Source organism: Neolamprologus brichardi, chromosome 3 (genome assembly GCF_056152115.1).
Source record: "Neolamprologus brichardi isolate AB-2024 chromosome 3, ASM5615211v1, whole genome shotgun sequence".
NCBI classification, from domain to species: Eukaryota; Metazoa; Chordata; class Actinopteri; order Cichliformes; family Cichlidae; genus Neolamprologus; species Neolamprologus brichardi.
Window position 1 is genome coordinate 29,799,748 of NC_142106.1, and position 72,089 is coordinate 29,871,836.

General features: G+C 38.4%; 4 protein-coding genes across 5 annotated transcripts; all 4 read right to left on the reverse strand.

The window, feature by feature from the left end:
- Window positions 1-2,709: 2,709 nt before the first annotated feature.
- On the reverse strand, window positions 2,710-16,208 carry LOC148104165 (uncharacterized). The gene is made up of 8 exons (XM_087838276.1): window positions 16,172-16,208; window positions 15,104-15,139; window positions 14,622-14,888; window positions 13,899-14,159; window positions 3,623-3,733; window positions 3,413-3,481; window positions 3,059-3,148; window positions 2,710-2,765 (listed from the first exon to the last, which is right to left on the reverse strand). Exons 1-8 carry the CDS (start codon window positions 16,206-16,208, stop codon window positions 2,710-2,712), a joined length of 927 nt encoding a protein of 308 aa, XP_087694402.1.
- An 8,780-nt stretch (window positions 16,209-24,988) lies between these two features.
- LOC148104166 (titin-like) lies at window positions 24,989-49,029 on the reverse strand. Its single transcript, XM_087838277.1, has 22 exons — window positions 48,993-49,029; window positions 48,409-48,444; window positions 47,917-48,183; window positions 46,308-46,574; window positions 45,907-46,185; window positions 34,144-34,413; window positions 33,787-34,053; window positions 33,426-33,698; window positions 33,064-33,339; window positions 30,071-30,349; window positions 29,702-29,977; window positions 29,213-29,590; window positions 28,821-29,096; window positions 27,375-27,617; window positions 26,788-26,895; window positions 26,649-26,664; window positions 26,464-26,561; window positions 26,272-26,316; window positions 26,121-26,180; window positions 25,839-25,901; window positions 25,327-25,494; window positions 24,989-25,230 (listed from the first exon to the last, which is right to left on the reverse strand). The coding sequence occupies exons 1-22, from the start codon at window positions 49,027-49,029 to the stop codon at window positions 24,989-24,991; spliced, it is 4,224 nt and encodes a 1,407-aa protein (XP_087694403.1).
- Window positions 49,030-63,373: 14,344 nt separating this feature from the next.
- LOC148104167 (uncharacterized) lies at window positions 63,374-64,883 on the reverse strand. Of its 2 annotated transcripts, none has more exons than XM_087836194.1 (6): window positions 64,733-64,883; window positions 64,540-64,653; window positions 64,315-64,383; window positions 64,105-64,155; window positions 63,942-64,007; window positions 63,374-63,839 (listed from the first exon to the last, which is right to left on the reverse strand). In XM_087836194.1, the coding sequence occupies exons 2-6, from the start codon at window positions 64,613-64,615 to the stop codon at window positions 63,763-63,765; spliced, it is 339 nt and encodes a 112-aa protein (XP_087692320.1). In that variant the 5' UTR covers window positions 64,616-64,653; window positions 64,733-64,883; the 3' UTR covers window positions 63,374-63,762. The 2 variants fall into 2 exon arrangements, with proteins under 2 accessions (XP_087692320.1, XP_087692326.1); XM_087836200.1 differs by having other exon boundaries at window positions 64,540-64,656; window positions 64,733-64,785.
- Window positions 64,884-65,926: 1,043 nt separating this feature from the next.
- Window positions 65,927-69,484, reverse strand: LOC148104168 (Fc receptor-like protein 5). The gene is made up of 6 exons (XM_087838278.1): window positions 69,472-69,484; window positions 67,752-67,787; window positions 67,268-67,534; window positions 66,542-66,805; window positions 66,141-66,419; window positions 65,927-65,970 (listed from the first exon to the last, which is right to left on the reverse strand). The coding sequence occupies exons 1-6, from the start codon at window positions 69,482-69,484 to the stop codon at window positions 65,927-65,929; spliced, it is 903 nt and encodes a 300-aa protein (XP_087694404.1).
- Window positions 69,485-72,089: the final 2,605 nt, after the last annotated feature.

Sequence of the window (72,089 nt, forward strand, 5' to 3'; positions counted from 1 at the left end):
CATGTGACAAAGGTGTAAGTGTGGCATGCTGAACTTGACACTTTGTGCCCACACCAATGTGTCAGAGTTTCACACTTTGTACTTTATACTTTACAGAAGAAGAGAAAGAAAATGGGAAAAAAAAATTAAGGTATGATGTTGCTTCACCCGCAGTTACACCTGTTAATTTCTATTTATATTTCTTTATTACTATTATTTTTAAATCGGCAAGTACTATACACAGAGCACACCCACTTAGCAGTGGGTGTTTCCCCTGTTCACTCTCATGAAACCCTTAAAGAGACAGAAGCTCATGTTGTCTTCAAATAACACCTCCGTTTCACAAGAGATACCACAGAGTGAGATTTATGCAGCACTTTTCTAGTTTTAATGTTAAAAGTTAAAACTACAAGCGACATTTAAAAAGCAGTTTATATTGTACAATTTAGGTATTTTAAATTTCACAGCAATTCTACAATCACAAGATACCGTGAGATGCACATCTGTGGACTTGAAAAGCAACTTGCTATTTTTATGCAGTACAAACATTTGATGCAGATGAGCTAAAAAGCTTCTGTTGAGGAGCTAAATGAAGGCCTTTTATAAATTAGTGAAGCAGAGGCTTAAACACAGTTGATATTTTATCTCAAACTGCCTGGATCAGTCATATCAGATAGATAAGTCTACATTTGTAGTTTTGCAGCAGATAAATCCTTTGCTGTTTTTTTGCTTTTAGCAGAACAGAAAGTCTTTGACATGAGTTTACTGAGTATTAACAGGACAAGTTTGTCTAATCAAGCTACTGGGAGGAGGGCACCGGCTGTGTGTGTATCCATGGTGTTTGCATAGAAGGCCCAGAGTTGTACTGTCCCATGTTTTAAAGTCTGCATATTGCTGAAAGTCGGGTGAGTGGAGTCCAGATTATCATTGTTAAAACTTACATTTTAAACTCTTTCGACACCTTAATGGACAAAAACTGTACACACACAAAATCTGCCATGAAATCGTCACATAAGAATGTATTTTTGTCTTTATTTCATAAATCACCAAATCAACTTGAGATCTTTTGATCTCAATGATCAAGCAATAAGATATTTCCATCAATTTTCAGATATTTAAAGCCTTTAAATGACAGTTTAAACATTTTAATTATTTGTTGTTTGTTGAAATGTTTATTTTGCATATAATATCTAATAAGGGGAAGGACACTCGTGGTGATTAGAGTCTTGGACATCAGCAGCAAAATTGACTTAATTGTAATGTCATTGTTTTGTGAAGTGCAATGGAGAATAATGTCGTGTTGGCTTCCACTGAAACCACATTTAAATCTCTCTGCCACTGCAGTATAAAACAATGCATTCTGTATTGTCAGCTTTTCATTTTGAAGAAAAGCATTTGATTTTTGTTCACTATATTCCACCAGATTGACCTTTTTGCTACTGTAGGCCAATGCATAAAAGTCTTGTATATTTGCCAGTTGTCTTAGAGAACTGAAAAATCATGGCTTTGTTCACTGCTGCTGTACATGTATGAACATGATTGACACTGACTTAAAATAAACTGTAAAACCACACTCATCCCTCAAAAAAAGGCCAAAAGCACATAACAATTCAAGATAATGATCACCACTGTATTTGCTGTTCCAGGTCCATAAAGACAAATGTATTGCAAATTTGTATAGAAAAAAAATAGACATGAAATACACAATACATTCAAATCCATACACTATTTATGAATAATGTATGTATTCTTCATTACTTTGGGGATAACGTAGAAGATCTAATGTGTAAAAATATTCTCATTATATCTACTGTAACAAAGAAACAGCTGAATTTAAAGCCACATTTTCACACACTACAAATATAACATATAACACTTTTTAAACTTTTTGTTGTTACATGAAATGTTATACAAAAGCTTTAATAAAAAAAATATTCAGTTGTAAAGAACATGAATACTTAATGGGAATATCCATTTGGAAAAAAAGACACTATTAAGTCTATATTATGGTATTTAATATGATTTCTAACCAACTTATTGTACAATGTTAAGGAGAAAATCACAACCATTTAAAATGAAAACACTGACACAGATAATGTAATCAATGAACCTAAGAAAGTTGCCTCACTTATAATGATGATTTAATGTTTACATTATCAATATATTCCTACTGATATTTCCATTTTTCAGTGAAAATTAAAGAATATAATATAAAAACAAAACATCGGAGAATCATTTTTAAAACATATTTCAAATGTTTAGTTAAATGTTAAACCTAAATACTTTACTAGAAAATGTTAATGTATATTTGTGCCCATAATTTGTAACTTGATGGTCCATGAATGGTGGGAAATATGTGGGAATGGGACTTGACAAAGCTCTGATGGTTGAGAATGAGAATTAGTCTTCAGTTATGACAGTGGTTCCCAAAGTGGGAGGCCATTGCAGGGGGTGGGGGTAATGAACTCTTGGGCACTGCTAGCATAATGGACAGGTTTTTTGACGGGGCTCCCACACAAACGCAAAGCAGAGGTTGAAGCATTGCCAAATATGCTTCCAAACCAACTTCCTTCCAAGCCATAGAAAATATGATGAAGCATATCTTGTCTTTGGCTTCACCTGGACAACGAAGATTTTCTTGTAAAACAAAAGGGGGTCAAAAAAAAAAAAGTTTGGGAACCACTGAGTTATAGGAAAGGAGATGCTCAAACTACTGTCACTTCTCATAGCTCACCCACTTTCGATAGAAAGAATCGCTGACTTTCCACAAGAAGGAGCCACTGGACCTACAGCACACAGGTCACCCAGCTTCATACAGAGCAAGGGCGGTAAAGCACAGATAAATTAATAAATTCACAATTCCAGATACATTCTGCTTTAAATGAGCACATTAGATGAATGCTCTCTTCCAGTGGATTCATGAACAACACTGAACTTCTGTAAAATATATTCAAATATACTCTCAGTCTGAAACAGCTCTGCAGTTCATTATAATTATAGGTGTAAAAACCCTCTGGTTAAACTAAAATAATAATGTTAGTGTTGTTTTTAGTGATAATCACTGTTATTTTATAATTACGTGGCTTCCACAAACTATATATTAAAGTTGATACTGTACCGTTTTGAGTATTTCCAGAGCCTCTGATTGTCTCATAGACAGAACGATCACCTACAAGTCAGAGAAAATGATTCACCACATAATGTAAACACAAGTATTCTTGTCAGTAACATTTATACTAAGACAAGATGAGATAAGATAAGCTTTAATGTCAGTGTAAGCACAAACATACAGTGAAATTAGAAAATGTATTATTACTTATAAATGCTGTACATGATTAAATTTCGTTGTTGTCTTAGTTTTCTTTAATTCAACAGTGTTAAAGCTGCAGAAGAGAAAAACATCAGGATATTTTAAACTAGGTAAAAAACTAACCATGAATGAGAGTGGAGTAGACTTGTTGTTGATTTTCACACTGACTCACCCTCTGGTCATCGGCAGAACCTTTATTAAAATTTCAAAATAAGACACTAACGTTCACATAGTTTATTATGTTTTATATAATATTGTGAACAGTTTTCAGTTTTGGAATGTTGCATCTCCATATTTAAATATTTTAAAGAGTAAAATATGTAAAAGTCTCACCTTTCTTTTTGTAGACCTTTTTGTACAGGAACAGGAACAGGAGCAAAATAAATATGATTCCAGAAATGAGTCCAGTGACCATCAGAAGAAGAAATGAAGAACTGGACACAGCTATTGCAAATAAGAAAAATGAACTGTTAACTTTAATAAACTTAACCAAACTCAGTTGAGTCAGCTGATCTGGTAACACTAGTAGGGATAGAAAGAACCTTAACAACAACATCAAGATGAAGTGCAAAACAAGTCTTAAAAGTAACTTTCATTTAAAGATATATAATAATATCATATAACCTCTTCAATACATGTGCCACACTTGACAACATTTAAAAGTGGGACCACTTGCTGTAAATAGCAATCATGATTCCTTTTAGGTTTGTAAAGTGATTTAAGTGTTAGGATGCCTGGGTCGTTGACCCAGAGTTTTGAGTTTATTATGTTACTTATCATTTCTAGTCTTTGGTTTCTTTGTTGGAGTTCTGTCTTATGGTTTATGTCTGTGTTCTCTAGTTGCTGTCTCTCTGTGTCCAGTCAGAGTCTGTGTCTATAGTTCAGTCTGTGTTATGTTTCCTGTTTTACTTTGAAAATCCGTGTCTCATGTAAATGTGTCTGGTTTTGCTTCCTTTGTCTGGTTAGGCCTGATTTGCCCCAGCTGTGTTTCCCTCCTGTTACCCATTCCCTGATTGCTCCCTCTGTGTATTTAAGCCCTGTGTTTCAGTTTGTCTGTGTTGTGATCTACCCTTATCTAGCTGTGTGTTTTGTCTGCCCGTGTAAGTTATTTGGATTCTTACTTTTGTTCTGTTTGAGTTCAGCATTAAAGCTGTTTGAGTTTACGTTTGTCTCTGGCGTCTGCACTTTGGGTCCTTTTCCTGCCTGCACACAGCCGTCACATAACAGTTTGTGTTGTGTTCTCTGTTTTTAGTAGTTTTGTATTATTTTACGTCCCCAGTGTCACTTTTCTATATTTAGCATGTATTTCAGGTCTGATACTTCATATGGCTTCTTTATGGTTTATTTTCTTGCTTTATTGTTTATGTTTCTATATTCATTTGTATTCTTGTATTCATGCCTTAACTTTTCAGCTTTAGTTATTCATCATTTTATGGTTTATATTTAGTTGGTTCTCCCTCATGTTTTCTACTCTGTACCTTTAGGCTCATCTCTGCGTTGTCTTCGTGTCTGTTTTTCAGACTGATGGGGTTTATCTGTTAGAAACATATTTCCCCCATAAAAAAGAAAACATGTTACAGTGTGCACATGATAGACTTTCTTTTTTCTGAATCCATTTGACCACTACTCTTCTTTACATTTATAAATTAATCTTTTTCTGTACTCTGCATGATGCTTCCCTCAGAGCTACTGTTCATAACAACCGATTTACCAGGAAACACAAGACATCTCATTAGTGTAAGGTTCAGAGGCCAGACCTCACAGGAGGAGATGCACATTATAGCTGCACAGGGACATTTGAAATAGCAGCAACTTCAAATATGTTATTTCTAACTTCTGACTAATTCCTTAATCTGCTCCAAAACATACAGACTATATCAAAATTTCACAAATCACATCATCAATATAACACACGCATACATATGTGTGTGTATTTATATCCTTGTGCAGGCATCTCATTGACATAATGGTTTCCCTACCTAACCCTAACCATCAAAAATAAATGCCTAACACTGACTCCAACCCTAAACCTAACCATAACCTAATTGTAACCCTGACATTAAAACCACATTTTGAGTCTCAAAAATGCCTTCAAACTTGTGGGGACCAGGATTTATAATCAAATATCAGACGTTTTTTAGGGTGCCTTATGACTTTAATATGCTAGCCTCCTGTTGCAGCTATGTGCAGGTGACTGGGCGTGCGTACACAGTAACATTGTTTCTGATGTTTTTCTTCATCATTGCATTTTTGTATTAATCTGATAAAGTCATAGTGAAAGAGACAGTGTGCTTCTGTGTTTTTTATTTATTTTGAATGAGATGATAAGGCAGGATGAGTTCTATTCTTTTTTTAGAGAAATCATAGTTGTTTTCTTAGTTACAGGGGTTTGAAATTACAAATGAGTACTTTTTTTCTGTTTATTTCTTTCATGATTGTACTCAGGTGAGAAAGCAGCATATGAGTTCTGCGCTACATACACCAGCTGAAAGTTCAAACACAAAGTGGTGAGAAAGCTACGATCACATGAAGCTCTTTGTCTGACTGAAAATCTTACGCTGCCTGCAGTTTCCAACTCTGTGGACTGTGAGAAGAAGATGGAAAATCCAGAGAGAATCCGGATGAGGGAAGAAGAGGGAGTTTGAAAAATTGTTTAATTTTATAAAATGTATTAAAAAAAAATGGTAGCACTTTAGTCTGTTGAAGACTGCTGTGCACATTTCATTCTGCCTTTGCAAGTTTCAGTCAGAGTTAAACAAACAAATAAACAAAACAAACATAAACAGTTTTAACTTCCACAGTTATTTTTTTTCCTTCAAAGTTTGATAGACCTCTGTTCATATTCCCACTGAGTGTCGTCTCTGTGGATCTCACATCTGATAATTATTTTCTCTGCTCTGCCCATCTGATGCCAAATGTGTTCAGATATCAATAATACAGGCACAAAAAGGAGAAAATAAAACTTTTTTTTCACAGTTTGTATTAATAGAAAATTTACTGCTGAAAAAAACTTACCATTTTTAAAGAGATCACTGTACTCTGTGTAGTAAACTGGGTTTCCTCTTCCTCCTCTGCACCTGTAGAGTCCTTCCTGTGAGACTCTGATTTGGCCATTTAAGTGGAAAACTGCATCTTGTGTGGTCAGAGGTTTAGACAAGTTCTCATCTCTGTACCAGTAGTATCTCCATCCAGATGATAATGGGTTCACTGAACATTTCAGGGTCATATTGCCCCCTACTGGAACGTCTCTCATATCAGAAGTTATTTGAGCCTTTGGTTGATCTGTTGAGTTTAGACAAAGATAGAAAGAATAAATATAATATACCACACAAACAGGTTAGGATTGCACTGCCCTGATGTTGTCAGAATTCAACATCACTAAACCTCTATTTAGATTTCCAACAACGCATAAGAAGCAATAAGACCAAACTGCCATGCTATGAGTACATCCTTCTTTTTGATAACCACAGGATGGTAAAAGGGTCCAAGCTGTGTTTATACTGATGTAATTCACTTTCCTCCACTCTTACACACCCAGAATGCCTTTTATCCTTTCAGTGAATGCATTTTTGCTCCATTTCATTGTGATGCTTTATTTTATTTATAAATTACTCCTCTCCATTATTTTGTGTGACGTCTCTTTGCTTCCACCACAACAACAGATTCACAAGAAAACTTCTCATAATCTGAGGTTCAGATGTCAGACCACACAGGAGGAAATACACATTATAGCTGCAAAGAGGAATTTGAAATAGTAAAACTTTAATTAAGAGACTTTGTAACATTTTGTGACCCTCGTTAAGCATTTTCATATGATTTGATTATTTTTATTTCATGGAGTTTGCGTTACTTGTGACTTTCCAAACTGTAACAGACGCACAACAGACCCGACCACATTTCACCGCTTTTCAACACTTTATTTCGGTTGCTGCTCCTTCAGCTCTCAGTTGCAGCTTGTCAGCTGCCAGCCACACACACAACAACAACAAACTCAGGAGCCAGTCCAGCCTTAAATGCAGTGGAGGTGTGATGAGCTGATGCCGCTAAGGTGTGGTTTTAAAATGATTGTTTTACATAAGAAAAAAATATAAAATTCATTCAAAATAAATGCTGCAGGCCATTTGAAGTTTTGATAGATGTCATCAAGATACTTTTCCTCTTTCAGAGATGCCTGATCCCACAATAATCCAGCTAAACAATGACAACACCAGATTGCTTATTTTAGTCACAAAAACAAGCAGGCAAAGAGAAACACAAATTTTACACTCTATAAAAAATGACTTACATAAAATAAATAATTCCTTCATCTACATAATTTTTAATGTTATTTTGTATGTTTTGCAGAATCAGTGCACAGGCACATTCACACACGCACACACCTCTTTAAGGTCTGGGAGTGGGTTTAAAGGGAATGATCTCAATATTCTAGCCTCCTGCTGGAGCTTTCTAGTGTTGGTGAGGATGGTAACCACAGCAACAGTAACATTATTTGAACTTCCCTCCTTCAATTTTCCTCCATTTCCTGCTTTGCACTGATGTCTTTTTGGGTTGTGGCTCCAAGCCTGAATATTTTGACTAAAATGTCAAATCTGATTGTTGATCATTGCATTTATTTTCAATCAAACTCATTAATGGTAAATGGCCTGTATTTGTATAGCACTTTACTAGTCCCTAAGGACCCCAAAGTGCTTTACACATCCAGTCATCCACTCATTCACACACTGGTGATGGTAGCCACAGCCGCACTGACAGAGGCGAGGCTGCCAAACACTGGCGCCACCGGGTCCTCTGACCACCACCAATAGGCAACAGGTGAAGTGTCTTGCCCAAGGACACAATGACCGAGACTGTCCGAGCCGGGACTCGAACCGGCAACCTTCCAATTACAAGGCGAACGCCCAACTCTTGAGCCACGATCACCAGTATTAATGTATTCTGCTTCAACAATTTAGGGTCACAAGGTATTGGACCATATCGCAGCTAACAGGAAGCTACTCGGGACAGGTCGCTCATCTGTTACCGGGCTGAGACATTCACACCTACAAGCAATTTAGATTCACCAATTTCCCTAACCCCACTAACTCTGTGGACTGTGGGAAGAAGATGGAGAATATGGAGAGAATCCACAGAGATGTGGAGAGAACATTCAAACTCCACACTGAAAGACCTCAGACAGACAGTGGATTTGAAACCAGTGCAAAGAAGCATGCGACTCTGCTGTTTGTGTTAGGCATAGTGAATTACACAGTGGACTGAACTATTTATTTATTTAATACTGTCATTTATTTTAAAAGATCACATTATTTGCATAAGATCCTAGGCTAAGATGATTTTGTTTTTGTTTAATAAAATTTGGAGATTTGTAGTTATTTGTTGAGCAAGTTTGAAAAATGCTATACTTCTTGTTAAGCTCGAAGAGTTTTCTTCTTCTTCGGCCATGTTTTCTTAATAATGCACACACTTGGTTGGTTGATTACTTTTCCTGTTTCTTTTATTGTTAGCAACACAGGAGGGAAAACCATACATACTTCAGCAGTTCGCGCTTCGGAACATAAGGAACAGGAAGTGAAGTAATCTGTAATCACCAAAATAAAATCCTTTCCAAAATAAAATGACAATCAGAAAACGTCTTTCACAACATAAAATAAATTAATATATTTACTCATGAGAACACAAATCTAACACCCCCCCTTGTTCTTATGCTGTTAATCCATAGCATCTTATGCATTTCCAAAGAACCATTTTTGAAACTTTCTGAGTCTCACTCTTGTAACTGGTTTTGTTAGTATGTCTGCAGCCATTTCTTCTGATGGACAGTGTTCAATGCGGATTTTCCCTTCATTTACCGCTTCACGAATGAAGTGATATTTCACATTAATATGCTTTGACCTCTGTCTGTTCACTGGGTTTTTACTCAAAGCAATGGCCCCTTGGTTGTCCCCAAACAGTTTTGTACATGTGTACCTTTTTCTGTCCATGCCGTTTAACAGTTGGGTTAAGTACATGCTTTCCTGAGTAGTGGTTGCAAGACCAATGTATTCAGCTTCACATGTTGAGAGTGCCACTGTAGGCTGTTTCTTTGTTTTCCAAGATATTACTGGTCCCTCTTTAGTAAGTGCAAAACAGTAGCCTGTTGTACTGCATCTGTCTTTTACAGAGGATGCCCAGTCAGAGTCACTGTAAGCAATTAGATCTAGATCCTCACTGCTTTTCTTAAAGATCAGTTCAAAGTCATTTGTGCCTTTTAGGTATCTGAGGACTTGTTTTGCCGTTACTAAGTCCTCTCTCGTGGGTTGAGCTAGTGTTCGAGATAGTCTGCTAACAACCCAGCTTATATCTGGTCTCGTACACGTCATGGAATATATCAAACTGCCCACTATTTCTCTGTACTCTCTTGAGTTAACAGTCTCATTTGCATCACTTCCTCCACATGCAGTAGTATCCGTTTTTAGTTCCCACGGTGTGGATCTGGGTTTGCATTCAGACATCCCAAAGCGTTCCAACATTTTTTGAATGTACCTCTTCTGATTCATCCTGATTTCACTCTCTTTTTGTATAAACTGTATCCCAAGAAAACTGGATATTTTCCCCAGGTCTTTCATGTTAAACTTTGACCTCATTGTTTCTTTGAATGTGTTTAACAAGTTAGTATTGCTAGCCGCAATGATCAAGTCATCTACCCAGATGATAACCAGTAGAGTTTCATGTTTAATATCCTTCCTGTATACACAGTGATCAGAAAGGTTTCTTTCAAAGTCATTTTGTTCAAGGTTTCTACCTGATTGTTTTAACCCGTAAAGGGATTTCTTTAATGTGTACACCACGTTTTCTCCTGATTCTGTTTGCTCAAAACCTTCTGGTTGGTCCATGTATATTTCTTCCTCAATGGGAGCATGCAAATATGCAGTTTTAACATCCATTTGGTGGATAATAAGATCATTCTGGACTGCTATTTGCATTAGGGTTCGCACAGATGTCATGTTTGCTGTTGGTGCAAATGTCTCTTGGTAGTCTATTCCTTGTGTCTGGTTGTAACCTTTTGCTACAAACCTGGCTTTGAATATTTGTCCTTGTTCATTTTCTTTGAGGGCGTAGACCCATTTTCCTCCAATGGTTTTTCTACCAGTAGGTAAAGTAGTCAGTTCAAATGTGTCATTCTCTTTCAGAGAGTTGATTTCTTCTGTCATTGCCTGTTTCCACCTTGGTGCCTCTGGTGACATCAGCGCCTCTTTATAGGTTTGGGGGATTCCACAGGTTGCTCTGTAACAATAATCAACACTTACAGAAGTTGCATTTGCTAAATCTCTGCAGTTAGATGTGTAATCCTCTAAATATTTAGGAGGTTTCCTTTCTCTGTTAGGATAGCGCTCAGTTTGGTTTTGCTCATCACCCTCATTTCTTTCTATGTCAGGGTTTGGTTCATTTGTGTCGGTTTCCTCTTCTCTAGGAGGTCTGTTCTCTGCTGCGTTTTCATTTTGTTGTTCTGTACTTTCTTTTGAAGGCACTACATGCTCATAAGTCTGAATTTCTGTGTCATATTCATCAGTCTGTGTTTGTTGTTCAACAGTGTTCTTCTTGATAAATCTCACAAGTCTGTGTTTTGACACTTTTCCTGTGTGAGGGTTATAAACCAGGTATGCTGGGCTATTTTTACTATAACCCACAAATATTCCTTTTTCACATCTGGGATCAAGTTTCTTGTGATCATGTATGTATGCATAACAGTCTGACCCAAATATCCACAGTTTTGAGAGATCTGGTCTTTTCCCTGTTAACATCTGATAAGGTGTACTTTTAGTCCTGTTACTGTAGCATCTGTTGCGGATGTGTGCTGCATTTTGAATGGCGTAAGGCCATAATTCTTTTGGCAGCTCTTTTTCTAGTAAAAGACACCTCCCCATTTCAAAGAGAGTTCTCCATTGCCTCTCAGCTGTGCCATTCTGATGGGGAGAATATGGCGCAGATGTCTCATGCTTTATACCCTTTTCCCTTAAAAGAGACTGGAAGGAACTGCTTGTGAACTCGGTGCCATTGTCCGATCTAATGCACTTAACACTGCCGTATGGTGCACAGTCGGCTAGAAACTTTGCTGTGGCCTCTGTGGTGTCACTTTTCTGTTTTAGAAAGTAAACTGACACTGCCCCTGAAAAATCATCCGTAAATAATATAGCGTATTTATGACCACTTTGGCCACTTGGTTCAATGGGGCCGGCTAGATCAGTGTGCACCAACTGTAATGGCTCACTCGCTTTTGGGTCGCTTTGTCTGTTTCTGTTGTTAGTGAACTTCCCTTCTGTGCACACATTACAATCTAACATGCCACTGCCTGTGATTTTCATGCCATCTACAACATCAGGTAGCTTTAACACATCACTAACATTACAATGTCCTAAAATTTCGTGCCATGTTTTCACATCACATGCCAGATTAACAGTGTCACAGGACATCATGTCATTGAATGATGTTTCATTGTTTACCGTTTTCAAATAGTAGAGTCTGTTGTATTCTTCGATGGAGAAGACTGTCCCATCTTTGTTCACTAGTTCATTCTGTCCCTTCTTGAAGACCGCCTGTGCTCCATAGGTTGTAGCTGCCTTCACTGAAAATATGCTCTGAGGGTAGGATGGGATGAACAGAGCATCTCTCAGTGTGATGGTGGTACAGTGTCCTTGTATGTCCCGTAGAGAGACGTTGGCATCTCCCCTCTTGAGTGCGACGTTGTTTGTCCAGGATCCATCAGCGAGCTCCATGTAGTGTTTCTCAGGATCAAAAGTCTCATCAAACTTTATGAACTTGTTCTTCTCCGTAATGATGTGTGAAGTAACACCACAGTCCACCATTAGTCCTTCTCTTATTATGTCAGTAGGCAGAAGTCTTTGACTAACTTTAAATAGAAAAGTCTGCTCTTCTTTCTTGTCCTCTTGTTTTACTACAGTTAGTTTTGCATCATCTCTGTACTTGGTTTTTCTTCTACATGTCTCATCACTGTGTGTTGAGCTTCTATGGTAGCTACACCACTTAGGTGTTCCCTTTTGGAGACAATCTTTTACAAAATGTCCTCGGTTTCCGCATCCATGACAGGTGATTGATGTTAAATCAACCTTCATCACATTATCCGCTTTTACTTTGTTGTCGAATTTCTCGGTTTCCTCATAACTTCGTAGGTTGCTTTTGAACTGTGTGAATGTTAAATCATCACTGCTTTGAGTTGTGTGAATAGCAAATGGCTTGTAAGCTTCAGGAAGCCCATTTAAAATCATAGCGATAATAAGTCCATCACTGATTACTTCTTTTGCATTTCTTAGGGAGGTCACTGCTTTTTCAGCTCGGATAATATAATCTGGGACTGTCTCATCTGGTTTCTTCTGTAAAGACGTCAGCTCTGTGTACAGTGCGATGATTCTGGGCTTGCCTTTACTATCGTAGTGGTCACGTAGTATTTTTAAAGCTTTTCTTCCGTCGTCAGTCGCATCTCTCATTACCAGTGAAAGGCTTTTATCATCAAGAAACTGTATCATTTCAGCGTAGCATTCAGCATTCTTCTCTGCATCTGGGTTAGTGGCTAATTATAGTGTCCTTTAGGCCAATGATCCGCATGTGGCCGAGAAACTTTGCCTCCCAAAGTTCGTAACTGTTTTTGTCTCCGTTGAACACTAACCTCTGCCATCTTCCTCCTGTTGTGTCACGTCTGGGCCCATAACCTGTTAAGCTCGAAGAGTTTTCTTCTTCTTCGGCCATGTTCTCTTAATAATGCACACACTTGGTTGGTTGATTACTTTTCCCGTTTCTTTTATTGTTAGCAACACAGGAGGGAAAACCATACATACTTCAGCAGTTCGCGCTTCGGAACATATGGAACAGGAAGTGAAGTAATCTGTAATCACCAAAATAAAATCCTTTCCAAAATAAAATGACAATCAGAAAACGTCTTTCACAACATAAAATAAATTAATATATTTACTCATGAGAACACAAATCTAACACTTCTTATCCTGTATCTTTATATCAGTATTGTCCTGAGGTGATGGAGCAGCAGGTCAGCATTGGCGTCTCACAAAGTGGTGACAAACTGTCTACAATGAGGCTACTATCAGCTGCAGCTCTTTGTCTGACTAACAATGTAACATGCTTTGTAGACCATTGAATTCATCCTGTGCTGACCATTATGACATTTGTCAAATGGAGATCACACAACAAACATGACTTACTTGATACTGACAATGTGAAGGCTTCACTCCACTCTGTTGAAGAATATGAGTCATCTCTGCGTCGACTCTTACACATGTAGTCTCCACTGCTGAACTCAGAAACACTGAATGTCACATCATTATTGTGTGTCCACTGTGTGGGTGTCCTGAGTTCTCTCCATTCATACTCCCACTCAGTGGTTTTACCTCCTTCCTGCATCTCACATGTCAGAGTGATCGTCTCACCTCTGAATATCTGAGGCCAGTTGGGTTGTTGTTTTACAACAACTTTATTGGAAACTGTTTACACATATTAACAGTTGAGATACAAATAGAAACATGAAATCAACACAGAAAACTTAACATTGTATGTTTGATAATCATGAGTGAATGTATATTTCAAACTAAATTTCTGAACTCACTGGTTTTCTCAATGGTGACTTCATCACTTATATCAGTGTAGTAAACTGGGTTTCCTCTTGTTCCTCTGCAGCGGTAGATTCCTCCTTGAGATACTCTGATATCTCTGTTTTGATCTCTGATTTGAACTATAGAGGTTCTTTGGGTTCGTCTGAACCACTCATATTTCCATCCATCAGAGCTCTGCACAGAGCAGGTCAGTGTCACACTGCCCCCTACTGGTATGATTGTTGTTCCTGCTGTCAGTGTGGCCCAGGGTCTATCTGCAGATATGAAAGAGGAAGAAAAATAAATATGTGGTTCATTATAAAAACATAATAAGATTAAAAAAATACAGTTTATATTTATGTTTATATTTGTAGATCTCTAAATAACCACAGTCTAAATGTTTGTCCATTCTATGGCCCTGAATGTAAAATAATGCTGGTTAGTTGGTTTAGATAACAGAAACATCATCACTTTAAACTTCACGAAGCTTTTCATGTTTCTTCTTTTCCTTTAGAAATGTAATTAAATTTAATTTCATCCACGATTGACTCTGTTGTTAAAACTCAATTTGTTAATTTTGTTAATGACAACTTGCAGAGTCTGTGAGTATTGACGCACTGACTTTACAGTGGTCCTGGTTCAAGTTCAAGTTTTAATGACAAATTTAATTAAATGTTGTTCAGTTGATTATTTGAACAGGGATCATACATTTATGCTGTCGGTCACTGAAGACTTACCTAATACAGTTATAGAGACAGTATTACTGTTCTTTTTATCATGTGAGCTCTTCCTGTCACCAATGCACTGATATTCACCACTGTCACGTGTAGATATAATTTCTAATTTGGAATCTTTGTTTGGACTGTAGGAGAAAACTTCTTGACCATCCTTGTTAATTTTGTAATACCAGTCAGTGTCTTCTCCTTCATTCATGTCACATTTGAAGGTAACAGACTCTCCGATGAAAAAACTGGACGAGTTGGGTTCAATAGTTAGCACCGCATCTAGAATCCAACATAACCACAAAGTTAACAATCTGAAACACTTCATGCACTATTGAAGGCACAACCTTAGTTTATATTCACAAAATTATAAAGATAGTGATAGATATATAAATAAATAAATAAAAAGAAAAATGTAAAGTGCTTAAGACTGAAACAGTAGTATGTAAACAGAAGTAAGATAAATAAAAAACAAAAAGTGAAAAGTGTTTTGTCACCTTGAGCGTGTCCAGTGCAGAGAAGCGTACAGAGCACTAAAATAAAGACAGAAACTTCAGACATTATCAAAGTAGCGACACTCAAATATGTCTCTGTAGGTTGTCAATCATCATAAAACAGGAAACAGAGGATGACAACACAAGTTTGACAACATGAACCAGAAGACAGGAAACATGACAGACTAACACAGAAGACCTAAGTGAAACATTACTAAACTAATCTTAACGCAACCAAAGGCAACCAGGTACCTACCCCTGGTTTATTATTACTAGTCTTATTGTTTGTGGATCTGTATTTCTAGCTTTAGTTGTTGTTTGTTTTGTGATTTCTAGTTCTTGTGTTTTGTTCCTGTGCCCCTCATGTTTAGTTCTGTCATAGATAGATAGATCATCATCATGTTCCCCAGTCAGCCGTGTCTCATGTCGCAGTTTGTCACTCCTGTCCTGTGCTCTGTGTTCCCTCTTTTCAGTGTCAAGGTTGTGCCTCTGTGCCTGTCGTGTGTTTCCTGTTTTATTTTGATAGTCTCTGTCCTGTGTGCAGTGTGTCCAGTTTTGCTTCCCTTTTCTCGTTAGGTCTGATTTGTCCCGGCTGTGTTGCCACCTGTTCCCCATCCTCTTGTTGTCCTGCCTGTGTGTTTAAGTCCTGTCATTTGCCATGTCGTACCCTCATAATGCTGTGTATTTCTTTCCTCCCTGTTCCAAGTCAGTTCCTAGTTTTCAGTTCCTCGTTTATTTTCTAGTATTTGAGTTTCTAGTTTTGCTTTGTATTTGGATGAGAAGTTTTCCAGCGTTAAATCTTCCGTTTTGAGTTTACTCCTCTGTTTACGAGTCAAACATCCTGCCTGCCACACAGAAAACCATGACAACAAATCTTTCTTGGATAAACTAAAGCAGCTCCACATACTGACTCAAATTAGAATGAAACATCAAAAAACATGTTGGTAACAAAACATGAGAATCCTCTGATCAGAAAACCTGAAATAGTGATGACTGATGCTCTGTTCTTCTTACTAAAACATGTTTATGGATCAGTATGAATCAAACAATAGAAGTCAGTGATGTACTCACAGAATAGGCCCAGCTCACAGAGCAAAGTGGCTCCCATCCTCACATCCAGCAGTGACACGTCTGAAAACTTCTACAACTTTCTGTAAAGAGAGAGAGTGAAGCAGCAGCACAGCAGATACCAAAGAGCTGTGAAGAGAACAAAGAGTATTTTTTTTAACTTCTTCTTTCTGCTTCCTTCCTTTTACACTGAAATAGCATCTAAAAGATCTGACCACAGCATGCTGTGACATCTTTATACTCTCCTGCTGCTGCAGAAACATCAGGTTCTTTCTTTATGAAAAGGCCTGTAATATAAAAACTAAACCGAAAAAACTTGACATGCAGTAAGTTTTATTATACAAATATCCGCGTGACTGAGCAGCTAAAAAGGCAAAATAAGATCACAATTTCAGAATAATTTTTAAATGTGAAGTGTTTAGGTTATCTTACATGTCAAAAACACAACAAGAACACAGCTCTGGCTGCACCTTCACACACCACACACACCGAATACTCTTTGTCATAAACCATTAGAAGCATAAAATCACAGCATCGAAGCATCATCATACAGAAACATACATAATAAGACACAAAATGCTAATGTTGCACTAAAGGCTGCTGCACAAAATCATTACATTGCTTCAAATATCCAATTAATACATTTCCATGAACAAATAAAGTCATATGTCCAGGGTGTATCTCACCTCTCATCAGCTGGGATAGGCTCGAGCCCACCTGAGACACAGAACTTTATAAACAACCAAGAAAACAGATTCATACAATATTAAGGTTTTCTTAACTGACAAAGCTGAGCTTGGTTTGTTTAAAGTATTTCATTACACTAATGCAAAACAGAAATAGTGTCCCTAACCAGAAGTGGGCATGTGGCAAGAGGAAGTCCTGCCCTCTCTCTCAGGTTATACGTGCTGCTGTTTTCATGGTGATGTAAGCTGTGTCAGTGACAACACAGTGGTCTGGTTCCTGGGGAATGTGAGTAATGTTTTGTTTTTTGTTTTTTTAAACTGAAATGTAAAATAAAACTCTGTCTGACTCTTTTATAAACTGTTTCCACTCAGAACTATTAAAGCAAATCCAAAATGTAGACCTGTTTGAGCTGACCACATACAAAACACTGTCAGTCTGATGTTTGGAGAGCAGAGCAAAGATGCAAACAGAGCCACCGTATGAATGCTATATTTGTGTTTCTTGTTTGGTTTCCTGATGCACATTTTTTTTATATATTTTATATATACATGTGTGTGTGTGTGTGTCTGTGTGTGTGTGTGTGTGTATATATATATATACAGTGGGGCAAAAAAGTATTTAGTCAGCCACCGATTGTGCAAGTTCCCCCACTTAAAATGATGACAGAGGTCAGTAATTTGCACCAGAGGTACACTTCAACTGTGAGAGACAGAATGTGAAAAAAAAAATCCATGAATTCACATGGTAGGATTTGTAAAGAATTTATTCGTAAATCAGGGTGGAAAATAAGTATTTGGTCAATAACAAAAATACAACTCAATACTTTGTAACATAACCTTTGTTGGCAATAACAGAGGTCAAACGTTTACTATAGGTCTTTACCAGGTTTGCACACACAGTAGCTGGTATTTTGGCCCATTCCTCCATGCAGATCTTCTCAAGAGCAGTGATGTTTTGGGGCTGTCGCCGAGCAACACGGACTTTCAACTCCCGCCACAGATTTTCTATGGGGTTGAGGTCTGGAGACTGGCTAGGCCACTCCAGGACTTTCAAATGCTTCTTACGGAGCCACTCCTTTGTTGCCCGGGCGGTGTGTTTTGGATCATTGTCATGTTGGAAGACCCAGCCTCGTTTCATCTTCAAAGTTCTCACTGATGGAAGGAGGTTTTGGCTCAAAATCTCACGATACTTGGCCCCATTCATTCTGTCCTTAACACGGATCAGTCGTCCTGTCCCCTTGGCAGAAAAACAGCCCCATAGCATGATGTTTCCACCCCCATGCTTCACAGTAGGTATGGTGTTCTTGGGATGCAACTCAGTATTCTTCTTCCTCCAAACACGACGAGTTGAGTTTATACCAAAAAGTTCTACTTTGGTTTCATCTGACCACATGACATTCTCCCAATCCTCTGCTGTATCATCCATGTTCTCTCTGGCAAACTTCAGACGGGCCTGGACATGCACTGGCTTCAGCAGCGGAACACGTCTGGCACTGCGGGATTTGATTCCCTGCTGTTGTAGTGTGTTACTGATGGTGACCTTTGTTACTTTGGTCCCAGCTCTCTGCAGGTCATTCACCAGGTCCCCCCGTGTGGTTCTGGGATCTTTGCTCACCGTTCTCATGATCATTTTGACCCCACGGGATGAGATCTTGCGTGGAGCCCCAGATCGAGGGAGATTATCAGTGGTCTTGTATGTCTTCCATTTTCTGATGATTGCTCCCACAGTTGATTTTTTCACACCAAGCTGCTTGCCTATTGTAGATTCACTCTTCCCAGTCTGGTGCAGGTCTACAATTCTTTTCCTGGTGTCCTTCGAAAGCTCTTTGGTCTTGGCCATGGCGGAGTTTGGAGTCTGACTGGTTGAGGCTGTGGACAGGTGTCTTTTATACAGATGATGAGGTCAAACAGGTGCCATTCATACAGGTAACGAGTGGGGGACAGAAAAGCTTCTTACAGAAGACGTTACAGGTCTGTGAGAGCCAGGGATTTTCCTTGTTTGAGGTGACCAAATACTTATTTTCCACCCTGATTTACGAATAAATTCTTTAAAAATCCTACCATGTGAATTCATGGATTTTTTTTTCACATTCTGTCTCTCACAGTTGAAGTGTACCTCTGGTGCAAATTACTGACCTCTGTCATCATTTTAAGTGGGGGAACTTGCACAATCGGTGGCTGACTAAATACTTTTTTGCCCCACTGTATATACATACATATACATACATACATATATATATTCTAGTTTTAATGACTATTAAAAGTTAATAGTACAAGCCACATTTATAAAGCAGTTCATTTTGTACACTTTAAATACTTTAAAAACCTCACATCCACAACCAGTTTTAAACACTGGATATGGTTTCTCGTCCACTAAAGAATCAAGAGGCTGCTTCTCCAAAAGCTGGCAACTGTCCCTGAGCCATGCAGGGAAATAAAACTAACTTATTGTTACTGTTTCTTCAAAAAGTTCTATAGTTGACAATCATTGTGTAGATTAATGGTTGGGTCTGCGCTTCTACAGGCCCCGCTGGTATAGAAACTTATTCCCGTTAATGACAAGGAAGGAAACAAGACGAACAGCTTCAACCGGTTTTTACTTGCACAAGGGAGGTCCCGGTTGGTGTCTCAGAAAAGCACTCTGAATCCAACCACAGACTACCACGACTCTGGCCCCCGCTTGCCGCCTTTTATTGAAAACAGTTACAGTACACACAAGCACCTCCCATTGTAAAACCCCCCTATGGTCACAAAAGACAAGGCACTATGTGTGTGTGTGTGTGAGTGTGTATGCTTGTGTTTGGGGGTGCGTTTGTGTGACCTCCTGCTTACCAAAAGGGTCATAAAGGCAGGAAGTTCACTAAGCAAGAAAACAGAACCCTCACATAGATGTCCCTATAATAAAACGCTACAGCCTCCCCCACCAACAAACTGGTTGGCGAGATGGTCAGAGACAAAGGAATGTCTTTGATCATGCTGCTTGAACTAAGACTTACAAATTTAAGTAACACAATGACAACATTTAACAATTTGACTCCAACATTAATAATTCCTTTCTTGAACTGTCTACTACAGGTTTGTGACTGAGCTTCTTGGAGGTGAGACATGTGTCTCATGTTCAGGTGCTTTCTGACACCTGCATCACACCATGGAGGTCTGCAATGATGACTCAAACTACATGGTGAAATTTAAGTCTCCGTCCACACTAGCCCGGATAGATTTGAAAACGGTGTTTTCATCTGAAAACGCTCCGCGTCCACACTATTGTTTTCAGTCGTTTTCATAGAGTTGTGCGTCCACATTGAATCGGCCGAAAACGCTTACGTTCCAGTACTGCGCATGTGTGAAGCGCAAGATAATTTGACCTGCCTCATTTCTGTCTGCCGTTTATTTACTCTCTGGCTCTTTGAAACGTTGCGGCAAAATATCGTGGAAAAGCACAGAGTTTTTAAATGGACAAACAATGAGGTGGAGTTGTTGCTGCGAGTAACACAAAAGTACAAAGTTGCAAAAGAGAGTGAGAATTAAAGAATTTGAAGAAAAGCTATCTGAAGCATGTATAAACTGATATTATTTTTAATAGGGCTGTCAAAATTGAGAGCATGCTTAGTATATATGGGGGTGGGAATACACGTTTGTGTCTGTGAGCACCTGTACGTCTGTGTCTATATGTCAGGTTGGGTCTTAGACTCCACCTCTCTGGGAACATGTCAGTATGTATGGAGTCCTATGTCCCCTCACCACACTCCCTGCCGGTGGCTGATGCCCTCAAATGTGGGTGCGTTGGTGTTCTTGGTGTCTGGGGCTGGGCACTCATGTATGTACCGGCTCACTCCTGGTGGCTGCTTGGGGGGACCTGGCGCCTGCGGCCCGGCTGGGCCCCTTCTTGGGGGTGGGGCGCCCTCAGGCCTCTGGGCCTGAGGCTCGGTCCTCTCTGGCACAATCGGCTGCCAGAAGAGCCCGCGGGCACGTCACTGCAACCCCCTCTGGCCTCTGCTCCGTGGCTGCTGGGTGACCTCTCATCTGGGGCTCTCCTCAGCCCTTCCCAGGAGGGTGGCACGGTTGTCCCTTTGGTGGTCCTCCTTGGGTTCTCGTACTCTGGGCCCTCTGGATGTCTGGGGCCTGGATCCCCACCATACCTGCTTCATGCCCTGGGGGACGGGGCTATGGCTCCCCACATCGTTGCATGGAGAAACCTTTTGAATACAAGTGTGCTGATCCACACAGTTGTGCACACAGGTGTACACACGGGTGTTCACAGACACAAACTACATCTTTCTTGGCTGCTACCTCAAAGCACATTGTGCGCTGTCAGTCTCGCGTGCTGCACAATAACATTTAATATTTAGTATCTACTGTTATCTACTGTTAGCTAGTTTATTGTGATGGTGTTGTATTTATTATGTTGCTCTTTTTTGTTTGTTTTCTCTTCTGGTTTTTTTTTCTTCTCTCGACAGGTGATCCAGGTGTTGTTTTTTTCTTTTTTGTTTGTTTGTTTGCTTTTCTTTTTTTCTCTCTCCCCTCTATTTTGTCTTTCTCTCCTTCTCTTTCTTTCATCCTTTCTTTCTCCCTATCCTATCCCCCAGTCATGTCTGTCCCATCTGTAACAACTGAAAATAAAATAAAATAAATACATAATTATAACAAAGATCAATCAAATGGACCAATATGGCAAGGCCATGATGATCCACTTGGTAAAGTAAATCCGCTTGGCATCTTTTTTGGCCTTCAGACAACAATTCTGATGGCTAAAGATCCAAACGGGACAGGCAAAAAAGAAACACTGTATGACTCTTCCATAAACTCTTTCCACTGAGAACTATTAAAGCAAATCCAAAATTTACACCTGAGTGTAGTAGTGTGGACCCGCATCCACACTATGGTTTTCAGTCGTTTTCTCAGAGTCCCATCCCAACATGTAGCTACACTCAACCATCAGTGGCTCAAATAGCTACTGTGCTTTACCCACGCTTTAAGGATTTAAAGTGTCTTGCAAAGGGAGAGCAAGAAGAGGTTTGGCCCAGCCTTGAGGCCCTGCTGCAGGAACAGTGTAAAAATGCCACCACAAAGGAGCCAACAAAGACAAAGAGCCTCCTCCTCTCTTCATTGTCTTCAGACCCTGACTCAGATGAGGAAGCACTGTGTAAAAGGGCCCTGAGTTTATACAGAGCAGAAACCGCCATCAGCGAGACAGACTGCCCACTGCAGTGGTGGGCCAGTTGAGCAGGGACCCACCCACAGCTTTCTGTCCTGGAAACGCTCTCAAAAACACATACATTTCAAAACAGAGCTGCCCCGTCGCAGCGTGGACACTCGAAAACGCAGACTTTCTAAATCGATGACGCATTTTAGTCATGTGATGCAGTCATGTGACCAATTAAACAAAGATAGCGGAGTGCTTTATACAGCAGTTGTTTTGATTGCTTTCAATTTTGACAGCGCTATTAAAGATTAATATCAGTTTATACATGCTCCAGATAGCTTTTCTTCAAATTCTTTAATCCCCTGGACTGGAACGTAAGCGTTTTCGTCCGTTTCAATGTGGACGCACAACTCTGTGAAAACAACTGAAAATGCAAGTGTGGACGCAGAGCGTTTTCAGATGACAACGCCGTTTTCAAATCCAGGAAGTGAATGAGCTAAAACAAATAGAAACACAGTATTCCATCCACCGCCCAACAATAATCTCAGTTAAAGTCATCAATGCTCCACCTGCACTGTGTGCCTCCCACACCCAAGTTTTGCTTCAGCCAAGCTGTGTTCCACTTGGCCTGTCCATATCTATCATCTGCCTCTGGTGTTCCACAGGCTTGAGGGTATAGAGTATGTATGGGGAGTGTGTGTGTACTGTGTTCATTTCTGTGTGTCTCCATGTGTGTGCGAGTATTTGCATATGTGTGCATGAGGGTGGGAATGCACGTTTGTGACTGTGTGTGGCTGTTTGTCTGTGTGTCAGCTCAGATCTTAGACCACCTCTCTCAGAACCTCACCCGCTGATGCATTGGTCGTTCTCAGTGTCCAGGGCTGGGTGCTTTTAGTTTCTTTTTATTTTGTTTTCCTGTGGACACTTTCAGATGGTTTTAATTACTTGTGTCACAAACTAAATTATATCTTAATGTTAGTTGTTTTGGGGACTTAATGACCTTAATCAGATCTGTGTCTTTTTACACAGCTGATATAAAGCTGTGCATAATCTGTGTCACATGGTACCACATCACCATCTTGTGCTTTTACATTGAGTTTCAATAATTCCTGCCAATGCTTCACTTGGCTTAACTGCCACAGAAAAATCTAAAACATACAGCTCTGCTATCACTTTTAACATAAAGGAAGACAGAAAACTAAACAGCAGTGGTGTTTGTAGGGTTACTGAAGTTGGGCTATGTGGTGGCTAGCGACACAGCTATGTTAGCATAATATAAACAGTGAAACTGGAGGGTGAACGCTAACATTTTTCCATTCGATGAAAGTTAATGTGATGGTTCCCGAAGGTTAGGGACAAATGCAATCGCATGGCAGGATGCTATAAACTGACAAAACTTCAGTCAGGAGAACAACTGAGATAATCCATCCACATTACAAGGTTACTCATTAATATACTGCTGCATGGGCTGGGCTGTAGTTATATCGTAAGGTTTTAAAAACTCAGCTTTAAAATGAATAGCTGCAATGAAAACCGAGAGAGGTCGACAATGATCAGGGACTGAATTTAGGGGCTCGCTCCAATGAAATAGAACAAGATACAAAACATTAAAACATGTTAAAAACACAAAGCCTTAATAAATGCAGATTAGTTTTGACCTGGAAGCAGGGTTCATACGTCATCACTTAAAGACCGGATATCCCACCTGTTGTGAATGTTTTAATGCAGTACAGTTCTTCTTCTTATTATTACTTTTCACATCCTGTTTATGACAGTTAAAATAAGCATATTCATATAACAAATACATTTGTCTCATGTAAACTGTATATGGTGTTAAATAGGCCTATACTACTGTGCTTTAATGTTGGTCATAAGGGTGGTACTTCAAGAGCCATATATTTTATGAGGGTGTACTCAGTGTGAAAAGTTTGAGAACCACTGGTCTAATATAAAATATTTGCCAAATCAAACACATGCATCATAAATAATGTGATTTCCATGTTACATAGGTTGAGGCCTCATCTGGTGCTCCAAGCCAACAAGGTGCGAGTAGAAACTGTGCTACTGTTTTCCATAGACAAAGGAAGGGGAGAGAGAGGTGGTGTGTTGAGGACAGCAAGAGAGGAAAGACAAGAGTTTGGAGAAGAGAGTAGGAACTTTAAATTGAACTCTGACTTTTAAAGGAAGACAGCAAGGAGATATGATAGGAAGGTAGATATGTTGTACCCCAAGAGGACCACCTGTGTTAGTCAACACACAGCCGAGCACCTGGCTTGAGAAAATACTTCACATCTTGTGTCGTAATCTAATGAGTCAAATCAAACACAAAGCATAAATATAAGCTCAAGTACTTAAGTCACCAAGACTGAAACAAAACATGGTTGGAAATACAGAAATTTTTAAAATGTTACTGTGATAGAGCGACTAGTGCAAGAAATGGAGCTTCCTACAACAACATTTAAGTAATTTAATATTTATTATTTTAGTAGAAAAGCGATTAAAATAATGAGAAAATGGGATACAGTTCAATGTGAAAAACTACTTAATACACTTTATACTTATATACAATATTTTCATCTTAAAAACACTTCTACAAAATTCAAACTTCCTCATGTTTATATGTTTTGTTTATATTTACACACAGAATTACTCATCATGATACTCATGAGCATGCTTATACTGGTGATCATGTGACATGGTCACCAGTACAATTACGATACTTAGGAGCTTAGTATTGTTAGAGTTGGAAGTGCCTTGGTAATTTCCCTTTAGTTTGATATTAAACTCTGAATTATACTGTAAGCATTTATACAATTACAATAATAATTATTACAATAACAATTAATTTATTAATTGATCATTTACAAATAAATAGTCGTGCAGTTTTGCAAACCTTCCCTATCAATCTCACTGCTGTCCATATGTCACAAATCACCCCTGCCCACTCTTTACCCACCCTTGCTGCACTCTCTTTGGGGCTCTCAGTTGAACTTATCCACCTTCACTTCCTCTACTCCTTGCAGCTTCACTGTTAAACTGTCTCATATTCATACATATGTGTTCTGTCGTGCTTCTACTGAATTTCATTCCTCTTCTCTCCGGTGCATGCGTCCTCCTCTCCAGCCTCTCTTCCACCTGCTCCCTCCTCTCTCTACACATTACAATGCTTTCTGCAAACACCATAATCCACAGAGACTCCTGCATGACCTCATCTGTCATCTTGTCCATCACCACTGCAAACAAGAAGGGGCTCAGAGCTGATTCCTGATGTAATCCCACCCCCAGCTTGAACTGCTAAGTTACAACCACACACCTCACTGCTGTCTCACTGTCCTCATACATGTCCTGCACCACCTTGACATACTCCTCTGCTACTCCTGACATCCTCACGCAGTACCCCACACACTTGGCACCATATCCTTTCTCTAGATCCACAAAGACACAGTGAAGCTCCCTCTGACCTTCCTTATACTTCTTTCTCAGCATGAAGCCATATGCTGCCATATCACTGACATAATGGTTTTTTTTTATGTTTTTGTTTGTTTTTTCATGTTGCTGTTGACCTTCTCTTGTTTTATTGATGCCGTGCCTCTCTTTAGGGACCTTCAAATGTAAATACATAAAATGAAATAAATGAAAACAGAATAAAGTAAAACTAACTAAAGAACAGGTTTAATGATACTGAAGGTGTGGTTTTAAAAGGGCTACAAATGAGTTTCTTCTTATTATTAGGAAATCTAATTAAAGCTCCCTTGAAGTTAACACATATGTAGCCCAACACACATATGTGATACATATTTCATCCCTGAAACAAAATATTTGGTACATTTAATATTTGTACCTGTAGCTGAGTTTGGATCTACGTTATGGTAGTCAGAGGTTTCCTCTGGATCATCACGCTTTCCTGTAACATTAACACAGAAAATATATGTGGGTATAATGACTCTGAGGGGCCTTTAAAATATAAATGGTACAGTAAACAAATGAGATTTTATTCACTGAAACTTAAATGTTACATATATTTACAGGTATGATTTCAGAAGTGCACATGGTTTTGGCTGCATGATACATTTGCAATTATAATTCAAAATCTGTTTTGTATTTTCATATTTTTTGTACTCACTCCTCTGTTCGACACTTCTGAGCTGAAGAGAGATATTTCTGTAGTCATCTGTCCGTCCACCTAAAATGAGGACAATTGTACTATTTTAGATTTTTATTATTCAGTAATCTTGATCTAATCTTTAATAAAAAAGACATATCTTATACTGTACCCGTGTTTTCAGAAGGTCTACATGACTCATAGACGTTCATATCACCTTTGGGTCAGTGAGAATCAAGACAATGACAAAATAATCACTCTGTGTGCAGTAAACTTGCAGTTATATTATAACTGTGAATATAAACATGAGTATAGAAATGTTCAGCTGTAAATGCTCTTATTTTGTAACAGGTGTGTGGCTGACCATGAAGAAGGGAGGAATATATTTGCTGCTGATTTTCATCCTGGCTCATAGTTTGAACTGTAGCAGCAGCCTGACTGTTTTCCTGAGACTGGGCTGGTCTGAGGTTTTAAACAGGTTCAAGTTACAATGAATGTGTTACATAGTGTTTGTTCACTGGAGACAAGAAAAGAAAGTGTTTTACCAACCTGATACAAAGTGTACCTATGGAGAAGACAGTAGTAATCATATTAAATGGGTGAGAATTACAAATAAACATAATAATTGTCCATACCATGGCAGTGTCTGGCAGTTAATATATGAAATAAAAATAAATAAATAAATCACCCTTTGATTTTTTGTGCCAACAACAGAGCAACAGGGACAGCAGGAGAATCAGTGACATACCACTAACCAGCCCCGTGATTAGAGAGACAGAAAATGAAGATCTGGATCCTGCAATGATAAAGAATAAAAATTAGCTTAATCTATAATGATATAACCCAATCAATGGGATACATCATGGGCAAAGGACACTTTGAACCTGACAGGCATTTTCTGGCGTGTCTGAAGACGTCTGTAAATGTTTTGTTAAATCAGAAAGTCATCTCTTAAAACTGTGGAGATGGAAAATATTGTGAATGGTTACATAGTAACGACTGGGATGTTAAACAATCAACACTCTATAAAAATGGCTAAAAAGACAAACTATAAAATACAGTTTTAGTTCAAAATAAGGGTTTGCATACTTTACGTGGGCAGGACCATTTTAACCTTCTTTTAACCTTTTAATCTTCTTCATTTTCACACTTCGATTTTGTAGACTGTCACTACTGGCCGGCTGGTTTTATTTGATGATCCTTTTGTTTAAATCTTTTGAAACAGAGACAACAGGGTATTTCTTCTCTGTCTACAACTCTATCGTTCACACTTACCTTTTACTGACATCCAACTTTCTGGTGACTCATGCCCTGAATAGTCACACTTGTAGAAGCCTTCATCAGACTTTGACACTGCGGGAATATTTAGCTTTTCTCGGTCATCATTTTGAATTAGTTTCCCATTTTTGTAAAATCCAACAGTGGAATTGAAGTTTCCTGTCCTCAACTTGCAGCCAAGAGCAACAGAGTCCCCTTCATTGACTGGATGGACAGGGCTCACCAGGATCACATCAGTATCTGTAAAAGCCATTAAAATATGAGAGAACTTACCAACATACAGTCTACTGTTTCCATCCTTGTTTGGTAAATGAAGACAGTGACATCAACAGCTCTAATCCTGTTCTTTATGTTTTTATTAGTATTATTTTTCCTCACACTTTTAACCACAGCATGATCATTTAAGCTATAGCTGGATTTCAGATGCATTTTTGGCTACATCGTCTCATAATTATGAATACTGTTATGACACAAAGCTATTACCACACCTATAATCATGGGCTCACATTTCTGCTTCATCCTCTGCAGTGTTGGATTTATTTGTATGTGTCCAATGGCTGCACTGTGAATTTAAATCTTGTTGGTGCCACTTAATGGAAAACTAAACTCTTGGTATCGTCATAATTATGTGGAAAATATATTTCAAAAATGTAGATATTGAACCATATAATGAAACATGTCAAACATTGTATAAATACATGTTCTATTCTGCTGTATACACATTGTAATAAGATGACTTGTAGCAAGGATAGATTTTTTCCTTAATGCAATATAAACTAATGTGGTGCATACAGTATTCTGTTGATTGTTTGCACTTCTATGTTGCAGATTAGTCAGTGTTTCAAGGTTACTGTGCCATTCAGAAATACAGGCTACAGGTCTAACATTCAAAGAAGAGGCCATCTGGGAACATCATTCAGTGTCTTGTGTTGGCCAAAACTCATTTGAATGAAACCAAGATAACACAGAAAATTGTTTTCTTGTTTAGATTAATACAAATTTGAAATTCTTTTTGAAATACTCAAATGCCACATCCCCTGGACTAAAGAAAAGAAGGACCATCCACGCTGTTATTAGGGCTCAGTTCTAAAGTTTGGATCTCTGATGGTTTAAGGTGCTTTAGTGACTATGGAATATGAGCTGCTTGGCTCATCTGAAAAGGCACTATTAATGTTGAAAAGTATATAGAGATTTTAGAGCAAAATATGCTCTCATCAAGATGACTTTTTTTCATGAAAGGCCTTGCATATTTGAAGAGTACAGAAGCTGAACTGGGCTGCCTGGAGTCCCAGTCTTTCACCATTTGAAAACAATTTGTGTATCTGTTTCTTGCAATTATACAGTTTCTCATTTTAAAAGCTTAAACATAGATACTGTTTTCTTTCTTAATTTATATTTTACACAGCGTCCAAACTCTTTAGAATTAGGGATGTAAAGACCTACAAGGTGCAGTGATGTTGATTCCATTGCTGAACTGTCCTGATTCAGACTCACACCAGGACACAGCATCTTGGTACAGGAGACGATCTATGTTGCATGTGGATTCAGTCATTATCCCCCAGTTTCCACATTCCAGGAGTTCTCTCAGGTATCTGTCCCGAGTAAATGTCATCACTCTCCACTGAGAAGAGTTTCCAGAACAATTCAGAGATACTGAATCATAAATGAAGTGCTGCACACTGTTAGGACTGACTGTGAGAGAGGCTGCTGAATTTAAATCTAGAGGAAAAACAAGAACTGTCATTTTTTTCTTGATAGATTAATAGATTGAAGACTGTGAATGCAATAGTAACACTTATTTTTTTCCTTTTTAAATTAGGAGCAAAAATACTGACCTGCAGACCAGACAAACTTTGGTCGACTGTGATCAGTGTGATACTCTGGGTCTCCTCTTCCAGCTCTGCACACATATCCTGCTGTGTGTGTCTGTCCATGAATGATGTAGGAGTCCTGTGCAGTCCCACTGATGCTTCCAGGTAATAATTCATACTTGTAGAGGCGATAAATTCTATTATGATGTCTCCAGTGTCTGTGTCTGGAGTAATAGTCATAGGGGTAATAGTGGTATGGGTGATACATGCCTGACTCCTGTTTAATAACTTTATACCAGTAGAAGCTCCATCCTGCAGACGGATGTTCAACATCACAGTTCAGAGTTACTGAGGCTCCAGGACTCAGCCATGATGGAGACACAGTGAGGACAGGATGACGTTCTGTTGGGAAATTATATTTTCAGAGTGAGATCAAGAACAAGAAGCTTAAGGGCAGATTATCTGTTAATAAATGCAAGCATACAATTCACATTACATTTACAATTCACTCACCATAAACTATCTTTAGGTCAAAGGATGCACTCCACATTGTTGAATTCTGTTGTGCACTTCTCATTCTGCCCTTACACCAGTAGTGCCCATGGTGTGATGTAGAAACAGAGTTAATCTTGTATTCATTTTGGTTTGGAGGTTGATGTGAGCTGCTTGTTTCCCACTCATAATCCCACTCAGTGTCTTCTCCTGGGATCTCACATTTCAAAGTGATTGTCTCTCCGCTGTATACCTCCGGCCAGTTTGGATGCAGAGTCACAGCAGGCCTGTTTCTAACTGTTAAACAGATAAAAAATAAATAAATAACTAATTAAATTACTTTTAAACATCTTCCATTAATTAAATAAAGGGAAATTCACCATGACTCACCGGTTTTTTTAATACTGATCACATCACTGTAGTCTATGTAGTAAACTGGGTTGCCTCGTCCTCCTCTGCACCAATAGTCTCCTTCCTGTGATACACCGATTTGTCCATCAGAGTGGAGAACAACTTCTGCCATCGTCAGTGGTTCTGAGGTTTTCTTGCCTCTGTACCAGTAGTAACTCCAACCAGTAGTAGATGGTGTCACAGAGCAGGTCAGGGTGACTGTATCACCTTCTAGAAAGACTCTGTTATCAGCACTGATGCTGGCCTTTGGTCTGTTTCCTGTTTAATTTAGAAAAAAAAGAAATGTATTATAAAATTACAGTGAAACAATTACTGCCTCTTTGCTTTAGAGACAATCACAATTTTACAAATAATTCTTAAAGGATACATAGTATATCTTAGGTTACGTTCACACTGCAGGTCTTAATGCTCAATTCTGATTTTTTGATCAAATCTGATTTTTTTTGTCTGCTTGTTCACATTATAAATAAAATGTGACAGCAAACGCGCTCTAGTGTGCCCGCATGCGCAAAAGAAGATGTCACACACAACGCGCTCTGTTAGACCCAGACCAAACAATATTGTTTGACTGATGGCCTTAATATAAAGACTTGTTTCAGACTTTATGTTTCCCAATTTTGCTTTAAGTTATAAAAATATTTTTGTTATTTACATATGGCCTAATAATTATCCTTATTGCTGTTTTAGAGGAGCGGTGCTTCAAAGGATAGTTGCAGATTTCTGTCAGAATCTGCAGATTATACAGTATAAATAAAATGTTCACGTTTCTCCAACGTTGTCTTCCCAACAGTTTCACTGACATCTACACGGGATGGCCAGGAAACGTTCGCGATGTCTTCTCCGGCGCTGATAATTGGCGTCTGTCTTGTGTCAGTGACACAGAAGACGGATTTAATGTGACATGACCGTTCAAACTGCAGTCGCTTTCTAAAACATCGGATATGTATCAGATTCAGTACCACATACGCAAGAAACCCAGGTCGGATTTGAAAATATCGGATTTGTGCCATTCAAACTGTCATACCATGATCAGATATGGGTCGCATAGGGTCAAAAAAGTCAGATTTGATGCGCTTTCACCTGCAGTGTGAACGTAGCCTTATTCAGTAGCACTCAGCCTGTACCAAGTATGTATGTTTGCATCACATATATGAAATATTAACATTTGCAGTTACATGCTTTTATCAAACTCAGTTTAATTTTGCAGTCATCTGTTGGTAACAAATGCACTGTTATGAAAAAATTAGGACCGCGCATTGAATATTCAGTTCTTAATAAGGAATATTCACATATCAAAGTCTAATTTTGTTATTATTTATTTTGGTAGAAAAAACTCATTTAACAGCAGGTGGTCTAAGGAGCTTGGAAAGAAAAGCGACTGGACTTCTTTAAGTTCCTTTAAGACGTTTCACCTCTCATCCGAGAAGTTTCTTCAGTTCTAAGGTTAAATGGCGGAGAGTCCCAGATTTAAACCCAGTGGGAGTATCCCCCCAAGGTTACTAAGTTCTGACCTTAGAAACTCTACATTTCACACTTGATCTTGAAAATCTGCACCAATACAGTTCTCCATTCCTCAGGCTTGTGTTAAACAATGTGACTAAAAGGCCCACTGCCCTCTCTTCTGGACATCTCCATACCCCCCACTGATGTGACATCAGGACCAGCTGCCTTTGTACTCACTTCATCTGCTTATCAGCTGCACTCACTTCCTCCCTACTAATCCTCTGCACTTCCTAACTTTTCCCCTTCCATCCTCTCTGTCATTTTCTACATTCATGAGTTCTTCAAAGTATTCCTTCAGTCTTCTCCATCTTCTCTGTTATAACTGGAGCTTCGATGGATCTAACCTGTCTATCCGGCTCTACTGAACTTGTCAGTGGAGACTCTTCTTCCAAGGCAAATGAAGATTATGGGAATCTTCGCCCACTAAGCCACCCCACTACATCATGAGGAGAGGATATTTCATTTGACTTTTATTAATGGTAGATCATTAACAAACAAGGCTTTTCTGTTAAATGAATTCTTCACCTCACAGGATTTTATGTTTCCCACAGATGCTTGTCTTAGTGCTGGTGAGTCCAGCCTATTCTTACAACTACCTTCTCTTGTCTGTTTTCAGCTCCCTTTGCACTACTGGTAGAGGTGGGGGTTAGCAACTGTTTTCAAATCCAGTTTCCAATGTCGACATTTATACTGTACTGTGCACTCTGATCTACCACTAAGATTTTTAAATAGAATTTGCAGAGTTTGTGGGTGAAATAACCCTGAATTATGATCACTTTAAATTGTTGGTGGTTTTAATATTCATGAGTCTAATGTCTTCATCTTGTTGAAAGATTTAACCTCACTTACTCAGTGACTTGTCCAACACAGGAAAAGGGACACACACACCAGACCTTATGTCCCACACAGATTTATGATGCATGTATTTCAGACCATGATGCTGTTTTACCTTCTGTTTCTTGGTTCTCAAATTAAATAGTATTGCCCAGCTTATCGAATTCACATAAATTCTTTAACAGCATCTTTGTTTTCATTAGATTTTAATGACCTTAAACTTTTCATTTGAAAATACTTCATGACGAAGCTCTCGCTCTCTTACTAGTTGATAAAAAATAAATCCTTACATACATAAATGTGCATCTGAATACTTTTTATACTTACACTTTCAACATAATGCTACTGCTATTAGGTCTAAGCATTTTATACTTGATGAAATGCTTAATTTACAAAACAGTCATTTATAAACAACAAAAATGCTGTCATTAAACATGCTATGACCCGTTAACGAAGAATAATGATTTCATCATTATTAGTTGTAATGTTTATTATGCCATAAGATTTTATAAATGATCAATCCTGCACCAATACATTAGTGAGAATAACTCATACTATGTGGTTGTAATATAAACTATAAAATGTTATAAAATGTTGCCCTTGTGCCTTATATAAGCATAACAAAACTTTCTTACCAGAGACTGTCAGTGTGATGACATCACTCCACTCTGTCACAGAATACAGCTCCTGTTTGTTTTTACCCATACACCTGTAGCTTCCACTGCTGATCACAGATGCATTAAGATTTAAGTATGCATCATTTGCCAGAACTGTGCTTGAGTCGGGTTTGCTCCACTCATACTCCCACTCAGTGCTTCCACCTAAAGAAATCTGACATCTAACAGTGATCTTCTCGCCACTGAATATCAGAGGCCAGCTGGGATCCAGGGACACAACTGCTTTGTTGGAAACTGTTTACAAAAACAAAAATCCAATTGGTCCAGTTTTAAATATTTCTGCATCCCATGTTAATCCAAATGAAAACGCTTAAACTCACCTCTTTTTTCAATAGTAATTGGATGACTGTCCTCTGTGAAGAAAACTGGGTTTCCTCTCCCTCCCTTGCAGTAGTAGATACCTCCCTGTGTGACAGTGATCATTTGATCTGGTTCTTTGTTTCTAATCACCTGAATTTCTGAAAAGACTGAGGCACGTCTGAACCAGAAGTATTTCCACTCATTGTAGCTCCCCACAGAGCAGCTGAGTGTTACATTGCCTCCAGCTGGTATAGTTCTTCTTTCAGCAGTAATTGTGGGTCTGGGTTTGTTTGCTGTTTGTTAGAGTAAAACAAATCTGTTTTTCTATAGTTGGTCAGATGAAAAAGAGTAAATAATAAACTCAAAGATGATTTTACTTACAGACTTTTAGTGTAAAAGCATCACTCCAAACTGTTGAGAAGAACAAGTCTCTTCTACCCTTACACCAATATTGCCCGTTGTAGGAAAATGAAGCACTGCTGATGTTGTATTCACTGTGTGTGGGAGGTGTTTTTGAGCTTGTTGTTCTCCATTCATACTGCCACTCAGTGTTTTCTCCTCCTTGGATCTCACATTTGATGGTGATCATCTCACCGCTGAATATCTGAGTCCAGTTCTGTTGCAGAGTCACAAAGGCCCTGTTGGACACTTTTCATACCGAAAATGAATTAATACAGAAAAGGTTGGTCATCATAAATCTTTGTCCTTTTATTTCTTACAAAAAGTTATCAAACTCACATGTTTTCTGAATGTGATACACTTTGCTGAGGTTTGTGAAGAAAACTGGGTTTCCTCTTCTTCCTCTGCACCGATAGATGCCTTCGTCTGAGACATTAATGAAGTTCTGCAAAGTGTTCGTATTAATTGCTACTTCACGAGAATCTGGTACTTGTCTGAACCAATCATATGTCCAGCCAGCAGAGCCCTGAACAGAGCAGGACAGTGTCACCGAGCCCCCCACTGGAATAGTTGTCCTGTCTGCTGTTATAGTCGCTGTGGGTCTGAGTGCTGTTTGATTTAGAAAATGTTGTTTTTGTTATTTATGCATTTTTTTTCTGGGAAAACCTCAACGTTAACAATTTCTCATAATATGTAGAATAAAAAGCTGTGAAGTAATTCATCAAGGCAGCATCTCATGTGACCAGTTCTTCTCACGTCTCTCATACATCATACTATATATAACATACACTTCGCTGTATGTAATGCACTAAAGTTCACACTGCTTCCTAATTTGATGTCATCTTCACGAGTTGTCACAACGCTCAGCTAAAAGTTACATCATACTTGACATATTTACTTCCTGCTACATTTTCAGCCTTAACAGGTCGACTCTGAGTTTGTAACTTAGCAGGAAATTTCTGCTTAATGTTACTGTCCACGCCCTGCTGTGCAGAGATCATTACATCAACAAGAATAAAAGAAAAATACTAAATAGAAACTTTGGAATAACATAAACTGAAACTCTGATGCTGGATTTAACACAGCTGTGCTACTGTTGAATGAAAGTCTAATAAATATGATACAGTAGCTTACCTGATATGGACAGAGTCAGGTTATTACTCTGTTTTGTAAAGTCTTTCAAGCCATTGCGGCGACCAATACATTGATAATTCCCACTCAGCCCTGCTGTCAGGTAAAGTGAGTAGGATAAACTTTTACTAAAGTGGACCATTTCTTGAGCATTCCAGTTGAATTTGTAAAGCCAGTCAATGGCATTTCCCTCTCTCATGTCACAGATGAAGGTTACAGACTCTCCAGCAAATAAATGGGACACGTTTGGTTTAAGGCTCAGCTCAGCATCTAAAATCCAACATGAACATAAACACACAGAAAAAGTTCAGACAAGATTTTGTCTTAATGAAGAGGAAGATTTCTCACTTTACAAGCAATTATTAATGTATTTCTAATATAATTTGCAAAAATGAAGAAAAAACAAGAATGTTATTCACACATCAATCCATAGAAAAATAAAAAAGGAAGAAAGCTGTTCATTTACCTTGAGCGTCTCCACAGCAGAGGGTAATATTCAGCACTGTAACATATCATTCAGTCATCAATGGTCACATGTTGCAAATAAAAGCCTTTTTAATGAATATAATTTTACCAGTAGTATCAATAGTTGGACAAACATTTCGCACTCAATATAGTTCAGTCTTTATCGGTCAAATAAAGGAAGTTACTTATACTCACAGAATAAGGACAGCACGCTGAGCACAGTGAGCCCCATCATCACACTGAGCCTGAAAGTCTGTCACTGCTACTGACAGAAACACTGAAACAGAAGTGAGAAACAGAGAATGTGAGAAAATAGTAATGTTTCACCTGATTATGGGAGTAGAGGCTTTCTGCAACCTCGTTTTATGTGTTCAGCCTTTCACTGCTACTTCTCCTTTAGCCCTACATGAGGACACTGATGACATATCTTATTTTTAACTGTTGACACTTCCTGTTTTACTGTGAACAGTATGCAGAGCTGACATTATATATGATCCCTGCTTCTGAAACTAAATTGTAACTGCTCAGATAATAATGTTTGGGAAAGTGATTTGTCGTAGTGTTTTAAGATCACCAGAATGTCATCAATGGTTTAATTTGAAAACAAATTCAAAGAAAAAAAAAATGGAACAATTTATCATTGTTATGTCTTAGACTACTTAAAATCTGGGGTTCAAACGGGACGTAGCAAATAAATTCAAGCCTGAATGTAGATTTTCTCAGGGGCAGATTGTTAGAACAATAATGTTTTTTAAAAAAAAAAAAAAAAAAAACAGAAAAAAGAAGGAGCCTCAGCTAATGCTTTATGTAGTGGCTTCCTGATGAGATGATGTGGGTGGCAGATTGCTGCAGCTGCATTCAGCCAGAGGCAGGAACCTGTAGTGGGTCCCACCCATAGACAGACACACATGCACAGAAGAGAGAGAGATAGGGAGAAAAACTAAACTTGGAGCAGGAAGTTTAGGAGGACTAGGGGACCATGACACTGACGGTTAGCATGTGGTTGATGAGCTCAACTTCTTTTTCACACCTTGCAATGTGTTGCTAGATCAGGGCTTTGACATCATCTCAGACATTGAGCTTTATACATATGCAAACAAACTTCTTTATATATTTATAATGCATTCAGGAAAGATGTGCAATTAAACATGCTATACAGTTAAAGATCAACAGGGTTTATAAAAGTATTACAGCATCTGACACTCCTGTGGTTTTGAATAAAAAGTCCGCTGTTGTGTTTTTTTCCATATAAATGAGGAAGTGTAGAGTGAAATGTTAGAAAATAGTTGCTTCATGCAAGACAGAGGAATAAAGGTCTTTGCATTGAAAAACTACAACTAAGATACTGAAATATATGAGTTGTTTCACCTACTAGGAAATCAGAATGACAAATAGAACAACATAGTCATCCATTGCGTGGCAGGTTTGTCAGAGAAACTCATCCCACGACCAGAATTCTCAAACAAAAATACCACATTTTATGTTCAAAATTAAATGTCATGCACAGTAGCAGAGGAATACAGGTTAGAAAAGTACAGCTGTAACATATGCAGTTTTAACTCTTAAGGACAAAAATACTACATGGCACAGATAAATATTTGTTGTTCAAATATCAAAACTTGACACAGAAGAAACGTAACAAGACTTAAGGAAGATGACTGAAAAAGAGGAACAAAATATAACTAACTATGACCAGGAAGAGAACCCAGATAACTAAAACTAAGTGCAGAGAATATGAATTCAATTAAACTAACTAGTAATAAAATCGTTAAGTAAGCAAATACAAAACTCAAAATGCAACATCAAAAGAATACAATGTACCAGAGTCATCCAAGCCTGGAGTTGTACCTCAGTATCTAGAAATTTATTTGTGTGTGACTACTCCTCACATATATGTTTCTAGTATGTTTGTATTTTAAAATGTTGTTATATTTGAAGCTGAAAGTTATTAACAATTATTTGTTAGCTCCCACTGACAATTTACCCAAAAGCATGTGCTTTGATGATAGCGCTTTACTGAGGTCGCAAGTTTGTTAATCTGAGGTTTTTCCCCCTTCAAAAGTACACTTGGAGCAAAGCTATAACTAGGCTGAACAGACACTTGGTGTACTGTAAAATGCTTTCAGGTTAACCCTAGTTGTACGACAATATTAGATTGGTGGCGATGTCATGGATCAGCAGAATGATAGACCCGCTCACAGACGGGTTTGTTCACGTGTGAATAGAAACAGAGGCGAAGCAACTGGTGAATCTCTAATGCAGGGGTGACAAACTCCTGTCTGCAAGGGCCGGTGTCCTGAAACTTTTAAATGTGTCCCTACTGCAACACACCTGAATAAAATTAGTAGGTCATTAGCAAGAGATTATTGAACTCGACTGCATGCTGAGATTACAACCCCTAACCCCAGGGTGTCGAACTCCAGGCCTCGAGGGCCGGTGTTCTGCAGGTTTTAGATCTCGCCCTGGGTCAACACACCTGAATCAAATGATTAGTTCATCACTAGGCCTCTAGAGAACTTCAGGACATGTTGAGGAGGTAATTTAGCCACTTGAATCAGCTGTGTTGCAGGACACCGGCCCTCGAGGCCTGGAGTTCGACACCTGTGCCCTAACCCTACTTAAGTAAATTAATTGTTTGGAATAATTTACTTCTTAAAGCAATTTTATTGCACCACATTCATTCACTCATGAGCTGCTGTGACATGAATCAAAGGGCTGAATTGCCACCTCAGCATTCTTTCAAGTTCTAGTCTCTTGCTAATGACCTATTAATTTTATTCAGGTGTGTTGCAGCAGGGACACATGGAAATGTTTCAGGACAGCGGCCCTCGAGGACTGGAGTTTGACATCCGTGCATTAGATATTTGGGAATGGCGGTGAAAGTATTGAGGCTTTCCAAGGAAAGCACTGTTGTTTGAAACTCAGGGGGCTTGATACACACAGAGAGACTGATTATTCCACTGAAAGACAAACAGAAACTCATATAAGAAAGAAGCAGAGCACATATCTCACTGACACAATAATATGACAACAACTGAGTATCTGCTTCCGTCGTAATACTGAGCTTGATTAGAAATGGTGAAGCAGGTGAATCTGATCAGCTGATCCTCTACAGGAGAGCAGCCAATGGGGCAGCAGAGAAAATGAGTGGAGCTCATGTCCACACATGTCCACAAGCACACACACAAACACCAACAGGAGAGAGAGAAAGAGACAAAAGCCAGGCCATCACGAGAGAAACATGGGGACCACGTCAGGAAACTGTTGGGTTTATCTGGCACAACCTTGTTACCATGGAACTACATGGAAGACGAGGTATTCACGTCAGAGAACAGCAGCATTTAACTTGACACCGGCACTGCTGCACTAGAGTCTGGATTGGCTCTTTCTATACCTGTGTGGGTTCTCTCAGAGTACGTCTGCTTCCTCCAAACATATGCATGTTAGGTCAATCAGTGATTTGACATTGGCTGGAGCTGTGAGTGATTTTCTCTTTCCTACTCTGTTGACCCTCTGATAGACTGGTGACCTCTCCAGGTTACACCCTGCCTTGAGAGGTTCAAGCCCCTCTGTGACCGAAGAATATGGAAATTTTAATCTACAGCAAATGGATGGATGAGTAGATGACTCACACTGGGCATGTTGTAGTTGCACAAAAAGAACAGGATATTCCTGAGAAGACCAGTAAGAAATGATAAAGTAATCAAAGGGCTTTTACACTATGAAAGTTATTGAAAACAAAAGTCTACGGGTCTACTTCACTCACTGAGTGCAATAACTTATTGGGTGTTCTTTCTAAGCTGAGACAGTCAAAACTTCATTAGAATATTATTAGAATTTTAAATTGATGTACTGTAATTATTAGTGTTTTTATCTATTACCTTTGAATCATCATATCTGCTGTCTAAACACTTTCACAATCCTGCTCCTTTTTTTACAGCCAATAATGAGACAATCTTTCTATATTTATAGAATAACCAGATGATGTATTTGTTGTAAAACTGATCAAATAAACACATAAATACTGTATCACTGAGTGTGTTTGATGAACAAGTACCCTCATCAACACCCAAGGCATCAGCAGTTGCAAGACAGTAATCTGTGTATTTGTTGGTACCTCTGAAAATCAATATCTTGGCTCCTATTTTTAACAGTAGAGTAAATCCTGTAGTCAGACTGTACATATAATTATTATTTCTGTCTTTCCATGTACAGCTGTGGTGTTTATGAACATTCCCCACTCTGAGCCATGTATGATGTGATGCCACTTAACTTACTTTACCGTTTTAGAACACAAACATTCAAGTCAATTTGAATCAATTTTGTTTATTTAACAACAACTCACAATAATAGCCGCCTCAAAATGTTTTATTTTACAAGATAATCACCTTAAAATAAAAAGTGCGCTTTAAACAAGCACCTGGTAACAGCTGGGAGGAAGAACTAAATCTTACACTGACAGAAACTAAAATATGTGGATGATATCAGCCATGTGTGAATTAGATCTATCTGGAGCAATGAAGCGCAGAAACAAGAACAAGTGTGCAAACAAACAAGACTGTAGATGTAACGATATTTGAGATTAAATATCTTATAGGAAACACATATTCATATAACACAATTGCAGCTCTCCAAGCAGCTTACATAAAATAAAATTTAAAGTTGATCTTTTCCTAAAGCTGTTAAAAGAAGAAAAGCAACTTTATAGAAAAATGTCAAGTGATGCTAAATTCATGCAGGGGAAGAGAAACATGTATGCTTATCATACACATCAAATGATTTTAGAAACAACACAGGAAACATCTGTAAACATAGACTGCTCAAAAAAAAATTAAAGGAATTATTTTTAATCAGTGTTTAGCATCACATCACTCAAACGCCTAAACTTGTTTTACAGGTAGAGGTCACTGACATTTTTCCCTCCTCACTCTCTTCTGACTATTTTTTTCACTATTTTTGCATTTGGCTAGGGTCATCATCGTTACTAGCAGGGTGAGACGATCCCTGGATGCTACAGAGGCTGTAGAGGATGTCCAACTCCTCTAGGATGCCAATTCAGTGCATGCTCAAGAGTCTGTCACCCACTGTCAGACCCTATTGTGCTGTGGGTTGTGGGTTCCTCCTGGTATGATAATGACCACCCTCATGTGTTAAGAGTGTGCAGGCAGTTCCTGGAGGATTAAGGAATTGATACCACTGACTGGTCCCCACACTTGCCTGACCAAAATCCAACTGGGACATTATGTTTCTCTCCATCTGAAGCTGCCAGGTGGCAGCTCAGATTCTCCAGAAGCTCAGATGCCCTTGTCCAGATCTTGGAGGAGATCCCCAGGACACCATTGACTCATTATTCATATGCTCCAAGATTGTCAGGCATGCACACAAGCACATGTTGGCCAAACTGACAACTGAGTATCATTTTGAGTTGGTGCAATGAACATTTGACAAAATGGACAAACCTGCTGCATTATTTTGTCACTTTGATGTGTCTTTGCATTTAGCCCTCTGTAGGTTGTTGACTTTCATTTCCAAGTGTTGTTTATTTTTATTTTTTTTATTTGTTGTTTATTTATTGAGCAATCTAAATGTAAAAACACTCTAAAATGCATCCTGGTCTCAAAGCCAGATCATCAGTTGGTGCTATTATGATGAAAGAAAGTTTGTTTGACTTTATTTTATTTTACAAAACAGTGCATAATCTCATTTTCTCCAATGATTTCTTTACTTCTAATGGAATTAACACAGTTTTGTCACTGATCCAGTTGGTTTTGCAGATCTTGTTATTAATCTGAAAGAAACGATGCAGCATAATTCAGTCGTTAAAGCTGATTTAGAACTGAATTTACTCCATAAAAACTTGAGTAGTTGAGTTCATCGTTACAGCAACAAATCACAACATGTAAGCTATTTTATTTCTGCACAGTTACCCAGAGCTGTTTGTGATTTCACTTCAGAATAAACTGTTTCATCAGCTGCTGCAGGAGCTGGTTTCCCTGCAAATAAAGAAATGATTTGTCAAATGTCATTGCTATTGCTTCTTTGTTCAAAGTGACAACTTGATTTATTTATACAGTTTTCCTTGGTGTGTAAAACGTGTAAAACCCAAAGCAAAAGAAATAAGGTACTCATTTTATGACATTACTTACCTTTGTGTCTCTTAGGTTTTGCTTTAATGTAATAGACCTGTGCGTACAACAGGCTGTCATCTAAAAGAAGATGGACAGATGAGCAGCAGTAACAAACTTGAGTGGCTTTAATTTCCTTTATATTTTCTGTCAGTTAACACCTACAGTAACTCATCACAGGAACTGACTGAAGGAGATATTTTACTCTATTGAAGATGAGATTTTATGACAACCTGTTACTGTCATGTTTGAAAACCTGTTTCTTTCTCTGCTGCTGTTAAATCTCATTTCAGTGTCAGATCACTTCAAGCTTCCTCCACCCTGTTTATTAAGGTCAGTGACTCTATAATACAATGATATCTAACTGATATCATTATAACCCTCTTAAAATGATGAAATAATGGTGTAGTCAATGAAGTCAAGAAAAAAGTTCTATATTATATTACTTTACTCACCGTTGTCTTTCTTGGTTTTAGCTCTATCGTGGGAGACCTGTGCATAAAACACACTGTCATCTGAAAGAGGACGGACAGATGATCAGGATAAAAGGTGAAGCGTGTTCATTTTCATTACATTTATATATCTGTCAGTCAACAACACACTGATCATAGAAACCTATTGAAGGTCTATTAAAGATTAGATGTTTCTGTCATGTTTAAAAACCTTTTCTATGAAAACCTGTCAGCCCTCAAGTCCGTGTCACATCAGCTCAACCCTGCTCAGCACGACCCTTCCACTAAGCTCAAATCCAAACCTTAAGGATCACGGTTCACTTTTCCTCCATCTTTGCCATTCTATACTCCTGCACTACTGATGCCATTTATGTCCTCTTAAAACAAGATAATGTGCTCTAATCAACAGACTCCTCAAATGTTTCTTCTAATCTCTTATCTGAAACTGCGCTGAAATTAATTCCACGTGATTCTTCTAGGTTAAAATATTAGAATAACAATAATAATAATGATGTTTATTACATAACTTGGCATAAGAAAAACGAAAACAAAACGTAATTACATTTAAAAAAATTATACCAAAATAAAGAAAAAAATATTAATCTCTGAAATGTAAAAACAACCAAACAAAAAAAGGATATAAGCAAAGAGTTAAAAAATGAAGACATGAGGTTGATTACTGGTTGTTGTCTCATACTGTTAGTAGGGACAGTAACACCAGCAAAAAGTGAAACTAGAGAATAATCAGTCAGGAGGAATGAGATAGATTCATAAATCAGATTCACAATGGTTTATGTTTTGTAGGACAGACTGATCTTAAAGTTGAACTGACCCCGTGTTACACCAGAAGGACCAAGTGTCCAACCTCTTTGTTTTCTTATCTGTGTGCAGCTGATTTCTAAAACTTCCATGTTTAAACATAAATAATCACATAGTCTTCATATATCTGTGCTACTGTATCTACTTTACCATTTTGTGTGTCATCGTGGTCTTTGATTGATTCATAAACACAAGCATCACCTACAAAAACAAGCCAATGATAGATTAAAAATTGAATTTCTTATGTATGGGTTTGATTATCTTCTAAATCAGCAAACTAGAAACAGATATATTGGACCTGGAGTTTAAAAATCGTCAGTAAATAAATTTATAAATACAACAACAACAACAAAACTTGTCATGGATCAGGCTGACCTTGGACAGTAGAAGCATGTCGACTGTGTTGAGCTTCATCCTTGATCACGTGGTTCATTGCAGAGCTCTGATTTGTGCTCCGAGTCCTGGTGGAACAAAAAAAACAAAACAAAAAAAACAAACGTAGTAAACCTGTAGGTTTAATAAGAAACACAGGATGTAGTTCTAGTACAGGAGAGGGGAGATTTGAACCAACCTGGCAAAGAATGAATCTGTAAGAAAAGACAGTTATATTCTTTATTGTAACCTGTTGTGGTGCAGAAATAGTACATGGAGAGTTCAGGATACATCTGTGATTTTCATTATTTACATCATATTCAGTTTAATATCAGATGGATAATGGTCTCACCCTTTGACTGTTTGAAGCGACACAAAAGCAGAAGAAGAAGAATCAGTAAAATCCCACAAACAAGTCCAACGATCAAAGGAGTGAGAAATGAAGAGCTTTCAGGTGTTGCTGTAATAATACCAGGCTTTAATTAGATGCATTTATACAGATTAGCAACATAGTTTACATGGGGACATTTTAAAACATAAATACTATTTACAACATCACTATTCCTAATAATAACTAAAAATATTCCATTTATTTTAGTATCATCGTCCTCTGTGGTGATTATTTACCTGAATAGTGATACAAAAAACCTTTTGAATTTCTTATCACCTGTTTATCATTCCCTTATGAGCAAAGGTATTTAAACCAACAGCAGATTTTGATTCAGATGAGTGGTGATAAATTCTGTGAATTATTTTCTAATTCAAATACATAATGTGAGCTTTACAGAGACAAAAGTATATATTGCTATTTTATCACTTTGTATTTATACTGTAAAGCTCTGTGCTAATATGTTTCAGCTCAGAAGAACATTTACGTTTGTCTGCAGACACTGTGAATTTTTCAATAATGGTAATATACAGTAGATAATGAGCGAGCGTAGAAGTAGATTCACATCATCATCTATTCTACATATTGTATAAAAAACCTAATGAATGCTGACATGAAGTAATCACTCAACACTGGTGCGCGCTCTCCCTTCACACTTGTATTGTGCATCTTCGAGTGAATTTATTTTTGTTTGGTAGTTTTCCATTCATACATCCACTAAAGGTCTAACTGTGAGATCATTAACTTATCACTTTTTGTATTTCTTGAAGAAAAAAAATTAACTCACCCCTGCGATCAATCCTGACTGACTGGCTGTCCTCTGTGTAGTAAACTGGGTTTCCTCTTCCTCCTCTGCACCTGTAGAGTCCTTCCTGTGAGACACTGATTTGTCCATTTGAGTGGAAAACTGCATCTTGTGTGGTCAGGGCTTCAGAGGCGTTCTCATCTCTGTACCAGAAGTGTTTCCATCCAGATGATGATGATGATGGGTTCACAGAGCAGTTTAGGGTCACATTTCCCCCTACTGGGATGTCTCTCATGTCTGAAGTTATTTGGGCCTTTGGTTGATCTGCTGTTGAGTTTAAACAAAGACAGAAAGAAAATATAAATATATACCCCACACACATGGGTTGGGATCACACTGCCCTGATGTTGTCTGCATTAATGTTACCTCTTGTAAACCTCCTCTCCAGTTTCAAACAACACATAGCAAGCAATAACACTAAACTGAAATGGTATGAGTAATCTTACAGATGCCTATAATCCATTTTATTCTTTTAGTGTTTATTTTTTTCTGTTTCATTATGATTCTTCTTTGGATTTATAAAATAATACTTGTGATTATTCTGTGTGATTCCTTCTTATTACCACAACAGAAGACACAGAACGTCTTACTAATGGAAGTTTATAATTCCCAGACCATGTAGCTGCACAGAGAAATTTGAAATACAGACATTTTAGTTATGAGATTTTTAGTTTCAGTCTTTCATAAAACATTTTCATTTGTTTAGATTATTTTTTCATGGTAAGTTTGCTTTGATTAGGAAATAGTCTTCTTCCTACATGATCAGAAGGAACATATCAACATATCTCTGTCTCTATAAACCTCCTGTTGAACACATACACACTGATATCAAAAACTCACACATCACCGTTTGTTCCATTAATACAACAAAATGCATTCATTTATTTACCACTGCTCATGCAAAGTTCTTAAATAAAGTGTTTGAAAGCATCAGTTTCATGACAAAAAAAGAAAGAAGAAGAATCTTCACACAGTTCACCTCGGTTGGCAAAACAAACCAAAAAGTCAGTCACTAAAAATGTTGATTGTTGTCACAAAGTCACTCTCTCTCTAGGATGCCTCACCCCACAGTAATGCAATTGAACCAGGAAAATATTGCATTACTCCTTGTAACTCTATCAATCACAAAGACGATTAGTAATTAAAGAAAAAATATAAATCTTACTATCTAAAAAAAGGGATAATATAATATGGCTTATATATTACATCTTTGGCGCACATATTCTGTCCAATTTGTATTTGCACAGAAATCACCTCAGTGTCTGCTTACAATAATAATTTTTCCACCTTGTCAGTTTTTTTCTGTTTTTGTATTTCTGTCATTATCGTCCTCAGGTGATGGAGCAGCAGGTCAGCATTGGTGTCTCTATACCAGCTGAAAGTTCATGACACAAAGTGGTGACAAACTGTCTACAATGAGGCTACTATCAGCTGCAGCTCTTTGTCTGACTAACAATGTAACATGCTTTGTAGACCATTGAATTCATCCTGTGCTGACCATGATGACATTTGTCAAATGGAGATCACACAACAAACATGACTTACTTGATACTGACAATGTGAAGGCTTCACTCCACTCTGTTGAAGAATATGAGTCATCTCTGCGTCGACTCTTACACATGTAGTCTCCACTGCTGGACTCAGAAACGCTGAATGTCACATCATTATTGTGTGTCCACTGTGTGGGTGTCCTGAGTCCTCTCCATTCATACTCCCACTCAGTGGTTTCACCTCCTTCCTGCACCTCACATGTCAGAGTGATCGTCTCACCTCTGAATATCTGAGGCCAGTTGGGTTGTTGTTTTACAACAACTTTATTGGAAACTGTTTACACATATTAACAGTTGAGATACAAATAGAAACATGAAATCAACACAGAAAACTTCACATTGTATGTTTGATAATCATGAGTGAATGTATATTTCAAACTAAATGACTGAACTCACTGGTTTTCTCAATGGTGACATCATCACTTCTATCAGTGTAGTAAACTGGGTTTCCTCTTGTTCCTCTGCAGCTGTAGATTCCTCCTTCAGATACTCTGATATCTCTGTTTTGTTGATCACTGATTTGAACTTCATAAGTTCTTTGGGGTTGTCCAAACCACTCATATTTCCATCCATCAGAGCTCTGCACAGAGCAGGTCAGTGTCACACTGCCCCCTACTGGTATGATTGTTGTTCCTGCTGTCAGTGTGGCCCTGGGTTTATCTGCTGTTATCACAAAGACGAAAAGAAAACATACAGCCATTGAACAACATTTTAAAATATGTTTTCATTTTATTTAAATTCCAACTTCCAAGAAGATATGTCTTTGCCGAGCACGCATCATTCTCAGGGACTCCTCTCATCCTGCCAATAAACTCTTCCAGCTCCTCCCCTTCAGCTGACGCTACAAGACCCTAGAGACTAAAACCAGCAGGTTTATGAACAGCTTCTTCCCCACAGCTGTCACCTTACTGAACTCAGTCCCCTGCTGAACCTTTCCATCCACACCCACTTATCCCTCCCAATGACCATGATCATGACTGTCATTCATTCTCAACCTTCACCATATGCTTACATTGGTTACTGCTATAGTTTAGGACCCTGACATAGTATAGTCTCTGGTATAGTGCGTACACTGTTCACTATTATAGTCTGCTCAGAGCGCTACACTGTGAATATATTCATAGCAGTCTGTAGATCTGTTAAACATATGCAGCACATCTGTATATATTTAGCAAAGCTTTATATTTGTTCATAGTACATCTGTATTTCTGCCCGTCTGTATAGCAATACAGAACATCTGTATACTATATAGATCATCTGTGTATCTGTACACATGTCTGTAGGTCATCTGTATATTTGCTCTCTCTGTACATAATCTGTTCATAACTATCCCACCATTTATTTATACTACCCTTATCTGTATATAATTGCTCCTATTTTTTAGCACTTACTATTCTTGCACTCTGATCAGATGCAAACTGTATTTCATTAACCTGTATTTATAGATGTGTAATGACAATAAAGTTGAATCCTAAACCTAATTTAAATTTATTTTTTTAATACAGTTTAAGATAATTTTAATGTTTTCTGACATGGTGAGAGAGCTACAATTTTGAGGTTAGTCGGGTAATTCAGGTTGTAGATCTCTAAATAAGCACAGTACAAATGTTTGTCCATTCTTTGGCCTGAAGAAGTCACACTGAATGTAAACTAATGCAGTTCACTGTTGAAGGAAACACACTGATGGGTTCAGAGGGATCTGCCTGGTTTCACATTTAGACAACAGAAACATCGTCACCTTAAATTATATCGAGCTTTTGATGTTTCTTTTTTTCATTATTTAAATTAAATTTCATCGACAGTTATTCTTGTTATAAAGTAAAACAGTATTTTGGTTGTAGTGTGTACTGTGAACAAAGTTAGATAAAATGCAATGGTCTTGGTTAAAGTTTCAATACATCGTAAATAAAATAGTTTCAATGAAACATTTATTAAACACATATTTTTATAATCCAGATGAGTATTTTAACTGGAATCATCACATTATTAATCACTGAGGACTTACCTAATACAGTTATAAAGACAGTATTACTGTTCTTTGTATAATATGACCCCTTCCAGGTACCAGAGCACTGATATTTACCACTGTGGCCTGTCGAGCTAATTTTGAATGTGTAGTCTTTGTGTGCACTGTAGCGGACATAGTCTCGACCATCCTTCTTGATTGTGTAATACCAGTCAGTGTTTCTTCCTTCATTCATGTCACACTTGAAGGTAACAACCTCTCCAGTGAAATAACTGGACCAGCTGGGTTTAATAGTTAGCACAGCATCTAGAATCCAACACAAACAGACAATTAGCAATCTGAAACACTTATTTAATGCTCAAGGCAAGACATTGATTTATAACACTTTATTTATATTCACATAAAATGAAAATAGAGTGATAAATCAATAAAAAGAAACACAAATAGGATCTGCATTAGAGTCATACAAGTTGAGAATAATCTTTATTAAATAAAAAGGAAGAAATTGAAAAAGGAAAACTGTTCAGTCACCTTGAGCATGTCCACTGCAGAGGAGCGTACAGAGCACTACAATAAAGACAGAAACTTTAGACATTATCAAACTAAAGACATTCAAATGTAACATAAATAAAACACTGTTGGTAATGATGTGTCTCATTTCTTGAGGCACATGATCAATAGTGAGTTAATGACCTTCTTAAGGAACAATCCCACTAGGGTTTAAAGTCCAGTTGCTTTCTTACCAAGCTCCTTAAAACACTTGGAGGTTTTCAATGTCTACTATGATCTGAGTCAGTGCACTAAAATCTAATCCAGTCTGCAAGCAACCATGTTAATAACAAAACATGAGAGTCCTCTGATCACATGACCTGAAATGGTACAGTCCATCCTCTTTGGGCAACAGATGAAAGACTGGGTTCCAAAAGGGAAATGATCTCCCCAGTATTTACTTTGTATATTAGAAAAAAATCTCAAAAATTAATGTCATTGACACATTGCAGTGGGTCACTTCTGTCAACAAAGAATTTGTCTGATGACTGATGCTCTGTTCTTCTTACTAAAACATGTTTATGGATCCGTATGAATCAAACAATAGAAGTCAGTGATGTACTCACAGAATAGGCCCAGCTCACAGAGCAAAGTGGCTCCCATCCTCACATCCAGCAGTGACACGTCTGAAAACTTCTACAACTTTCTGTAAAGAGAGAGAGTGAAGCAACAGCACAGCAGATACCAAAGAGCTGTGAAGGAAACAAAGATTTTTTTCAACTTCTTCTCTCTGCTTCCTTCCTTTTACACAGAAATACCAACTTAACATAGTCTGACCACAACATCATGTGATACATTTATACTCTCCTGCAGAAACATATCAGGCAGATTTTTATCAGAACGGCTGTAAAAAAAAAAAAAAAAAAAAAAAAAAAAAAAAAATATATATATATATATATATATATATATATATATATATATATATATACTGAAACTAAACAACAATAGCTTGACTGACTGCCCAAAATGAGAAAAACACAAGTCAAAGACAAGCTTTAAATGTAAAGTACTTTAGTTCATTTTACAGCCCACAAACACAACGAGAAACATTGTTCAGATTCAGATTGCTAACAAGTATCTATCAAGCATTAGATAATAAAGTAACAGGTTAGTAATAAGTTTTTCCTGGTTGCTTAGAGTGCTGTCTATGGACTTTTTGTATATACTGTAATAACTCCAGACTTGTGCATTACATGCATTAAAATTTGACTGAGGTCCGACAGAAACAGCGACGGATATTTTGTTGCCTTTGTCTGCTGCTTGTATGCTTGGTTTGATTATTATGAGCTTTATCACCAATAATAATTACCCTCATAAACACTACATGTATACATCATTCAGATCGTTTTAAACTGCAGTAGATGCATAAATGAAGACGACTGATTAAACACAACCAAGACAATAAACTTTTACCATTCCCTTCCTGTCACAGATGTAGTCATTGAGTTTGCTGCTGCTCCTTTACAAGGAGATGACGATACACTAAATATTGATGCACAAAATCATTACATTGCTTCAAATATACATTAAATAGATTTGAGGTGAGCCCCCATACCAGCTGATAAACAGAGATGTCATACTTACTGACAGCAAATGTTCACAGCAGATGTTGGTAATCCACACACTTTCTCACACAGCAGTGAAATCAATAACTGACAGTAATTTTATTTTTATTTCATTAAACTAATGCAGATTCCTTTAACATATCTTTCCACTGTGGTGACATCGTAGATTAGTCATAAATTCACTCACAGAAAGTAAGCGTGCACAAGTTAAAATAGAAATGTGTCCTTAACCAGAAGTGACCGTGAGACGAGATGAAGTCCTGCCCCCTTTCTCAGCTCCTCTCTGTTTTCTTACAAGTAGTTGTAACTGCTGTATTAATAAATAACGACAGTGCCTTTTAGCTACACTTGTTAACTAAAAAGCACACTTACACACTTAGTTACTCATTTCCATGGCTACATTTTTAGATAGCAGAGCAAAGCTGCAAACACAGCAGCTGTTTATAGACTTGAATGTGTTTTACAGAATTAACGCTGTATGTCAAATAAAGGAAGCAATAAGAGGAAGCAAGCAGTTCAGCAAGGCAGCGTTACCATGGCAATCTGATAACGTTCAGTTATTGGTGAAATACAGTTGTGCTTACTGATCTCCTTACTTCATAAGATGGTGGACTCCAGCTCGTATTGAGGCAATTTGCTGCTGAGTGTGAAGAGGAGGGAATGAGAATCAGCACCTCCAACTCTGAGCCGTGATTGACACTGGAAAATTGTTGGAGTAGTAACTGTGGTTTAGGGATGAGTTCTGGCCCAAAGCACAGGATTTGAAGGATCTTGTGGCAAGAGTGGAGTGGGAGATTGGCAGGTGGATTGGGTTGAATTGACATCTGCAGTGATATGGATGCAGGACCAGTGTGGTGTAGTGAAGTGAGAGCGGAGTTATCTTCCTACCCTTGTGTGGTCACAAGCTCTGGGTAGTGACGGAGAGAATGAGAAGGAAGACATTAGCTTCCTCTAAAGGTGCAGTTAGAGAACATATCTTGAAGCAGATCATAAATCATAATGTTATTTATATGTATATATATATAGTATGTAGCTGCAGCTATAATATACTATGTAATAATGTGTGAGTCACAGTGAACTTTAAAAAACTGCATTGCATAGATTTTATTTTTTATTATTTAAATTGAATTTTTGTAATAATAAGGTTCCACATGTCAATGTTTTCGGGGGCATTAGTCAGTGGGACACCGCTAGCAAACATGTTGCATATGTGGAGGTTCCCAGCCAGAGGCTGTGTCCCATTTCAGGGTCTGCACGCTTGAAGTACGCGCACTACGCGTACTACGTACGGTGCGTACTATGAGTATGAGAAGTGCGGAAGTGAGAGGCTTGTGAAATGGGATGGTCTAGCCTGTGTTGCGCTGTTCAGGTTGCCTAGCAACCATGATACTAACCGCGAGAAACGCGAGATTGTGTGACATAAATGAAGGAGAAAAAAAAATGTTTTGTTGGTCATTCATTTTTGTCATGACATCACTTTGATTAGTTGAGTATCTGAGGCTGAGACCACAGGACTGGAAAACATGATTGTTGGGCTTCATTTCTGTACTGAACAGTCATTACAAGATTAGTGAGTAAATAACAATTAGCTAATGTTGTTCATGAGACTAAAGTCATCTCACTGTGGTAATGTATATATATCATGGCCAATAATATATAGTATATATATATAATAATATAGTATTGTCAGATTATTATGATATATATATATATATATATATATATATATAGATAGATAGATATAGATATATAGAGGCTGAAAGTACAAACATCACTAATGTTACATAACTTTGCCGACATGTGGCCAACGGCAATGTTTTAATGTTCTTCGCTATTGAACATTCGCACATAAATAAGTGACGTCATATCCAGTACTTACTTTTGACAGTTCACTCTTCGGCCGCTCCCTTCTGCTGTATTTTGCGGCAAAATTATCCACACCCACCGCCGCGCTATGAATTGTGGGATATATGGGACCATGAAGCGTGCACCGGACCACGCTTGATATTTGGGGAAATCGACGGCGCATTTGGAGTATGCTTTTGAAGTACACTTTGAATTGGGACAGCCGTCGTCGCGTGGCGGTGACGTAATCGCACTTAAAATGCGTACTTCAAGCGTGCAGACCCTGAATTGGGACACAGCAAACGTTGTATGATCTCCACCAATGTTCCCTCTAAGCTGCGCACTTGCGCAATTGCGCACTGTTGGCACAGTCTCTGCACACAGAAAATCTGCGTTGCGCACAAAAAAAAAAAAAAAAACCTGAATTGAAATTAAAATTAATACTTCAACAATCCTGTTTTGCAGTGTTAGTCAGTGAGTGACTGGCTGCTCCCATATGGGATTAGAACGATGCCACCTTATCCCATAGTTCAGCCGATGGGTATATACGTAGCCAATCAACGTCATTGACAGGCTATGACAGCGTCCTTATGTGCCGACACACCAGTGTTTTAGCTAGCAAAGCGGCGTGGCTTATGTGGAGTGAAGCCACGTTAATGACAACGTGTACAACCATTGGAGATGTGAGCAGGACAGACGGAACAATTGACGGAAAAAGTGTGGACTTTATAACAGTTTTTAAATTGTGTTGATAGGCCACATAAAGCCAGAGTTATGATAAAAAATATGCAACGTTTGGTTTTCTTCCTGTATACTGTCATTGTTTATATTTACTGCGGGAATAAACGGTAAAAACGACGTTTTATAAGAAAAAAGGCTCAAAAGCCTGTAATCAAAAACACTCCCCCCTTTCCTATTGGTCAAAAAAAGTACCATGTTGACCGATCAAAAAATGACATGGCAACGTGGCATCTTGTTGTTAAGAAACGGGGGAAGTATTAGTGACGGCGGTGTTTTGAGATGTGAGAGATTTGAGACGTTCAGCGCAAATCTTGTGTAGTCAGTGTGTAGTGTAATCAATAGTTTTGTTGTGTGTGTCGAAACAATGAGGCGACTGCTTTCCTGTGTTACAGGAGTGATACATCTCCTGTTGTCAGGCCTGCAGGTATCAGGCTGTTGTTCTCCTTTATCTCATAGTGGACAGAAATATTTTTTGGAGTGGCACAAATAATTTGTGTGGCATCAAATTTGATGCAGAACAGCTGATTGTTCTGTAAATAGTTTGAAATGTTTATTTAAAAATGCCTTGGCTGCATTTTTAGGTAAACCTTTGTTGTTTGCATAACTCAGTTACTTTTTTGAAAAAGTAACTATATAATTAATTGCCCAACATTGGTCATTATATACTGTATTTTGCAGACAGAGAGTTACAGACTGTCTCCCAGACCACAGACTCATAATACAAGTCAGAGCTTTATAAAAAAAAAATAATAATAAAAAAAGTAAGTTGTGTTTTCAAAATTGGAGTTCAAGTTATTTTTACTTCCAATAGTGTTAACATAAAAGATTTATTTATTAATTTTTATTGTAAGTGGGCTAAAGCAGTTAATTAAAAGTAGTCTAACATAAATGTAAATGCTGTAATTTGATTATCTTAATAAACCATGTAACTTGGATGGATAAGATGCCGGCGTGACGACAGTGCACACGTCTGATGTCGCTCACAGTGGTCAAAGGGATCACTCACGGAGTTTGTGTGTTCGCTCAGACACGTGAAAAATTAGAGGGACACTGGTATCTGGGATCTCCACACTGGTAAGTAGGGTTGCCAACTCCCTGAGAAATAAATAAGGGACACCTCGTGGCCAGGCCCAGGCGACCCAGTTGTCTTCACCCTTCCCAGTGTGGTGAATTTTTTAGCTCTTTTTTGTGTGTGAAATTATTTTTTTTAACCATTTGACTTGAATTTGATTTAAGTAGATGCGTATTCTTTGTGATATCAACACATGGGAAACAAAAATCATTTAGGCATTTATTTTTAGCTCAAAATGACAACATTAACACAATAAAACAGGTCTCTTTCTTAAACAGAAGCCTGTCATGCTTAACTTTTGATAATAAAAGTAAATCTTTCTTTAAAAGAACTCTGTCCTGCTTAACTTAAAATTATATAAATTAATAGAAAACAATAGAAAGAAAAATATTCTTGTAACAGTGCACATTTAGTGCATTTAGTGCAATTGGCTTCAGTAGAGGCATATTTCAGCTTTTGCTCCCGTTTGTAAACCCACTTGTTCCCATGATTACGCATCATAACTCATCATCATTATTCATCTATGTATTACTTTTATGTATTACTCATCTATTTGTTGTAATCATCTATCCTTGCAGTTGTTTACTACACAAAATAAATTATATTATCACACTTCTGGCCACTTAGCGCTGATATTCACTGCACATGCCCATTTTAACCTTAACCAGAGGGTTTAAAAACAAACAAACCAGTGTTTACATACCATATCTGCTTCTGCCGTGGCCTGGTGGACAAAAATTGGCTAAGGGTTCCCCGAGCTTTCACGCCCCTCATGTTCTTCATGTGCCCACCATTAGAAGCACGCCTATGGAAAAAGTGCGACGGCACACAGTGCAGTGCGCTTTATAGGTGTTATCGTGCACTTTTCCAGCCAGGTGTTTTGCTTTTCCCATTCTTCCCTGCACTTTTGCAGCCTTTTTTTCTTTCTCTGAGAGGAACAAACATTGCTGGTCTAATGCTGGTCTAATGCTGGGCTCACACTGTGCGATTTTTGGCCCATTTTGAGCCGATGTTTGAGTCGTGCGACCAATTTGGTGATCGGCCCGATTTTGGCCTTCATCGTGCATCGTGTAGTATACGTGGGGTAACGAGAAGCGATTAACACCTCACGACCAGCTCCCGATCATCAATCGCTCGTGAGGGTGTCACCGCAGCCGCTCACACTGCTCACGCGCAAACACGTAAACGTTGGTGAAAAAGACGGAGCAGCACGGCTGTGCAGCGTGTGATCTGGACACAAGCGATGGAGGCACAACTTGTAGAACTTTGGAAAGCTCATCCGAGCCTTTTCGATGTGGCATCACCAAATTATCACGACCACAACAACCGTGAAAATAGTTGGATTTACATTGCTGCTCAATCACAGCTGCCTGATCAGTGTTTTTCATTAGCAATTTAGCAAAGTTGATGGCGGTGTGTGTCTGTGTGAGTGAAAGACAGAGAGGGAGAGCGAGCGACAGATTTTCTGTTATAACCTTCATTTTATGGAGGCACAGTGTGACTCAGGTCGCATCAGAGCATCGGGCGGTATAGTGTGAGACCCTGCATCGTGACCTACGAACTTATAACCCATGCGAGCCAATCGTGCAGTTTGAAAATCGCACAGTGTTTGCCCAGCTTCAGGTGTACTGTCGTCTGAGACTTGCACCGCAGTGTCGGCGTTTGTTTCCCTGTTGGCCATGCTTTTTGTTGTGGTCATCTGTTGTCTTCCGGTATTTTCTCCGCAAGCGACCTTTCCTCAACCAATGAGATGAGCGGTAATCTGAATTGTCATACTCGAATTGTCATAAGTGTGATGTCAGCTCATTGGTCACAAAGCAGGGGCGGGGCTGGGAATTATGTTTTCAAACAAAGCGTTAATTACATTAAAACTTATAGACTACTTTTGATTCTCACTGTATTACGGGACAAAGTGCATCCCTTATTAGCTCAATACGGGACGTGTACTTTTGTTTCTAAATACGGGACGATTCCGTTTTTTAAGGGACGGTTGGCAACCCTACTGGTAAGGCACATTCTCTGTAGCTCCTCTCCCTGTACTAACTTATAAGTTTAAGTTTGGTGTTGCTTTACTAAGTGTTAGTTTTTAGAGCTAAACGTCCCCAAAGTGCTTTTGATTACTTTTAAAGGGAAAAATAGTAATTGAATCTGACTTTTATCCATTATAACACCTATTTATGTGTTTTTCACCTGTGCTAAACAGGGATGAAGAGAGGCCTGCTGCTGTGTGTTTCCCTGATTGTGCTGCTGCATTTTGTCTTTTAGAGTTTGTAGAGATTTTGTTTTATGTGTATAATGAGTTTGTCATCTAAAGCTGCACGTTAAATAGTATTTTCAGCCATGTTGGGAAAATTTACTCTTGTATCTATAGTTTTTTGTAATTGATCCATCTTAGCGGGGATTTAAATATTATAACTGATTATCAGTAGTTTGTTTTTGAGTATACTTCCTCATCGTATCAGAGGTGGGTCGAGTATCCAAAAATTGTACTCAAGTAAGAGTAGCATTACTGTAAAATATTATTACTCAAGTAAAAGTGAAAAGTAGTTGTCAAAAAGTTACTCAAGTAAGAGTAAAAAAGTACTTGGCGAAAAGACTACTCAAGTAGCGAGTAACTGTTTGAAATGTCCGATTTATTTTATAAATAAATGCTATCAGACAAACAGAAATAAATAAATATACAAATTTTACCATTTTCAAAAGGAATATATGTAAAAAGATCAACAAAATAAGGCACAACAATTCTAATTTCCAGATTTCAGTTTTTACAACATAAAGCTTTTTTCACCAATACCTACAGTAAATAATATAAACATATAAACAGTGCAAACAATTTCCAGTAACAAGATATGCTGTAAACTTTATATTCATTTTTGCTCCAAATGGCACAGCAGCCTCAGAGAAAACAGAATGAGGCATCTTCAACATATGTTCATACAAGGCAGCTCAGTTTACCATAAGTTGTATGGGAGTGCATCTATTTCTGCATATTTAGCAAAATTGTGCCATTTCTTCACTCAGTGAAGTGATGGTTAAGCTTCAGCAGCAGTTTGCTCTCAATGTTCTTTCTGTGAAGCTGTAACTGTTTAGCAGTGAACAGGAGTCCTGCATGACTGAGAAGTCCTTCATAAGCTCCAGATGCAGAAAGAGCTGTATTGACTTTGATCGACAGCTTCTTGATGTGAGGAACACCATGCAATAGATCCACACCTCCAGTGAATGGACATGAATGGTACCTCTCCAGCTCCCCTGCTTCTGGCTTTCCTGACCCCATGGATCCATCATCTTTGTTGAATAGGCCGCTGTTTGTGCTGGCCTCATCCAGCTCTGTGTCTAGGTGATGTCTGATGAAGTGGAGACCTGTGGAAAGATGTAAGGTTTTCAAAACAATTAGGTCTGGTCATTATAGTGCTGTATACACTGCCAAGCTGCAGATGTTTGTTTGGAGCTAGCCTCCAAAAGCTGCCCATACACTGTGCGATCTTTGGCCCATTTTGAGCCGATTTTTCAGTCGCGCAACCGTTTTCGGGATCGGCCCAAGTTTTGCCTTAATTGTGTGTGCATTGTGTAGTATACATGGGGTAACGAAAAGCAGTTAACACCTCACGATGTTCGTCATGTTCGTACAATATAATATTGATATTGTATGAACGTGATAATTATGTACATTGTAATAACGTGATATTATATTGTTCAAACGTGAAAGGTATATTGTACTAACGGTGGCAGCTCTACGCTTACGTATCCGAGGCTTTTCAATGTGGCCTCACAAAATTATCACGACTACAACAACCATGAAAAGAGCTGGATGGACTTTGCTGCTCAATCACAGCTGCCTGGTCAAATTTTTTCATTAGTAATTTAGCAAAGTTGACGGTGTGTGTGTGTCTGTGTGAGTGAGTGAAAGACACAAAGAGGGAGAGCGAGAGACAGATTTTGTATGATCACCCCTGAGATTTAATTGTACAGTTTGAGCAGGAGCTGAATAACTTGACTGAAAAAAAAATCACACATTGTTTGCCCAGCTTAATGCAGACTGTTTAAACTAAACAAGCTGCTGTTTCACATAATAAACCCTGCCAGCCGCAGTATTGCCTTCTGTTTGAACAGTTAAAGCAGTAGAGACGAGCTGTTTGCATGTGCGTGGAACTCTAGCGTCATTAACCAGGCTAGCTGTTAGCTTATAGGCTAACCAGCGAGCAGTTGACAGGACAGCCGAAGCTGCACAAAACACCCACAAACTTGTCTCACTACAACGTAGTGCCGAAAACAAGACTTGCAGCTCGAGCTTGACACAGCTGCTGTAACATAAGACTGACATCCAGCTAACCACAGCTAAAAAGATATTTAGAGAAAACTTACCGTTTCCTCAGGTTACACGAGTTGAGTTGTTTCACGCTGAAAAGTTGGTTTGTTTTGGCTCTCACTGAAGACACCGACACTGAAGACATAGCTGTTCTTTTGTACTGCTTTTAAGCAAAACATTCTTTGTATGTGAGGAAAATGCTGTTCATCCTCTTCAGCTCTAGCGTAGACGACTGGCTCTGCCATGTTTTCATGTTTCTTCTTTCCGTGTGTCCCGTACTTTGAAATGCTTGGACCGCTCTGCCCGCCACAGTTTCAAACTGGTCATGTGACTGCATGGCCACATCTCATTGGTAAAAAAGTTACTGGAAACTCCACTGGCGGCATGTTATCTAATGTGTTAAACTAATTATTTTTTTAAAAAGTAACGAGTCAAATTTTGCAAATGTAGTGGAGTAAAAGTACCGTTTCTTCTTCACAAATGTACTCAAGTAAAAGTAAAAAGTATCGTGCAAAAAAGGTACTTTAAAAGTACATTTTAAAAAAAAACTTACTCAAGTAAATGTAACGGAGTAAATGTAACTCGTTACTACTCACCTCTGCGTATCATGTAGGATGTTAACTCGCATCCAACTGGTCTGTGTGTTTCTTCATATGGGACATTCCTTCTGGTTCTTAGTTTGATTATTATTCATGATGTTATTTATTTATTTATTTCCTAAGTATCTCTAGAGCTTGGGTTTCAGTTTCTGGTTATTGTCACTAGTGTTCTGCTTCTGATGTATTTGTATCAATTCTTATGTTCTTAGCCTCTCATTTGTTTCCTTCTGTTTCGAGTTTGCATGTTAGAGTCTGTTGTACCTCTTGTTTACCTTTTCTATTTGTTTCTGACTTGTGGAGAGGTTCTCCGCCAGGTGGAATTTGTTGTTCTTGACGACCTCCACAGAGAATCCATTGGCATTAAGTTGGCAGTGATCTCTCTGTGCTCTCCTGAACTCAAAATTTATCTCTTTTGTTTTGTCCATGTTCAGAGACAGGTTGTTGACTCTACACCAGTCCGTTAGCTGTTGCACCTCCTCTCTGTATACTGACTCATTGTTCTTGCTGATGAGACCCACCACAGTCGTGTCATTGGTAAACTTGATGAGGTGGTTCGAACTGTGCATTGCTACACAGTCGTGAGTCAGCAGAGTAAACAGCAGTGGGCTGAGCACACAGCCCTGAGGGGCTCCAGTGCTCAGTGTGGTGGTGTTGGAGATGCTGTTGCCGATCCAGACCGTCTGAGGCCTCTCCTTCCAGGATCAATTTGCAGAGGGAGGTGTTCAGGCCCAGCAGGCTGTTTTCCAATCAGGTGCTGAGGAATGATTCTGTTGAATGCTGAACTGAAGTCTATGAACAGCATTCGAAGATATGTGCCCTTATTGTCCAGGTGGGTGAGGGCAAGATGTAGGGTGATAGTGATGGCGTTCTCTGTTGACCGGTTGGGGCCATAGTCATACTGCAGTGGGTCCAGTGTGGGTGGCAGCAGGGTCTTAATGTGCCTCATGACAAGCCTCTTAAAGCACTTCATCATGATGGGTGTGAGTGACGGTAGTTGTTGAGGCAGGACACTGGGAACTTATTTGGCGCAGGAACGATGGTGGTTGAGGCCCGTTGGGACAATAGCAGTGCTCAGGGAGAGGTTGAAGATGTCGGTGAGGACATATGTCAGCTGGTCTGCACATTCCCTGAGCACTCTACCAGGAATTTTATCTGGATATGTGGGTTAACTCTGCAAAGAATTTCCTCACATCAGCAGAGGTCAGACAGAGAACCTGGTCGTTATGACGGGGGTTGGACTTCCTCACCAGCACATCATTCTGGGAATCAAACCATGCACTGCGTGTCACCGCTGTCCTGGAAGTGGCTGCGGATTTTTCTGCCATGCGCGCGCTTCGCTGCTTTGATGGTTTGAGACAGTTTGGCCCTCGCTGTTCCCAGGGCCCCCTTGTCACCTGCTCTGAAGGCAGAGTCTTGAATCCTTAGCAGGTCACACACTTCTGCAGTCATCCACTCTTTCTGGTTGGTCCGTATAATAATATCCCTGGAGTAAGTGACATCATCGATGCACCTCCTGATGTAGCTGGTCACAGATGATGTGTACTCCTCCAAGTTGGTCCAGTCGCCATTTGTTGTAGCCTCCCTGAACATGTTCCAGTCAGTGTGCTCAAAACAGTCCTGGAGAGCAGAGAGAGCTCAAGTAGGCCAAGTTCCCACCTGTCTCAGAACCAGTTTGGAGTGTCTGATGAGCGGTCTGTATGCCGGAATTAGCATAATAGACCAGTGGACTGAGTGTCCGAGGTGGCGGCGGGGCTTCGCTCTCTGCGCGCTGGGAATGTTTGTGTAAACAAGATCCAGCATGTTTTACCCTCCGTGGCAAAGTCAACGTGTTGATGGAATTTTGGAAGGACTGATTTGAGATTTGCATGATTGAAATCTCCGGCGATAATAAACAGTCCATCGGAGTGTGAGTTCGGGAGCTCATTGATCAGCTCGCAGAGCGCCTCCTTAGTATTAGCGCTGGGTGGGATGTACACTGCTGTAATGAGCACAACAGTGAATTCTCAAGCTACATAAAAAGGTCTGCATCTAACAGTCATAGGCTACGTCCACATGTACCCGGGTATTTTTGAAACACAGTCACTTGTGTGTTCATAAGTCAGTTTTCCTAGTATTGATTCCTTTTGGACTTTTTAAACCTCAGCAACTGACAGCAATAAAAGCTTGTCCTATTTTGATTTTTTCTACAGCTGAAGCTCTGTACAGTTTGTAATCTGTCCACTTAAACATGTTTTGTCTGTGGATATAGTTTCATTATTCCTCATCCTGAACAGAACCCATAGACTGGGCAGCATCGTTCCTCTTTTTAGTTGTCCTGTCAGCAATTTTTCTTTTCGTTTATAAAAATAGAACTTCCAAGCAAATTGTTCCTGTGGGGTACTGTGTGTTTCCCCGTCCTTCACTCGTGTATGTTCATTTGAAGAGGAAAAACCTTCCACGGGACTCCGATATGAAAATATACAAACAGGAATATAATTCAGAGCATGTAAATTGTCTTACAGGCGTAATCAGGTCTAAGTTATTCTCAACAACAAACAAACTACGGTAGGAAAACCGTGTGGCTCTGCAGCGTCTTGCCTCTGCTATGTCGTCCCCCCAGCACTGTGTGCACTTATTTGCATAAATCCATGATGCATAGATTTAAAGTATAAACCTAGTCTTTAAAGTGAACATTTTCAAAGTTTTACTTTACCAAGCCAAAACACAATAAAATAATTTTAGTTTCACTATAAACATGAATTTACTTATTAAATTACTAATTACACAAAATAAGTTTAACAGCAAATATAAATTGAACTATATTAACCTGGCTCCCACACTGTGTGTCCTGCTGTGTAGACTTGCCTTTCTTAAGCTTAACATAGTTTCCTTGTGTTTCTCTTCACTTATTACAGCAGTTCTGGTGAAATCACACTTCTTAGGCTGACTAAGGCTGCACAGAAAACGTGACATAGCAGGAGATCAGGGACTGTCATGGTGCTGCGTCTTTAGACCCAGCTTTAAGTTACAGACCGAGATTCATATTCTTCAGTATCCTGAGTAATTGGGCCTAATTTTTGCTTCATACATTTATGATACCATATAATGTTTTTGTGTTTACACCATCAGGCTATAGTTTAGTTCTTGGTCATAGTTTGTTTATGTTCTGCTTCAGTTTAATCTTTCTTCTGTGTCATGGATTCAGCCAGACGCCTCCAGAAAGACCCTTTATATTGGTTCTGATTAGTATTAAGCATGATTAACTATCACCAACCTACTTAACACTCACACATGATGACAGGCCACAGACTTCCACACTCTTATCTTCACCACATTTCTGCAGCCAGTCTCACACACAGAGACTAATATGTTGAGGTTGGAGGTGAATGATGCCAGTGCAGGCAAAATCCAGACATTAAAACAATTTTCATTGATCAAACTAGGTTTTCTTGTTCATCCTATTAATTAGGGTCATACTTCAATTAGAATAAAGCATGATTAATTATTTGGAGAATAGCATATAGATAAACATATAGATGTTAAATCCTCGTACTCCACTTTTGAGAGTGTGTTTCACATACCTTGTTAAGTCTTTGTCTCTGTGGTAGGTGTTCGTTACTCCCTGTTTTCTTTTGGTAACCTTTTTCTTATATGTTAGTGGTCAGCTTTACTTTCCCCATCATTTCCACAGTTAGTGCCAGCTGTTCTTCCACCTGTTTCCTCTTCCTACGTTACCTTTTATGCATTTATTGTTTGAGTCTCGCCTTGTTTCTTGCCTCTTTGGTTGTGTCTTCTGTCTGTTCTGTTTTGTTCTGTGAGTCACAGAGAATAAAACCAAGATTTCTTTTTCGAAGTTTATTACCATGTTCTGCATTAAAGGTCCTGCTCTGTCTGCCACACAGTCATCATATGACAGAAACAGTAAACGGATTGTTCTCTTTCTTTAACCCTTTAAAGCCGGTTGGAGCAGGCATGCTTGGTTTTGCGTAACTATTTTTAAATCCCTGTAGAATCAGAACCACGTGAGCTAGCGCAATAATTTTTTTCCCATATGAAACCGGAGGAGTTGTACTTACATCTTATGCCACCAGCTTGTCCTAAGTCACGGTTTCCTTCCACATATAGCTTTGCAAAAACTGCATAAAAAGCACTTGCAACAACAAAAACATAATATTCCAGAAACAGGCTTTGCCGATCCGATCAGCTGTTCGTAACACTTCCCACATTGAAAAAGATGTCAGCAGACATCGCATGTCCGACATGACCTGCCCGAAACCGGAAGTGACGTCATTTTTCGCGGAAAATGTAGTTTTTTTACTTGTAGGCCTTAAAAGCCTATACTGGTGTTTTTATAAGTCATGTTTGACTTTATACTTTTCTGTGTCGTTTCTGGGATGCTTAGAACTCATATTGCACTGCTTTAAACACTTTATTTTGATGCACATGCTGTTTTCTTTGCAAATTTGCATTATAGGATTGTTTTTCGTTTTTCCTGCAGTGTATAAAAATTGGTGTATCTCAAAAATAAAACTATGAAGACACTCAAAATAAATTTCCTGTTGTTGTAAACTATTTTTTGCAACTTTTTTGTATTTAAAGTTTTGAGGGATAAACCTCTTAAAAAAACCCAACAATTTTAAATTTTTTTGTAGGTTATTGCACTTTTTTTTTTGCAATTTATGTAGTTACTATGGACATAATGCATACATATTATTAAAATATGGGCTATAACAGTTGTATTGATGTATAGCAACTTGAAATACTCCCAAAATGGCAGCATGTAAAAAAATAAAGTAAGCTCTGGCGGTCTTAAAGGGTTAAAAAAATGGTAAAAAAAAAAAAAAAACCCCAAACAACACAAAACTAATTTTGACTTATAATGAAACAGATTTAAATAATGAGAAAGCTGATTAAAATGAACATTCACAATAAAATTAGAATATTTACAGTATAAGAAATTTTAAAAAAATGATGGGAGAAAGAAGTATGTACAGTTATTTCAAGCAATCTGATGGATACAAGAAGTCTGGTGTTTGCCTGAATGGGAAGTCTCTGGCAGTGTCACTTTATCTGACATGGATGGAGTGCTGCAAGAGTTTGTCTTTTGGCAAGTGCAGCATCACACAGGGTGATCTGCAGGTGGTTCTTGTGGAGTCTTCTTTCTTTTCCATTAAATACATTTTCGGTGCTGGCTCAATCGACAATCGAAAAACAGCTGAAGAGCTGCTGTTAAGATTTTAGAGCTGTGGCTGAATTTGGATTGACATTATTGTAGTCAGAGCTCTCCTCTGGGTCACCACGTTGCCCTGTTGAGGTGATCAAATGAAAGCATTTTATGTGTAATTATTAATGATGATAATTATCAATGTATTTTCTCATGCTCATCATCTCACATTTTGTGCACTCACTTGTCTTGTTAATGACTTTGAGCTGAATCACAGATGTGACATTGGTGTAATCACCTTCTGCTGGACCTGAAATAAGAATCTTATTGACTTTCATGTTAAACACAGTTATTGTATAATCATCCAGCTTCCACAAGCTCTATATTAATGAAAGTGTAAACTTTACCATTTTCAGTGTTTTCACATCTTCTGACTGTCTCATAGACACAACGATCACCTGCAGGTCAGAGAAAATCAATCACCTCATGTCTGTGATACTAATTTAAACACAAATGTTCTTGTAAATAACATTTATATTAAAAGCTGCAGCAGCTGTATTAAGTACAGTCTTGTTGCAAATAGCATCAGAATATTTGAAACTGCATGAAAAACTAACCATGAAGAAGAGAGGAGTACACTTGCTGCTGATCTTCATCCTGACTGAGCGTCTGCTCATTAACAGCACCTTTATTAAAAATGTAAAATTAGATGTTTGTTTTATGTTGTTGTGGATTATACATTCTTGTGAACAGTTTGCATTTTATGACTCAATGCTGCATCTGTGTATTTAATCATTTAAGATATAAAATATGTAATATTAGAAGAAAAATGAAAACCTCACCTTTCAACTTTTTACAGCAATACAACAAGAGCAGGATGAAAATAAAAGTAATTCCAGAAATTGCTCCAATGATCATCAGAACAGGAAATGAAGAGATTTCAGGACTCGAGACATCTACTGTGGAGAAACATAAGTTTAAAACTGAACTTAATTTATAAGTTACAAAAAGTGTAATAACATATTATAAACTCACCCTTTTGATCAATCCTGACTGACTGGCTGTCCTCTGTGTAGTAAACTGGGTTTCCTCTTCCTCCTCTGCACCTGTAGAGTCCTTCCTGTGAGACACTGATTTGTCCATTTGAGTGGAAAACTGCATCTTGTGTGGTCAGAGGTTCAGACGAGTTCTCATCTCTGTACCAGTAGTATTTCCATCCAGATGATGATGATGATGAGTTCACAGAGCAGGTCAGGGTCACACTGCCCCCTACTGGGATGCCTGTCATATCAGAAGTTATTTGGGCCTTTGGTTAATCTGCTGTTGAGTTTAAACAAAGACAGAAAGAAAATATGAATATATACCACACACAGGCTGGGATTACACCGGGGTTTAAACTCCTCTCCAGTTTCCAACAACACATAGGAAGGAATAAGAGCAAACTGAAATGGTATGAGTACTCTTACATATACCTATAATGCATTTTATTCTTTTAGTGTTTATTTATTTTTTTCTGTTTCATTATGATTCTTCTCTGGATTTATAAAAGAGTACCACAACAGAAGACACAGAACTTCTTCCCAATTGAAGTTTATAATTCCCAGACCATGTAGCTGCACAGAGAAATTTGAAATAGAAACACTTTATTTATGAGATTTTTAATTTCAGACTTTCATAAAACATTTTCATTTGTTTAGATTATTTGTTCATCATATAAGTTTGCTTTGATTAGCGGATAGTCTTCTTCCTACATGACCAGAAGAAACACATCAACATATTTCTCTGTATCTATAAACTTCCTGTTGCAAAAATACACACTAATATCAAAAAGTCACAAATCACTGTTTGTTCCATCAATACAACAAAATGCAATGATTTATCTACCACTGCTCATGCAAAGTTCTTAAATAAAGTCTTTGAAAGCATCAATTTCCTGACGAAAAGAGAAAGAAGAAAAATCTTCAACAGTAATGCAACTGAACAAGGAAAATATTGCATTACTTCTTGTAACACCATTAATCACAAAGACACCCAGTAATTAAAAAAATATATAAATCTTACTATCTATTATAAAAAGGATTATATAATATGGCTAATATGCTACATCTTCACCCCACACATTTAGTCCACTTTGTATTTCCACAGACATCACCTCAGTGTTTGTTTGTAATAATAATTTTTCCACCTGGTCAGTTTTTTTCTGTTTTTGTTTTTCTGTCATTATTGTCCTCAGGTGATGGAGCAGCAGGTCAGCATTGGCGTCTCTATACCAGCTGAAAGTTCATGACACAAAGTGGTGACAAACTGTCTACAATGAGGCTACTATCAGCTGCAGCTCTTTGTCTGACTAACAATGTAACATGCTTTGTAGACCATTGAATTCATCCTGTGCTGACCATGATGACATTTGTCAAATGGAGATCACACAACAAACATGACTTACTTGATGCTGACAATGTGAAGGCTTCACTCCACTCTGTTGAAGAATATGAGTCATCTCTGCGTCGACTCTTACACATGTAGTCTCCACTGCTGGACTCAGAAACACTGAATGTCACATCATTATTGTGTGTCCACTGTGTGGGTGTCTCGGGTCCTCTCCATTCATACTCCCACTCAGTGGTTTCACCTCCTTCCTGCACCTCACATGTCAGAGTGATCGTCTCACCTCTGAATATCTGAGGCCAGTTGGGTTGTTGTTTTACAACAACTTTACTGGAAACTGTTTACACATATTAACAGTTGAGATACAAATAGAAACATGAAATCAACACAGAAAACTTAACATTGTGTGTTTGATAATCATAAGTGAATGTATATTTCAAACTAAATTTCTGAACTCACAGGTTATCTCAATGGTGACATCATCACTTATATCAGTGTAGTAAACTGGGTTTCCTCTTGTTCCTCTGCAGCTGTAGATTCCTCCTTGAGATACTCTGATATCTCTGTTTTGTTGATCTCTGATTTGAAGTTCAGAGGTTGTATGGGTTCGTCTGAACCACTCATATTTCCATCCATCAGAGCTCTGCACAGAGCAGGTCAGTGTCACACTGCCCCCTACTGGTATGATTGTTGTTCCTGCTGTCAGTGTGGCCCTGGGTCTATCTGCAGATATGAAAGAGGAAGAAAAATAAATATGTGATTCATTATAAAAACATAATAAGATTAAAAAAATACAGTTTATATTTATGTTTATATTTGTAGATCTCTAAATAACCACGGTCTAAATGTTTGTCCATTCTCTGGCCCTGAATGTAAACTAATGCTGGTTAGTTGGTTTAGATAACAGAAACATCATCACTTTAAACTTCATGAAGCTTTTCATGTTTCTTCTTTTCCTTTAGAAATGTAATTAAATTTAATTTCATCCACGATTGATTCTGTTGTTAAAACTCAATTTGTTAATTTTGTTAATGACAACTTGCAGATTCTGTGAGTATTGACGCACTGACTTCACAGTGGTCCTGGTTCAAGTTCAAGTTTCAATGACAAATTTAATTAAATGTTGTTCAGTTGATTATTTGAACAGGGATCATACATTTATGCTGTCGGTCACTGAAGACTTACCTAATACAGTTATAGAGACAGTATTACTGTACTTTTTATCACGTGAGCTCACCCTGTCACCAGTGCACTGATATTCACCACTTTCACGTGTAGATGTAATTTCTAATTTGAAATCTTTGTTTGGCCTGTAGGAGAAAAATACTCGACCGTCCTTGTTGATTTTGTAATACCAGTCAGTGTCTTCTCCTTCATTCATGTCACATTTGAATGTAACAAACTCTCTGATGAAAAAACTGGACCAGCTGGGTTCAATAGTTAGCACAGCATCTAGAATCCAACACAACCACAAAGTTAACAATCTGAAACACTTCATGTACTATTGAAGGCACAACCTTAGTTTATATTCACAAAATTATAAATATAGTGATAGATATATAAATAAATAAATAAAAAGAAAAATGTAAAGTGCTTAAGACTGAAACAGTAGTATGTAAACAGAAGTAAGATAAATAAAAAACAAAAAATGTGAAAAGTGTTTTGTCACCTTGAGTGTGTCCAGCGCAGAGAAGCGTACAGAGCACTTAAAATAAAGATAGAAACTTCGGACATTATCAAAGTAGCGACACTCAAATATGTCTGTGTAGGTTGTCAATCATCATAAAAAAGGAAAGCAGACATGACAACACAAGTTTGACAACATGAACCAGAAGACAGGAAACATGACAGACTAACACAGAAGACCTAAGTGAAACATAACTAAACTAAACTTAACGCAACCAAAGGCAACCAGGTACCTACCCCTGGTTTATTATTACTAGTCTTATTGTTTGTGGATCTGTATTTCTAGTTTTAGTTGTTGTTTGTTTTGTGATTTCTAGTTCTTGTGTTTTGTTCCTGTGCCCCTCATGTTTAGTTCTGTCACAGATTAGATAGATAGATAGATAGATAGATAGTCGCAGTTTGTCACTCCTGTGCCTGTGCTTTGTGTTCTCTCTGTTCAGTGTCAAGGTTGTGCTTCTGTGCCTGTCGTGTGTTTCCTGTTTTATTTTGATATCCCCTGTCCTGTGTGCAGTGTGTCTGGTTTTGCTTCCCTTGTGTTGTTAGGTCTGATTTGTCCCGCCTGTGTTGCCACCTGTTCCCCATCCTCTCATTGTCCTGTGTGTCACTTACAGTGTTGGGTAAGTTACTTTAAAATAGTAACTTAGTTACATTACTAGTTACTTCTATCAAAAGTAACTCAGTTACTTCAAGTTACTCGTTACTTTCAAAGTAACTAGTCACTAGGGAAAGTAACTTTGGTTTTACTCAGAATTCTCTTGTTAATGTGTTGCTTCCGTAACTGGATACCCAGCAAGATTGCCAGTCTTCTAGCTTGCTTACTTGCCACAAGTGCACTGTGCCACCTACCAATAGAAAGGAAAAGATAATGTGCATGTTTCCACGAGAGAAATCCCATGCCTGGACCGTCATTGACCGCTGCCATGATTCTAGCCTACGTCACAGCGTCATGTGTGCCTTTTACATCCAACACAAAAACTGCAGTCATGATGCTTTGATTGTACTCAACTTACTGTACTGTAACTCGGAAATTCTGCCTTCTGAATAGGAAGATGTAAGTAACACCAGACTGCAGATGAGCTGCATACAGGGCTGGACGGGGACAAAAAATCGGCCTGGGCATTTTGACTAGAGACCGGCCCACCATTATAGGAAAAATCATAAAGCCTTTGAATGAAAACAAACGCTGTTGTGACAGTGATGTACACTGTTTTGATGGTATATATGCATCAATCGTTTGTTGTAAGATTGAGATAATTATTTTTTAAAAGCTAGACATTTTAAATGAGAATAAGAAAGAAAAGTATTTCTTTGTGCCCACCTCTCCCTGTTAATGCCCTACCTGGCCCCCCTGGCAAAACTTTGCTAGATCCGCACCTGCACAGTTACCAGCTGTCAACTACCTAAAAAGGATCCTGGTGTTATTTGTCTCTCAGAAACAGTTCATAACTTCCCTTCAACTCATTTATGTCACCTAAAAGGTAAACCTGTTTCTCCATCACCTGTTCAGCTCTGATGATTCAGTAAGGACATCTCCTGGTTTTATCTTCATGATTCCCTCTCACCAGATAACCAAACCAATATCATGACCAGCAGCTTTTTTGCAGCTGTGGCTCCAGCAAACATCAGCTGATACTAGAAATTAATATTAAATCAATTCTAACAACAGCTGATCAAGCTTAAAAGTGCTGCTGTCCATTTCTGACTTCCGGGTGTCATGGCGGAATGAGTGGACGCGTTTGGTGGCTGCTCCCTATAATCAGGAATAGAAAAACACCGAAAACTCGTTAACAGACAACTCAATTGAGTAAGGCGAACGTAGTTGGTGAGGAATAAGGCAAAAGGAGGCCAAAATGCCAAGGGGACATGACAAAGCCGCAAAAACAAATGCTAACAATGCAACAGGACAAGATTGCACGAGCCCCGACAGCATAATTAGCGACTCGGCTGGCGAGTTATTAAAAGCTATTGAATCATTGAAATCAGAAATGAAACAAGATAACGAAAGGCTGAGAGAAGGCATCAACACGCTACAGCAGGAACTGGGCGGCAAACTCGATAAGATAAAGGAGGACATAAAAACTCTGTCGGAGAGAGTGGGGGAAGCTGAGGACCGAGTGGGAAATATAGAAGACATGACACTGGAGTTAACTGAAGCGCTCCTCCAAAGTTTGAAAACACAGAAATTTATTCAGAACAAGCTGGTGGATCTAGAGTCAAGATCCCGCAGAAATAACATACGCCTGTTTGGAGTGGAGGAAAGCGCCGAGGGGACTTTGTTTCGGAGTTGCTACAGCACGAAATACCTATACCAGACGGGCTGGAACTCAAGATCCAGCGGGCCCATCGTATCCCCATACAGAAACCGCGCCCTGGAGAATTCCCACGCCCGATTCTTATCAATTTCCAGGAATTCACAACGAAAGAACTTATACTTCGAGAAGCTTGGAAAAAGAAGCAAATCCAGGTGAATGGTAAGACGATTTATTTTGATCATGATTATGCATCAGATATTGTCCAAAAGCGCAAACAATACAGAGAAGTTAAACGGATATTAAAGGACGCGGGTGTGCGCTTCCAAACTCCCTACACGAGCATGCGGATCCATTGGCGGGACAGAGTCAGAAACTACAGCAATGCACGAGATGCGGCTTTGGAGTTACAGAGGCGGGGATATGATGTACAGATCCCGGCGGTATCTGAGGAGGAGGACGCGCTAACTAGAAGGTGTCGAGAGTGGAAACGGGTCCCAATTTCCCGTCGAGAGCAAATTACCTCCCCGGGGCAGAGAGCTAAAAAAAAAGCTGGAGGAATTTCAGAGAAATGTTGATTAGTTCGGGGGACATCTCTCCCCTGCCACTGATCAGAATATCACAGGGTTGCCTCATCAATTCAAAGAACGGGAGGAGCAACACCGGATGGAGGTAAATACGTTGGACTATAAGATGGGAACAATATTTTCAGTTTTCAAACTTTTTATAGGGCCCTCCCTTTATGGAGGTTTTTACCCTAGACCTACCAACGGGGTCATGGTGGGAGATTGTTTTTTCCTACTAATTGGGAGTCGCAAGTTTTTGATTATTTTTTGTTTTGTGTTTAGTAATATTGTTTTTTCTTCTTTTTTCAAATTTGAGGGGATGGTTACTGCACATTGTACAAGTCATGAGTGGTGTAGGTAAAATAAACATTATCTCAATCAATATCAACGGTCTGGGGAATCCAGTTAAAAGGAGTAGGTTGTTATCTAAATTGAAACGACACAAGGCGCAGATTATATTCATTCAAGAAACTCATATGTCAAAAGAAGAACATGAAAAATTTAAAAAGTTTGGCTATGTAAATTCCTTTTACAGCTCATGTAAGAATAGCAGACGAAGAGGAGTTATAACTTTAATTTCTAATACGGTAAATTTTGAAATGCTAGAGGAAATCTGTGACAAGGATGGTAGATATGTTGCTGTTAAAGGGAGGATTAATAATAATGTGGTATCTCTGATAAATGTGTATGCCCCTCCAGAGGGCAACCCAAAATTCTATCAAAAACTATCTGAAAAAATTATTAGTTTTAGTGAAGGGACTCTGATATGTGGGGGTGACTGGAACTGTGTATTAAATCATACTAAAGATACTACAAGCTTAAAAAGATGCAAAAATAATAAATCCAAGGCTCTTAATTTACTTATAAAGGAAGTGGATCTTTGCGATGTATGGAGAGAATTACACCCTCTGGAGAAGGACTATACACATTTTTCAGTAGCCCATAAGGTACACTCAAGGATAGATTTCTTTTTGATAAATAGAAGTGATAAACATAGAGTCATAGAGTGTAATATCGGTATAGCTGATCTGTCGGATCACAACGCCATACACTTGACTATTCACTTATATAATCAGAATAAGAAATCATTGTGGAAATTAAATACTGGTATTCTTAACAATGAATCTGTGGTACAAGAGATTAAAAAAGAATTACAAGTCTGTATTGCTGACAACAAGGATGAACAGATGGATCCAACAATAATTTGGGATACTGTTAAAGCAGTAATTCGAGGGTATCTGATATCAAGGACTACCCATATCAAAAAAATGAAAAAGCTCACACAATTCAAATTAGAACAACAATTAAGGGATTTAGAAAAAAAACAGCATACAGATTTGAGTGCCGACTTGGCTGAAAGCATTAAAAATGTAAGAAAACAACTAAGCGATCTGTCTATGGAGGAAATAGAAAAGAAACTGAGATTCACAAAACAAACATTTTATGAGTCTGGTTCCAAAGCAACCAAAGTACTGGCTAAACGGTTAAAATCAATACAAATAAGTA

What these genes read in the sequence shown, in the direction of transcription:
- LOC148104168 (XM_087838278.1), bottom strand. An exon ending in CTGCGCTGGACACACTCAAG is followed by an intron (nt 67,535 to 67,751) that starts GTGACAAAACAC and finishes GTTGGATTCTAG; the next exon opens with ATGCTGTGCTAACTATTGAA. An exon ending in TGTCACCATTGAGATAACCT is followed by an intron (nt 66,420 to 66,541) that starts GTGAGTTCAGAA and finishes ATGTGTAAACAG; the next exon opens with TTTCCAGTAAAGTTGTTGTA.
- LOC148104165 (XM_087838276.1), bottom strand. Translation starts at nt 16,208, where the DNA reads ATGGGAGCCACTTTGCTCTGTGAGCTGGGCCTATTCT. An exon ending in CTGTGAGCTGGGCCTATTCT is followed by an intron (nt 15,140 to 16,171) that starts GTGAGTACATCA and finishes TCTTTATTTTAG; the next exon opens with TGCTCTGTACGCTTCTCTGC. An exon ending in CTGCACTGGACACGCTCAAG is followed by an intron (nt 14,889 to 15,103) that starts GTGACAAAACAC and finishes GTTGGATTCTAG; the next exon opens with ATGCGGTGCTAACTATTGAA.
- LOC148104166 (XM_087838277.1), bottom strand. Translation starts at nt 49,029, where the DNA reads ATGGGAGCCACTTTGCTCTGTGAGCTGGGCCTATTCT. An exon ending in TGACCTAAAGATAGTTTATG is followed by an intron (nt 29,591 to 29,701) that starts GTGAGTGAATTG and finishes ATTTCCCAACAG; the next exon opens with AACGTCATCCTGTCCTCACT. An exon ending in AAGTTGGATGTCAGTAAAAG is followed by an intron (nt 26,896 to 27,374) that starts GTAAGTGTGAAC and finishes TTATCATTGCAG; the next exon opens with GATCCAGATCTTCATTTTCT.
- LOC148104167 (XM_087836194.1), bottom strand. Translation starts at nt 64,615, where the DNA reads ATGATCATTGGAGCAATTTCTGGAATTACTTTTATTTTCATCCTGCTC. An exon ending in ATGTGAAAACACTGAAAATG is followed by an intron (nt 64,008 to 64,104) that starts GTAAAGTTTACA and finishes TTCTTATTTCAG; the next exon opens with GTCCAGCAGAAGGTGATTAC. An exon ending in CAAAGTCATTAACAAGACAA is followed by an intron (nt 63,840 to 63,941) that starts GTGAGTGCACAA and finishes TCACCTCAACAG; the next exon opens with GGCAACGTGGTGACCCAGAG.